The sequence below is a fragment of the Nerophis ophidion genome, linkage group LG16 (assembly GCF_033978795.1).
Source record: "Nerophis ophidion isolate RoL-2023_Sa linkage group LG16, RoL_Noph_v1.0, whole genome shotgun sequence".
NCBI lineage: Eukaryota > Metazoa > Chordata > Actinopteri > Syngnathiformes > Syngnathidae > Nerophis > Nerophis ophidion.
Genome location: NC_084626.1, coordinates 41,004,095 through 41,074,094, shown reverse-complemented (window position 1 = coordinate 41,074,094; position 70,000 = coordinate 41,004,095). Strand labels below are relative to the sequence as shown.

Here is a 70,000-nt window from a genome sequence, read left to right as displayed (position 1 = left end):
CTTTTTCAGTCCTCATTACCTCAGGCGGCCCGGACCTTTTCTTGCATCCCTGAAACTTATTTTTAGTTATTATCTTTAGCTGTAGCTTGCCTGCCCAGTGATGGCGAAGGTTCAATCAAGTTTGCGTAGAGACGCACGGGCGGAAGTGCGCGTTCTTTCAAAATAAGATACCCGGAAAGCATGATCAAACCAAGTAGTGATGTGCGATACCGCTGATTTTCTTTCCGATCTGATAGCAAGTAAAATTCAGGCTGGTATCTTCAATACCGGCACTCTGTAGACATATACCTAACTGCTATTTTTTTTTTTAATAAAAAAGTGGTGTACTTTCAGATAATAACATATCTAAGAAAAAGGTAAACAATTTTAAAAAGACTCCAAAAATCGGCTTGTAATGAGAAAAAGCTGAAAACTAATAATTGATGATAATTTACTAACACAAAGTTTTGTCTTTTAATATACCATATTTCCTTGAATTGCCGCAGGGCATGTAGTATGCGCCTGCCTTGAATTAGCGCATGCTTATTATTACCGCCTGGTCAAACTCGTGACGTCACGAGTGACACTTCCCCTGTCATCATTTTCAAAATGGAGGAGGCTGATTTCAATACCGGTAATTTGGAATCGCATTAAGGGAAGAAGATTAAGAGCTATTCCGTAGGCTTACATCACACTCAAATTTTTACTGCATGCCTTTGGTAAGTGCCGGAGTGAGAAGATGTTTTAAAATAATTGGCGCATGCTTACTTTTACCGCATGCCTTTGATAAGCGCAGGAGTGAGACAAGGTTTTAAATTAATTAGTAACCCGGCGGAAATTCAAGGAAATACGGTATGTAATCTGTTTTTATTTATTTTATTTTTTTTTTATTTAAAAAAAAATCTAAATTAACCCCTCCACACACACACTTGACTTTTCAATATGCAGCCTTTGGTGGAAAAAGTTTAGACATCCCTAATCCAAAATATTAGAAGCCCTCAATATAGAAATAAAATATAAGCAAAGTTTAGTTAGTTATTTAAATGATAAAATAATAACGAATTATGAACTGATTTAAAAAAGTTCAATAATTACAAATAAACACTGTTAAATGTGTAACTGAACATTTGAATTTTCGTACAAGCGGAATTTTTGACACACTGGGTTATGCAGTTACATGGTGCCGAGTGTCTGAATCCGAGAGTTTTAGGGTTAACTGTACAAAATTAATAACAGAGCTAGCCTAAAATGTTAGCATGTGCACATTAAAATGCTAACACTTAGCATGTGTGCTAACGATGGCATTGTCACGCCAAATTTCTTCTTCCTACAACCCCCATTTACTTCTGGGGTCATTATTAATACAGACGTCTTGTTAACGCTATATTATAATAATATAACGCTATATTATAAAAATACAGACGTTCTGTTAACGCTATATTATAAAAACATTTAAAAAACAATTCACAAACACAAGCTATGGGATGACATAAGAGGAAACGTGACCCCGGAAGTAAATGCGTCATCCCATAGCTTGTGTTTGTAAATTGTTTTTTTAATTTTTTTATATTATAGCGTTAAAAAAAATCTGTATTTTTATAATATAGTGTTATATTTTTATAATATAGCGTTAACAAAACGTCCGTATTAATCATGACCCCGGAAGTAAATGGGGGAGAAGGTTTTGTAGGGGGGAAGAAATTTGGCGTGACAGCATGCTAATAGCTAGCATGTCTCACGTGTCAATTAACACAGCTATAAAGGTGGTATGGCTTCGGAAATGGACAAAAAAGTGTAGAGGAAAAACTTAGCATGCTTATGTTAGCATGTTATCGTTTGCATGCTAACAAGTAACAAATGTCACGGTGTAAACGGTTGCCAAACTCGCGCAAAAAGTTAGCATGCTAATGTTAGCATGTTAGCAAGCTAAGGTTAGCATGCTAACATTAAAGTTAAAGAAGTGGGGGCTAAATTAATATTATTTTTTATTTATTTATTTTAAAAACAGATAATGATTCAGCTTTGTATTAATTGGTGACTAAGTATATTGTTATTATTTGTTTGAACAATTCATATTTTTCTCATTACACACCGTTTTTTTTATTTTTCATTTGTGCTACATTTTCAAATATCATCGCTTACGAGCAGTGATTTCTCCAGATTCTCTGAACCTTTTGATGATATTACAGACCGTAGATCAGGGGTAGGGAACCTATGGCTCTAGAGCCAGATGTGGCTCTTTTGATGACTTCATCTGGCTCTCAGATAAATCTTAACTGACATTGCTTAACACAAGCTGTCCAAAGTGCGGCCCGCGGGTCATTTTTTAACGGCCCCACGGCACATTTTAAGAATACAATTAAAAAAAATTTTTAATAAAAAAAGTGGTATAAAAGAGCAAACAGGTGAAATGTAACAATAAATTGTTGCAATGCTTACTCTTATAACACAGGCTGTTTCTTTCTTAAAAAAAAATAATGAATCAAAATCAATGTCATTTTGAATCATTGACCTTTACAAGGCTTCGATTAAATCACATTAAATATTCCACTTTGAGATATTTTTAGGGGAAAATGTTGCATATTTTGTGTTTTACCATATAAAAACCTGAGCTGTTTATTTTTTAAAGAAGGACCTAAAACAAACAAAAAAAACATAAACAATAATAAAACTTAAAATTGACGGATAAATCTGAAGTTGATATCGAGATTATTGTGTTAAAAGTAAACAGTAAAAAAAATGTATAATTTAGTTTTTAACACTTTAATAAGTAGGACACTTTTGAATCCCCAATTATTTTAGTGTGTTTTGTGTCATTGCTCAAAAAATAATAATGAATCAAAATCCAAAATTAAGGCTCCAATTATTATATTATCTCAAATATTCCACCTAAAAAAGTTATTGGGTGAAAATATTGAATATTTTGCGTTTTTTCCTTTTTTTTTTCTAATGTTGATCTAGAGATTTAAAACTTGCATAATAATAAAAATTATAATACTGAATAATGACACTTTTTTTTTTTTTTTTTTTTTTTTACCAAAACCCTTTGGGGTCCCCGGGATCATAACTGAGTGGAGGCCTAAATGTATATTTTTTATACATATATTGTATTGGTTTTTAAAATAAAAATGATGAAAATGGCCCCCGCTTGCTCTGATTTTTCAGTGTGCGGCCCTCAGTGGAAAAAGTTTGGACACCCCTGGCTTAACACGATGATTATGAATAATTCCGCTAGTAATCACACTGCTAAAAATACCGTTCAAAATATAAAACATTCTCATGCATTTTATCCATCCATCCGTTTTCTACCAGACTTGTTCAAGAAGTCGCATTAATGGTAAGAAGTATTTGATTTATTATTGGTTAACTTTGGAATAAGAATGTTATTTAAAAGAATAGGAGATTTATTATACTCTAAACATATTGGTTTTACTTAAAAATGCACACATTTAGTTGTATTCAGTGTTAAAAAATATTAAATGGCTCTCACGGAAATACATTTTAAAATATTTGGCTTTCATGGCTCTCTCAGGCAAAAAGGTTCCCGACCCCTGCCCTAGATGGTGAAACCCCTAAATTCCTTGCAATAGCTGTTTGAGGAATGCTGTTCTTAAACTGTTTGACTATTTGCTCACACAATTGTGGACAAAGGGGTGTACCTCGCCCCGTCCTTGTTTGTGAAAGACTGAGCATTTTTTGGGAAGCTGTTTTTATACCCAATCATGGCACCCACCTGTTCCCAATTACGCCGTCCACCTGTAGGATGTTCCAAATAAGTGTTCGACGAGCATCCCTCAACTTTCTCAGTCTTTTTTGCCACTTGTGCCAGCTTTTTTGAACCATGTTGCAGGCATCCAATTCCAAATGAGCTGATATTTGCAAAAAACAACAAAGTTGACCAGTTTGAACATTAAAATATCTCGTCTTTGCATTCTAGTCAATTGAATATAAGTTGAAAAGGATTTTTCAAATCATTGTATTCTGTTTTTATTTACCATTTACACAACATGACAACTTCACTGGTTTTGGGTTTTGTACTTTAACTTTTCAGTTAAAACGGTAAGAAAAAAAAGTTCGGACACCACTGAACTACAGTATCAGAAGTATCGATATTTTGATTTGAGGAACCGATATTAGAGCTTAAAGATCTGGTATCGATATTCAAGTATCGATCCGCACATCACTACCTGCAAGACTTAGACTTAGACTTCCTTTTTAGTGTCATTCAAATTTGAACTTTACAGTACAGATAAGAACACATTTTTGTTGCATTAGCTCAGGGGTAGGGAACCTATGGCTCTAGAGCCAGATGTGGCTCTTTTGATGACTGCATCTGGCTCTCAGATCAATCTTAGCTGACATTGCTTAACACGAAAATTATTAATAATTTCGCTGGTAATCACAGTGCTAAAAACGTGCAAAATATAAAACATTATCATGCATTTAAATCCATCCATCTGTTTTCTACCACACCTATTTAAGAAGTCGCATTAATGGTAAGATGTATTTTATGTCACGATGGGGGGAGTCGCAGTTTGCTGCAGGGTCGTTCCCCCAGGAAGGCAGACGGACTACTCAGGACTAGGTAAAAACACGATTTAATTTAAAATAAAAAAAGATATAAACAAAAATCGCTCACAGTGGAGGCAGAACTTGGGCTAAGGAACAAAGCTAACGCATAAAACAAACAAAACTAACTTGGCATGGCATGAAGCACGAAACTATGGCAAGGCATGAAACAAGTCAGCACAGAGCAAGAAAAGATCAACTTGACGCCAGGGCGACTGACTGGCAAAGATGAGCTTAAATACTGCCTCCGATCAGTGCTCGGGAAGCAAGTGAGCGGAGCATTTTGTCCACCAGAGACAGGTGGACAAAATGAGTAACCGAGGAAACCAGACAAGGGAGTAGAAAAAAACATGGCCAAACAAAAACATGATCAACAGACATGACATTTTATTTATTATTGGTTAGCTTCAGAATAACAATGTTATTAAAAAGAATAAAATTCTTAATATACTCTAAAAATGTCGGTCTTACTTAAAAATGCACACATTTAGTTGTATTCAGTGTTAAAAAATATGATATGGCTCTCACTGAAATACATTTCGAAATATTTGGCCTTCAGCCAAAAAGGTTCCCCACCCCTGCATTGGGATAAAAAAGCAATAAGGTGCAGATATAAATAAATAGATTACTGTACAGATAAATATATTGCACTTTTTCATATGCATCCAGGTTTATGGATGTATGTTATATTGTCTCTATATTCCAGCCATTTTGGGGGGGGGAATTGAGGGGATTGTTATGATGTGTTCAAGGGACATCCTCACTTGAAATTTCTCTTTTCCATAATCAGCCATATTCATCATGCTCTATATCAGGGGTCTCAAACATGCGGCCCGCGGGCCGAGACATTATTCTGCAGCCCGCACTTTGATATGACAATTTAATGTTAGTGCGGCCCGCGAGTTTTATATAAACGGCGCTACAAACGGCGCTTGACAGCGTCATACCTGTTAACGTTACCAATTATCCCCGGAGACCCCTGAATTTCAAGGCCTTTCTCTCGAAATCCCTGTCGAATTATACCCAATTAACAATATTCAGGGGGTGCCATAATGTTGCTGTCTTTAGCGCCATCTACATCCTGTACAGGCAGCGTGCAAGCCCAGTTGTATGTTGCATCTGGCCATGTGATCCGCACGTGTGCGATTGCAAGACATATTTGATCAACAGCTACACGAGTCACACTGAGGCTGGCCGTAAAAAAACCTTTAAGACAGTTACAAATATGGGCCAGACTGTGAACCCACACCAAACAAGAATGACAAACACATTTCGGGAGAACATCCTCACTGTAACACGACAGAACAATTACCCAGAATCCCATGCAGCCCTAACTCTTCCGGGCTACAATACACTCACCCCAGCTACCACCAACATTCACTGCATGCTTGCACAGTACAGTTGTGATCAAAATTATTCAACCCCCACACAATTTTGGTGTTTTAGCAAGTTGGACATTTATTCCTTATTTTGTTTATAGTCATATCAAATAAAGATGCATTAAATAGACAAATGCAACTTGAATTACATTATATTTTGTAACATACCAAACAGTGTCATTTCTCTTAATATCTCATTGACAAAATTATTCAACCCCCTTGAAGATCATAACTCTTAAGAACAGAATTTGAATTAGGTCTTTTCAATCAGGTGTTGAAAACACCTGTAGATGTGATTAGAACCATAACGAGCAACAATTAAACTGATTGAAAAAGACAGTGACGCTCAGCTTCTTGTAGATGGTCAATGGTGTATTTGCAACATGGTGAAGTCCAGGGAGTGGTCAAAGAAGTCAAGAGAGGAGGTAATTTCTCTTCATAAGATAGGATCATCAATCAATCAATCAATGTTTATTTATATAGCCCCAAATCACAAATGTCTCAAAGGACTGCACAAATCATTACGACTACAACATCCTCGGAAGAACCCACAAAAGGGCAAGGAAAACTCACACCCAGTGGGCAGGGAGAATTCACATCCAGTGGGACGCCAGTGATAATGCTGACTATGAGAAACCTTGGAGAGGACCTCAGATGTGGGCAACCCCCCCCCCTCTAGGGGACCGAAAGCAATGGATGTCAAGCGGGTCTAAGGATATGGATATAAGAAAATAACAAAGACATTACACATTCCAAGAGACACAGTTGGGAGCATAATTGGCAAGTTTAAAGCTAAAGGCACAGTGGAAACACTACCTGGGCTTGGTAGAAAGAGGATGCTGTGTGCGTACAGTGGTGAAAAACCCCCGGGTAACAGCTGAGGAACTACAACAGGACATTGCAGAGGGGGGAACGCAGGTTTCGTCCCAGACAATAAGGCGCGCACTACGAGATGAAGGCCTCCATGCCAGAACTCCCAGGCGCACCACACTTCTGACTACCAGGCACAAGAAAAATAGACTCCAGTATGCCAAAAAAATCATCTGGACAAACCCCAAAGGTTTTGGGAAACTGTTCTATGGAGTGATGAGACAAAACTGGAACTCTTTGGGCCTATGAATCAACGTTATGTCTGGAGGAGAAAAAATGAAGCTTACAAAGAGAAGAACACCATGGTGGGGGGTCAATCATGCTTTGGGGCTGTTTCTCCGCCTCAGGTATCGGGAATGTCCAGCGCGTTCAAGCCATTATGAATTCTATTTCCTAGCAGGATATATTAGCTGCAAATGTCATGAAGTCAGTGACGAAGCTGAGGCTTGGGAGACGTTTTCCCTTCCAACAGGACAAGGATCCCAAGCATACCTCCAAATCAACATCAGAGTGGTTGCAGAAGAAGGGCTGGAAGACTCTGGAGTGGCCTTCACAGTCGCCAGACCTAAATCCTATAGAAAAGCTGTGGTGGGAGTTGAAAAAGGCAGTTGCAGCACGCAAGCCCAAGAATATGAATGAACCGGAAGCCTTTGCCCAAGAGGAATGGGCTACAATACCTGTAGATGGTTGCAAGAAGTTATGTATCACCTTTGAAGGATGTCATTACTGCCAAAGGGTGTTCTACTAAGTACTAAAGATGCATGTAACTAGGGGGTTGAATCATTTTTTCAATGAGATATTAAGAAAAATGTCCTTTTTTGGTATTTTGTAAAATACAGTGTTACAATTTAAGTTGCATTTGTCTATTTGACACATCTTTATTTGATATGACTATAAACAAAATACGGAATAAATGTCCAACTTGCTAAAACACCAAAATTGTGTGGAGGTTGAATAATTTTGATCACAACTGTAAACAGCGGCACCAGACAATGGAACAATTCTCTGATGGGACTGTGTGCGGATCACATGCCGCAGCCGCCGGACCGTTGGCGTGCAGACCACATCAACTGTGGGAACCACGCCAGGATAGGAAGATCGAGACATTGCATTCTGCGTGAGAGAGAATGCGGGTGTGTTTATGCAAACAGCAATCCTTTCAAACAATGGATGTCCGCGAACTTTCTGCAACTCAACGCCAAGAAAAAGGAAATGCTGATTATCGGTCCTGCTAGACACCGACCTCTATTTGATAATACAACTTTAACATTTGACAACCAAACAATTACACAAGGCGACTCTGTAAAGAATCTGGGTATTACCTTCGACCCAACTCTCTCGTTTGAGTCACACGTTAAGAGTGTTACTAAAATGGCCTTCTTTCATCTCCGTAATATAGCTAAAATTCGTTCCATTTTGCCCACCGGCTGTCACGAAGTGTTGGCGACGAACCCCAAGATACAGAGATGGCAGGCTTGGTGCAGGGAAACATGCTTGGCAGAAAATTAAGAAAATACACAAACCAGGGACAGGCCAACTGGAGATAGGGAACAGGAAACAGCAAACAGGGATCCTGGAAACAGCTAACAGCATACAGCTACAACGACAATACTCCAGCACTGACTGGAGGACAAAGCAGGTCTAAATAGCAACTGGCTGATTCGCACCAGGTGTGGCCAGGTGCCGATCGGCCTCAGCTGAGGAGAAACAGTGCTCAGGGAGACAAGCAGGAAGCAACCAAAATAAGAGCGCTCACTGGAAATAAAACAAACACAGAGGAAAAACTTTTTTTTAAGTCTTTTTATTCTATTAACATTTTGGTTTAGTTTTTTTCTGATAGTTTTGGACTCCCTTAGTTCCTGTCCGTGCACCTCTGGTTGTGTTAGTTTCCGTGGGGATTCATTGGGTTCACCTGCCTCTGGTTAGTAGTCGGCACGCTCACCTGTTATCGACCACTACTCAGAGAGCTATTTATCCACCTTTCTGGCCACACTCAGTCTGGGTTCATCGTTTGCTCCACGCAACTTTTTACGTTGGTACTTCTTGTCTCCGAGTCTATGCTTCCCGTGCTAAGTGGTAGCCTTAGCTTCACGTTGTTCCTTCTGCTTGTTTTCAGGTTTTTTTTTTCGGTACGTGTTTGATTTTGAAGATTAAACCATGTTCCTACCTGCACGCCTCGTCCAGAGTGGTCCGTCTGCTTCCCGGGGGGAACAAACCGTGACAAGTTTTATTTTATTTTATTTGACAGGGTCAAATACATGGCAAATGTAAAAAGATATATATCGACATAAACCCACAGACAACCCAACAAGGCGCAACAACAACAACAAAAAAAGGCTTATTAATGATCCACATTTCAGTTAAGAGCTGCCCTGTCCTAATTGGAGGGTCACATGACCAAAGCCAACATACATCCAATCAGCTTCGGCGAAAACTTGAAATAAATGGCCGGAAACTTCACAAATATTTGGTCTAAAATATATTTTTTACATCCTTCTGGCTGTTGCCATGGTGATATTTTATACCCACTGTTATGCAACTGCTCCACTTGTAGCAATAACCCTCAGCCAGGAATGGGCATACACACACACACACACATAGGTGTGGAGAAGCTTAATAGTGGATTTATGCATGTGCCTTACTATACATTTGCATGGCCCCTGGTACACACACACACACACACACACACACACACACACACACACACACACACACACACACACACACACACACACACACACACACACACACACACGATGACAGAATGGGATTATTTTGATGGGTGAAAACAGCCCACTGACCCCAAGGCTATTACGTAACACCAAGCAGCCACCACCACTCTCCCAGCTTCCCAGTGGGGGGGCCGAGAGAAGGGCTTTCTTATCTTGCATCTCTCCAGCCGGTCTCGCTAGCCAAGCAGCACCAAAACGCAACCCAAAGACTCAGCAGGATGTCTGAATGTCACGGTCGTGGCGGCATGGAGCTTCTGAAATCCGGTCTTTAATGTATGCCCTGACCTATAGGCGCTTTCAGATTAAAATGTCTGCTTGCTTGGTTAAAAGTTAAAAGTTTGGCCTTTTATTGTTGTGGCCTTGAGCCACACGCAAAAGATGCAACACATTTTGGACTTGGTACCATCTTTAATCAAGAGGCATCATCACTTTCATGAGGGTACCCAGTAGGGCTGTGAGTCTTTGGGCACCTACCTATTCGATTTGATTCTTGTGGGTAACAATTCGATTCAGAATCGATTTTCAATTAAAAACAATTATCGTTTGTAAATTCATACTTTTTTTTTAATAACAAGAGGCATCACTACCTTCATGAAGGCACCAAGCAGGGCTGAGAGTCTTTGGACACTGTTGCGTTGGAACAGGCGTTCCTCTTTCTGGGAATTTAAACTGCTGGTCACTCCCAAGTTCTTTCGATGACACATAAGCTGATTCTAAATGAATCCCAGACAGAGTAGGATATATTATACTTTATTCCAAAGCTTTGGGAGACCAAATCTATGCACGACACAACTTCCAATCGCATCGCCCAAATTGATCTAAACATTTTACGGAAGCGCTGTTTCCTTCAATATCTCTCTCTCGCCCCCACCCTCCGGAACGAATACACATGCATATTGTGCTCCTTTGCTGAGAATAGGATGAGATACGAAGAAGGAGTTTTGCTACACCTTACATTCCTAAAGCTCCAAGGTTAACACACACACATTTTACTAGCGGACAATCAAAAAAGAACAAATGTAAAAACACTATCTGTTTTAAAATATGACTACAAATATAAAGATATAACTCTTAAAATATGGAAATATGTAGATATCTATCTCCGTCAGCACCTACCTTTTCGATTCGATTCTTGTGGGTAACAACAGGATTCAGAATCGATTCTCAATTAAAAACAATTCTTGTTTATAAATTCATACTTTTTTTACTTTAAAGCATAACCGAGCATGCATCACTATAGCTCTTGTCTCAAAGTAGGTGTACTGTCACCACCTGTCACATCACACCCTGACTTATTTGGACTTTTTTGATGTTTTCTTGTGTGTGGTGTTTTAGTTCTTGTCTTGCGGTCCTATTTTGATGGCTTTTCCTTTTTCTTTTTTTTTTTCCTGGAGCAGTTTCATGTCTTACTTTGAGCGATATTTCCCGCATCTACTTTGTTTTAGCAATCAAGAATATGTCAGTTGTTTTAATCCTTCTTTGTGGGGACATTGTTGATTGTCATGTCATGTACATTGTGGACACCGTCTGCTCCAAAGTAAGTCTTGGCTCCACAGTAAGTCTTTGCTGTCGTCCAGCATTCGGTTTTTGTTTACTTTGTAGCCGTATCAGTTTTAGTTTCGTTCTGCATAGCCTTTCCTAATCTTCAACGCCTTTTCTTAAGGGAACTCAGCTTTTGTTTATTTTTGGTTTAAGCATTAGACACCTTTTTACCTGCACACTGCCTCCCGCTGTTTCCGACATCTACAATTCAATTAGCTACCTCCAGACAGAGCTCTAGACAGCACCGACACTCAACAACCACACATTAAAGTACCAATGATCGTCATACACACACTAAGTGTGGTGAAATTATTCTCTGCATTTGAGCAGTGAGCAGCAGCGGTGGCCGCGCCCGGGAATCATTTTTGGTGATCATTTGCAAACTATAATTACTGGTTTCCCAAAAATATTTTTTACCCAAATAGGTGAAATTAGATAATCTCCCACGACACACCAGACTATCTCACAGTGGTTGAAAAACGCCGGACTACGGCATCAGCACGGAGTACAAAGGCGTGTTTGACTCATGCAGATCCAAAATACAGATCAGCAGGTACCAGAGGCTTTGCGTAATATTGCGAAACAAAACGCCATATAATGTCTTACCTTATACACATACTATAATAATACTCGTACGTTGAAGCACAATACAATCCATCAAGTGGTGCGGCTTCATAGCTTACCAAAGTCCTACTAAAACATTTTGATTGGTTTTTGAGCGCCGTGTGTAATGTTCTATATTTTCAATGGAACATATCAAATGTTGGTGTTGTTTACTTGAGTCATATAGCAGTCTACACGTATCTCTTATGTGTGACTGCCATCTACTGGTCACACTTATTATCACCATGTACCAAATAAAACAGCTTTGAGGTCGGTAAGCACAGCCAAAATTATTCCATACATTAGGTTTTAAGGCGCACTAACAAGTTTTGAGAAGATTAAATGATTTTAAGTGCGCCTTATAGTCAGAAAAATACGGTAAATGTGAATGGCCGTCGAGTATAATGTATGCGCCTGCCTAGAATTACTGCCGGGTCAAACTCATTTCGCAAAATAATTAGCGCATGCTTAGCATTACCGCCGGCTCGGGATTAACGCCGGGTCAAAATCGTTTTGCAAAATGTTACTTTTTATTAGCGCATGTCTAGAATTTCCGCCAGGTCAAACTCGTTTAGCAAAATAATTAGCATATGCCTAGAATTTCCTCCGGGTCAAACTCGTCACGTCACGAGTGACACTTCACCTGTCATCATTTTCAAAATGGAGGAGGCTGATTTCAATCATTTGAAATCGCATAAAGGGAAGAAGATTAATAGCTATTCAGTAGGAGTTAAGGTCCGAGCTATTGAATATGCTAAAAAGAACAGTAAGCAGCTATGTTTTATTAATATACCGTAGCTGCGTGTGTCAAATATGAGTCATTAAATGACTCCCGCCTCCTGGTGGTAGAGGGCGTTAGTGATCCTTCTCGCGACTACTCGGCCGCAGAAGAAGTGACAACAAGCAGCAAGAGTGAGCAGCGATCGTTTATTTTTTTCCACTCGCTTGCACTTTTAACATGGAGGATTACATATCTAAAATAAAACAGTTTTCTAAACTGGACTTTCAATCGACGCCGGAGGTAATAAAGGAAGATCTCCATCGAGACGGAGAGACTTTTAAAACTGAAGAAAGATAAGGAAGACTTCTATAAACAAGTTATCGATGCTTTTGATCGGAAGGAGCTGCGCATGGACTTCATTTATAAGTAAAGGTAAGACCATAATAACGTTTTTTTTTATTAAATGTGCTTTTCATGATGGTATCCTTACATCACACTCAAATTTACAAGCGCAGGCCTAAATTTACCGCATGCCTTTGGTAAGCGCCGGAGTGAGAAGAGGTTTTAAAATAATTGGCGCATGCTTGCCTTTACCGCATGCCTTTGGTAAACGCCGGAGTGAGGTTCTAAATTAATTAGCGACCCAGAGGCAATTCAAGGAAATACGGTAAAACAAATTGGATTATTTTTAACGAACGCAACGCAAATTGTGAAGCGTTTTCAACCGTTTGGTGAAGTGTGTGTAACGCGCCGAGCACGTTGTTGTTGACATTCACTTGTGTTCGCTTAACAGCGCAGAACATTGCTGCTGCTCTGAATACAGCCTGAAACTCATTGTGTGTGTGTGTATGTGTGTGTGTGTGTGTGTGCAAACAGGCTGGAGCTGCTCAGACCGCCGTCATCCGGCCTGACAGAACAACCTCTCTTTCTCTCAGATTTGGACATCAGACATAGATTTTCAAAGAATTGTTGGGACATTACACCACCTTGATACGAATACCCTTTAAAAAGGAAATACATAAAAAAAAAACTAAACAAAATTAAAGCTGCAAGCAGCGATGGAGGGGACTGAGTATATATAGAAGTGTCTGAGGAGAGGGAAGTCTGGGCTTTCCAGATATAAGTTAGAACAACACACTACTTTGTATTATATTGTAGTATTTACCTTCCATAACGTGTCTACTGACAGATATAAGTTACAAAAACACACTACTTTGTATTATATTGTAGTATTTACCTTCCATAACATGTTTACTGACAGATATAAGTTAGAAAAACCCGATGCTAACCGCCCATTGAAAATACATGGGTACGGCTAGTAGCTACTATAAGCAAACAGATAGAGCATGGGTGTCAAACTCTGGCTCGCCGTGTAATTTAATTTGGCCCTTGAGGCAATATCAATTTAGCATTAGAGCTGGCCCGTCTGTGCCGCCGTAACACCGCATTCACCGCTAATACTCATACTTGCCAACCCTCCTAATTTTCCCGGTAGACTCACGAAGTTCAGTGCCCCTCCCAAAAATCTCCCGGGGCAACCATTCTCCTGAATTTCTACCGATTTCCACCTGGACAACTATATTGGGGGCGTGCATTTAAGGCACTGCCTTTAGCGTTCTCTAAAACCTGTCGTCACGTTCGCTTTTCCTCCATACTAACAGCGTGTCACATAATATGAATGAAAGCCATACTTGGTCAACAGCCATATAGGTCACACTGAGGGTGGCCGTATAAACAACTTTAGCACTGTTACAAATATGTGTCACACTGTGAACCCACACCAAACAAGAATGACAAACACATTTCGGGTGAACATCCGCATCATAAAACAACAGAAGAAATACCCAGAACCCCTTGCAGCACTAACTCTTCCGGGAAACTTCCAGCAAACTGACCAATAATTAACGTTTTATTCATGCATTTTCTCTTGCTACTTCAAGGCTTTAATGTTTGTTTGATTCATTATTATTTTATTTTCAAATGTATTATTAGCCTGTGGAAAAAATTTTATATTTACCTCAGAAGATTGCAAATAGAAAAAAAGGCAGAATATTTTTATTTAAATTTTATTTGATATGGCATTGATATTTTTTTAATTATTATTATTATTAGAAACTGGATTTTGCATGTCACTAAAGTTATATAAGCCTTGCTTGTTCAATATTTAATGCAAAACTTGTTAAGGTCCCTATTAAAAGGTTCATTTGTTCAACCTTGGCCCGCGACTTTGTTCCGTTTAAAATTTTGGCCCACTCAGTATTTGAGTTTGACACCCCTGAGATAGACAAACCAACTCGGCGCATAAAAAGTGCAGATGGTCTTAAAACGCCACAACAGTCAGGCACCATATATAAGTACCCAAAATAACGAATAAATATACAAAGAAATTCAATCTGAGCAGAAACATAGGAGGAAACGGGATTAAAACCCGATGCTATAACCGCCCATTGAAAATACATGGGTATGGCTAATAGCTACTATTAGCAAACAGATAGACTTACCAACTCGGTGTAATATCTTAACATCGACACACTCTCTCGTCGCAACCCGGCCCTGGTGGTCGGCACCTATAAGTAGTATATGTATGATATGTGTGTGTGTATATATGAGGTAGATCACCTCGACTTGGTCATTTATTAAGTAATTGATTAACGTTGAAAAACTTATTGGGGTGTTACCATTTAGTGGTCAATTGTGCGGAATATGTACTGTACTGTGCAATCTACTAATACGAGTTTCAATCAATCAATCAAAAGTGTAAAGGAAAAAAGACACTTTTTATTTCAACCGTACTTCCCGTCAAAAGCCTAAAGACTGATCGCACAGTTCCTTTCTTCACAATAAAAGTGCCGCTCCATCGCGCCTGCGCTAACAAAATAAGAGTCTCCGAAAGCCAGCGCAAACAAGCTAGCAAACTACAGAGTTTGCCGCCAATGTATTTCTTGTAAAGTGTATAAAAACGAATATGGAAGCTGGACAAATAAGATGCCAAAAACCAACGACTTTCATGTGGTATTAGACGGAAAAGAGGAACTTTTTTTCTCCTCCATTTGAAAATGTGGACGTTATCAGCACTATACTGTCTGATTCCAATCAATGCAAGTCATCAGAATCAGGTAATACACTAACTTATATTCTTGTCTTCATGAAAGATAGGAATCTATATGTTGAACATGCATGTATATTCATTAAAACACCTTTAACATGTCAACAAAAACGGCAAAATAAATAAATATAAATTATATACTGTATATATAAATGTATGTATGTGTATATATATATATGATATGTGTGTATGTATATATGAGGTAGATCACCTCGACTTGGTCATTTATTAAGTAATTGATTAACGTTGAAAAACTTATTGGGGTGTTACCATTTAGTGGTCAATTGTGCGGAATATGTACTGTACTGTGCAATCTACTAATACGAGTTTCAATCAATCAATCAAAAGTGTAAAGGAAAAAAGACACTTTTTATTTCAACCGTACTTCCCGTCAAAAGCCTAAAGACTGATCGCACAGTTCCTGTCTTCACAATAAAAGTGCCGCTCCATCGCGCCTGCGCTAACAAAATAAGAGTCTCCGAAAGCCAGCGCAAACAAGCTAGCAAGATACAGAGTTTGCCGCCAATGTATTTCTTGTAAAGAGTACAAAAACGAATATGGAAGCTGGACAAATAAGATGCCAAAAACCAACGACTTTCATGTGGTATTAGACGGAAAAGAGGAACTTTTTTTCTCCTCCATTTGAAAACGTGGATGTTATCAGCACTATACTGTCTGATTCCAATCAATGCAAGTCATCAGAATCAGGTAATACACCAACTTATATTCTTGTCTTCATGAAAGATAGGAATCCATATGTTAAACATGCATGTATATTCATTAAAACACCTTTAACATGTCAACAAAAACGGCAAAATATATATATATATGATATGTGTGTGTATGTATATATGAGGGAGATCACCTCGACTTGGTCATTTATTAAGTAATTGATTAACGTTGAAAAACTTATTGGGGTGTTACCATTTAGTGGTCAATTGTACAGAATATGTACTGTACTGTGCATTCTACTAATACAAGTTTTAATCAATCAATCAATCAATCAAACAATCAATGCCTACTGAGCCTATGGTGCTGTTAAGTTATTGTGGCTCAATGTGCCATTTTTTAATTTTATTTTAATGTACTATTATTTAATATATATTATTGTTTTAGTTGCTTAAGAGATATTCCTGACTCTGAATTTGCTTGTTGCTATTTTTATGTTTTTGTGCATTATTTGTTGCCGTAATCATTAAACAAACAGGTTACTCATCAGTTACTCAGTACTTGAGTAGTTTTTTCACAACATACTTTTTACTTTTACTCAAGTAAATATTTGGGTGAGTACTTCTTACTTTTACTTGAGTAATAAATCTCTAAAGTAACAGTACTTTTACTTGAGTACAATTTCTGGCTACTCTACCCACCTCTGCTTTTGAATAATTTTTCCTGACTGACACACCCAGAATGTCCATGAAAATGAAGAAAGTGGGATTTACACTATTAACTATAAATGATAAAACACTGAATATTGACAGGTCTGATATAAGGTAACAATTTCTGTTTGAGAAAGAGTAACTCAGCTCTTCTTTGTGCTATTGAGATGTCAAATGTTGTGAATTGTGAATTATATTTATATAGCGCTTTTCTCTAGTGACTCAAAGCGCTTTACATAGTGAAACCCAATATCTAAGTTACATTTAAACCAGTGTGGGTGGCACCGGGAGCAGGTGGGTAAAGTGTCTTGCCCAAGGACACAACGGCACTGAGTAGGATGGCGGAAGCGGGAATCGAACCTGCAACCCTCTAGTTGCTGACACGGCCGCTCTACCAATCGAACTATACCATGTTGACACATGGTACCTATTTTATTAATTGTATGTTACAATCAAATCACACACATGTGGATTTCCACTGCACCTGGACAGATCATGTCAATGAACGTCAACGACAAAGGAGTTTGGAGCTACAACCTCTACGGAACTCAACTAGGAACAAAGGTTCATGACTTTGAACAGGGGTCACCAACGCGGTGCCCGCGGGCACCAGGTAGCCCGTAAGGACCAGATGAGTCGCCCGCTGGCCTGTTCTAAAAATAGCTCAAATAGCAGCACTTACCAGTGAGCTGCCTCTATTTTTTTTTTTACTAGCAAGCTTGTCTCGCTTTGCTCGACATTTTTAATTCTAAGAGAGACAAAACTCAAATAGAATTTGCAAATCCAAGAAAATATTTTAAAGACTTGGTCTTCACTTGTTTAAATACATTCATTTATTTTTTATTCTTTCAGAAAGACAATTTGAGACAAAATACAACCTTAAAAAGGATTTTACGTTTTAAATTCCTTCCTCTTCTTCCTGACAATTTAAATCAATTTTCAAGTAAATTTATTTTTTTATTGTAAATAATAGTAAATGAATTTTAATTGAATTCTTCATTTTAGCTTCTGTTTTTTCAACGTAGAATATTTCATAAGTATTCTTTCAAACTCACTATGATTAAAATTCTAAAAAAAATATTCTGGCAAATCTAGAAAATCTGTAGAATCAAATTTAAATCTTATTTCAAAGTCTTTTGAATTTCTTTTAAAATTTTTGTTCTGGAAAATCTAGAAGAAATAATGATTTGTCTTTGTTAGAAATATAGCTTGGTCCAATTTGTTATATTTTCTAACAAAGTGCAGATTGGATTTTAACCTATTTAAAACATGTCATCAAAATTAAAAAATTAATCTTAATCAGGAAAAATGACTAAAGATGTTACATAAATTCTTTTTTTTTATTTTTTCCAAAAAAGATTCGAATTAGCTAGTTTTTCTCTTAATTTTTTTTCGTTTAATTCTGAATTTTAAAGAGTCGATATTGACGATAAACTATGTTTCAAAATTAAATGTTCATTTTTTTTGTGTTTTCTCCTCTTTTAAACCGTTCAATTAAGGTTTTTTTTCATTATTTATTCTTCATTTATACCTTCCGTAAAAGGAAAAAAAAATGTACGACGGAATGACAGACAGAAATACCCATTTTTTTTAATATATATAGATTTATTTATTTAAGGTAAATTGAGCAAATTGGCTATTTCTGGCAATTTATTTAAGTGTGTATCAAACTGGTAGCCCTTTGCATTAATCAGTACCCAAGAAGTAGCTCTTGCTTTCAAAAAGGTTGGTGACCCCTGACTTAGAAACTGAAAAATCAAGTTTTGATGCATCTGTGTATTTTAAAACAAAAGATACAAAAAAAAATTCCTAGTTACGATTCACTTTGGTAATTTTCATATATTTTGATATTAAAATTGATCTGATCGCACATCTCATAAATACAATTTTAAAGATTTATTAGAAAACATTGCATATGTTGACTATCCTAAAATTAGACTTTACTATGAAATTCTATGGGATCGACTATTTAATTCTACGGCTGCGGTGCAGATTTTACAAACATTGAATATGCTAATAAAATATAATAAAAACAATGAAAAAAAGAATAAAAATAGTAACAGTCATGACCTGTGTCCAGTTGTGGTTTTCCCGTCTTTGAAGTTTTATTTCTGTTCCTGCGTTCCCTTCATCGACTTCCTTTGGTTACCATAGCGCGTTGATTACTTTCACCTTCCTTTTGATTGGCGATCAGGAGGCTCAGCTGCTCCTGATTGCTAATTAGACGTGCCGCTTTTACACCCAATCATGGCACACACCTGTTCCCAATTAGCCTCTTCACCTGTGGACATGTCCCAAATAAGTGTTTGATGAGCATTCCTCAACTTTTTTATTTTTTTTTTGCCACATGTCGCTGGCATCAAATTCCAAATGAGCGAATATTTGCTAAAATTAAACGTTTTTTCAGTTCGAACATTAAATATCTTGTCTTTGCAGTCTATTCAATTGAATATAAGTTGAAAAGGATTTCCAAATAATTGTATTCTGTTTTTATTTACCATTTACACTAGGGATGCACCGAAATGAAAATTTCAATCAATCAATCAATGTTTATTTATATAGCCCCAAATCACAAATGTCTCAAAGGACTGCACAAATCATTACGACTACAACATCCTCGGAAGAACCCACAAAAGGGCAAGGAAAACTCACACCCAGTGGGCAGGGAGAATTCACATCCAGTGGGACGCCAGTGACAATGCTGACTATGAGAAAGCTTGGAGAGGACCTCAGATGTGGGCAACCCCCCTCCCCCTCTAGGGGACCGAAAGCAATGGATGTCGAGCGGGTCTAACATGATACCGTGAAAGTTCAATCCATAGTGGCTCCAACACAGCCGCGAGAGTTCAGTTCAAGCGGATCCAAGACAGCAGCGAGAGTCCCGTCCACAGGAAACCATCTCAAGCGGATCAGTAGCGTAGAGATGTCCCCAACCGATACAGGCAAGCGGTCCATCCTGGGTCCTGACGAGCGGTCCATCCTGGGTCTCGACTCTGGACAGCCAGTACTTCATCCATGGTCATTGGACCGGACCCCCTCCACAAGGGAGGGGGGGACATAGGAGAAAGAAAAGAAGCGGCAGATCAACTGGTCTAAAAAGGGAGTCTATTTAAAGGCTAGAGTATACAGATGAGTTTTAAGGTGAGACTTAAATGCTTCTACTGAGGTAGCATCTCGAACTGTTACCGGGAGGGCATTCCAGAGTACTGGAGCCCGAACGGAAAACGCTCTATAGCCCGCAGACTTTTTTTGGGCTCTAGGAATCACTAATAAGCCGGAGTCTTTTGAACGCAGATTTCTTGCCGGGACATACGGTACAATACAATCGGCAAGATAGGATGGAGCTAAACCGTGTAGTATTTTATACGTAAGTAGTAAAACCTTAAAGTCACATCTTAAGTGCACAGGAAGCCAGTGCAGGTGAGCCAGTACAGGTGTAATGTGATCAAACTTTCTTGTTCTTGTCAAAATTCTTGTCAAAATTTGTGGCCGAAGGCCGAATACCGAATAATGAATGCAGTTTTTCACAATTTTTTAAATATTGCATAAATAGCCTACAATAAATATTTAGACATGTTTTTCAAATAAAGTATTTTTTATTGAATATTGACATTTTTTTTAATATTCCAGTAGTCTTTGCCTTTCAAAAAAAGCACAATTTTTCATTTATATTAGGCCTTCAAACAAAACATGCATTCCAAAAAAAAAAATAAAGTGCATTAAAGTGGATAAACCCACAACAAATGAATTATTGTCCTTTTGGCAAAAGTCTGCTTAGCCACAGTAGATATGCTAATAATGTAAACAGAAGGCTTAAGTAAATCTCAATTAGTGTGTGCTTGTAACCTCTTACACTTATACAGGTAGCCTACACAACAGGCTAATAATGTAAACAGAGGCCCCACTAAATCTCAATAAGTGTGTGCTTGTAACCTCATACACTTATACAGGTACACAACATATCCCAACGTCACCACGTCACTGCACGTTGGTTGATTGCGTTACCGCGTCAAAAATTTGCGTCACACGCCACTATTCGGCCTTGTTTCTAACTCATTCCACCGAAGGCCGAATGTGGCTTTTTTTTGCCATATTCGGCCGAATATATTCGGTTACCGATTAATCGGTGCATCCCTAATTTACACAACGTGCCAACTTCACTGGTTTTGGGGTTGGTATAAAACAGGGGTTGGTGAGCCGCTCTCTTTAGTGGCTCTCTGGAGCTTTTTCCAAAAATATAGGAAAAATGGTAATAATAAGGGGAAAAAACATATTTTTTGTTTTATTTTGGTTTCTGTAGGAGGACAAACATGACACAAACCTCCCTAATTGTTATAAAGCACACTGTTTATATTAAACATGCTTCACTGATTCGAGTATTTGGCGAGCGCCGTTTTGTCCTATTCATTTTGGGGGTCTTTGAACTCACCCTAGTTTGTTTACATGTACAACTTTCTCCGACTGTCTAAGACGTGATTTATGCCACTTCTTTTTCTGTCTCGTTTTGTCCACCAAACTTATAACGTTGTCCATGAATGCACAAAGGTGAGTTTTGTTGATGTTATTGACTTGTGTGGAGTGATAATCGGACATATTTAATCCCTGCATGACTGCAAGCTAATCGATGCTAACATGCTATTTAGGCTAGCTCAATGTACATATTGGATAATTATGCCTCATTCGTAGCTATATTTGAGCTTATTTAGTTTCCTTTAAGTCAGGGGTGTCAAACTCAAATACAGAGTGGGCCAAAATTTAAAACTGAACAAAGCCGTGGGCCGGGGATGAACAGATTAATCTTCAAATAGGGACCCAAACAAGTTTTTCATTGAATATTGAACAAGCAAGGCTTATATAACTTTATAGTGACATGCAAAATTGAGTTTAAAATAATAATAATTAAAAAATATCAATGGCATACCAAATCAAATTTAAATAAAAATTCAATGCCTCTTTTGTATTTGCAGCCTTCTGAGGTAAATATTAACATGAACTTTTTCCAGAGGCTAATACATTTGAAAATAAAATAATGAATAAATCCACCATTCAGGCCTTTTTACTGCTCAGTTAATGTCGGGGCTCAGGGGGGCGGGGTTTGTTGGTAGCAGGGAGGGGGTGTATATTGTTGCGGTCCGGAAGAGTTAGTGCTGCAAGGGGTTCTGGGTATTTGTTCTGTTGTTTATATTGTGTTACGGTGCGGATGTTCTCCCGAAATGTGTTGGTCATTCTTGTTTGGTGTGGGTTCACAGTGTGGCGCATATTTGTAACAGTGTTAAAGTTGTTTATATGGCCACCCTCAGTGTGACCTGTATGGCTGTTGATCAAGTATGCCTTGCATTTACTTACATGTGTGTAGAAGCCACATATATTGCGTGACTGGGCCGGCACGGCGTTTGTGAGGAGGAAAAACAGACTTGACGACAGGTTGTAGGAGACGCTAAAGGTAGTGCCTTTAAGGCACACCCCCGATATTGTTGTCCGGGTGGAATTCGGGAGAATGGTTGCACCGGGAGATTTTCGGGACACCTATGCTTTAAGTCCTCATAATTCAATTTTTATCTCGTGACACACTATCTGTATGTAATATGGCTTTTAATTTTTTGCGGCTCCAGACAGATTTGTTTTTGTATTTCTGGTCCAATATGGCTCTTTCAACATTTTGGGTTGCCGACCCCTGGTAAAATTGCTTCAATATGAGGCTGTGACAGTTGCTTGCTGTCGTGCGGGTTCCATGGACCACTCAGGAAGGACATGCTTGAGCAGGTTTGACTTACCCTAGTCTGCAGTCGGGTCGCTTTTCAGCTCCTCCTCCACTGCTCGCTCTTCGATCCGCTCTTTAGCCGCCCACGTCGTCGTCTGCGGCTCCCTCTCTGTCGCTTTTGTTCCTCGGTCGCTGCTGCGATCTCTCCTCCTTCTCCCCTTTTATACATCGTGAGGAGAAATGATTGTGTCTGCGGCGTCGCTCCCGGCACGCCCCGCCTCGCCGCTCGCTCGAATTCTCCGCCTCCTCTCCGCCATCTTGGGCCGGGCTCCAGGGTGTCCTACCGCTCTGTCGGAACGCCGGCTCCGCCTCTCCACAGAAGCAACTTGTTTTTCCATTTTACCGCTAATTTAAATTTTTTTCCAACTAAAGGGTATGATTTGTTGCAATATGAGTGGTGTTATTTCATCACGTGAAAAACTTAGTGGTCAATTGTACGGAATATGTACTGTACTGTGTAATCTACTAATAAAAGTTTCAATCAATCCAAAAAATATTGTTACCTGATTTGTACACTCGATCAATCTGAAGGAAATGTAGCGGCGACAACATTGCAGAACACGCGGGGCGTTAAAACAAACCAAAGTCTTTATTCTTCCCCCATGAAACTGGACAAAACAGAGGTATCCAAACATATATCAATGAATATCATTATTGTAATAAAGTGGAATGTAGCGCTCTCCCTTCTTACATTTGAAGCGTTAAGTTTACTCGATGAGACTTTGTCCAAATAAATAAATACGTCTCGAAGCCTGCTAGGAATATAGCCTCTGGAAGTCAAGATGATTATTCAAGCTGCATACACTCTCGCCCTGGCTGAATGTGTTTAAGTGCCAACTCTCTTTGGAAATCGTCCTTCCTCAGCTTTATTTTGTGGAAAGTGACTCGTTCGAAGCTAAAAGAAACCGCAGACCGCACGGAAACAATGTAGAGCGCCGACTAAACTGAAACAGGAAGTGGGACTTTTGCTCCTCTTCCGTCGCCCAGTTGGCGTCAAAGCGTCAGATGTAGTGTTGGTGTTGTTGTGCGTCTGTGTTCTTGTATTTCTACAATTCTTGAGACATCAAAGAAAAGTACCGTCCATGTGAGGACCGGGTGAACAAGTTCGGGCCGAAATCATGGAAAATTAGGAAAACTAATAGAGAAGGTCTTATTTGCACCCCTGGGGGTTAAAACTATCAAATTTAGGATGGCCCCTCTGGCCAACATATGAAATAACAAGTGTGTGTAAGAAATTGAAATGCGCCCCCTTTGGCTAAAATTAATTGAAAAAAATTAAATGAATATGTATATAAAGACATACTGTAATAAATTGAAGTGAATAATGTAGATTAAAAACCAATTATAGACAATATATATATATATAATTAAATTAAAAGCTTACGTTTTTTAAATTTGCATAGTATGTATATATTATTAATGTAGCAATTACAAATTTTATATATGTACATATATCCATCCATCCATCCATCCATTTTTCTACCGCTTATTCCCTTTGGGGTCACGGGGGGTGCTGGTGCCTATCTCAGCTACAATTGGGCGGAAGGCGGTGTACACCCTGGACAAGTTGCCACCTCATTGCAGCTTTTATATATATATATATATATATATATATATATATATATATATATATATATATGGCAAGGGTGGTCCTAAAGAGGTAGGCATTTTTTGGAGGTCTCAAGAAGGTCGGAAATACAAGAATGTGTGTAAGTGTGTGTGTGTTCTTGTATTTCTACCCTTTTTGAGATATCAACACGGAAAAGTACCGTCCATGGAAAATTAGGAAAACTAATAGAGAATGTCTCATTTGCACCCCTGGTGGTGAAATCTATCAAAATGGGGGTAGTCCCAAAAAGGAGGGATTTTTCAAATTGACTGTGACGGTGTTAAAAGTGCTCCCCCTCTGGTCAACATATGAAATAACAAGTGTGTGTAAGAAATTGAAATGCGCCCCCTTTGGCCAAAATTAATTAAAAAAATAAAATAAATATGTATATAGAGACATACGGTAATAACTTGAAGTGAATAATGAAGATTAAAAAACAATTAAAAAATAATAATAATAAAGGCTTACTTTTTTTATATTTGCATAGTATGTATATATTATTAATGTAGCAAATCCAAATCTTTTTATATCTAGAAAGGGCGGTCCTAAAGAAGTAGGCATTTTTCGGCGTTCTCAAGAGGGTACCAAATACAAAAATGCTTGTGTTCTTGTTTTTCCTGCCCTTCTGGAGACATCAAGGAAAAGTACCGTCCATATGAGGACCGGTGAACAAGTTAGGACATAAATCATGGTCCCAATATGGAAAACCATTGCATCTAATAGAGAATGTCTCATTTGCACCCCTGGTGGTGAAATCTATCAAAATAAGGGTGGTCCCAAAAAGGAGGGATTTGTCGGATGGACTGTGTGTCGGTTTTAAAAGTGCTCCCCCTTTGGCCAACATATGAAATAACAAGTGTGCGTAAGAATTTGAAATGCGGCCAAAATTAATTAATAAAAATAAAATATATATATTTATAAATGGTTGATTTATATAGGCTAGTAAGGTAAAGTTTTGTACCCGACAAGTTTCGGCTGCCTTGCTTCTGGCTTCTTCGGTCTACTTTACTAGCTTTTATATAAAACAACCATTTCTAAATACACATCAGTGGGCTAAATGAACCTCTACAAAACAAGTATGTATATGGAGACATACTGTAATAATTTGAAATAAATAATTTAGACTAAAAATTATTTACAAACAAAAAATTCAAAATAAAAAAATGAATTAAAAGCTTACCTTTTTCATATTTGCATAGTTTGTATATATTATTAAAAATGTAAATAAAAATATTTTTATATCTAGAAAGTGTGGTCCTAAAGAGGTAGGCATTTTTCGGAGGTCTCAAGAAGGTAAGAAATACAAAAATATGTGTATATGTTATTGTATTTCTACCCTTCTTGAGACATCAACAAGTAAGGACATAAATCCATCCATTTCCTACCGCTTGTCCCTTTTATGGTCCCAATACAGAAAACCATTGCATCTAATAGAGAATGTTTCATTTGCACCCCTGGTGTTGAAATCTATCAAAATGAGGGTGGTCCCAAATAGGAGGGATTTTTCAAATGGATTGTGTGTCGCTTTTAAAAGTGCTCCCCCTCTGGTCAACATATGAAATAAGTGTGAATAAGAAATTGTAAATATGGCCCATTTGGACAAAGTTAATTTAATCCATCCATCCATTTTCTTCCGCTTATTCCCTTTGGGGTCGCTGGAGCCTATCTCAGCTACAATCGGGCGGAAGGCGGTGTACACCCTGGACAAGTCACCACCTCATCGCGGGGCCAACACAGAGACAGACAACATTCACACTCTATTTTTTTTTTTGCCAATCAACCTATTCCCAGGTGCATGTTTTTGGAAGTGGAAGGCTTTATTTTTTTTAATTATTATTATTATTTTCTTAATTAATTTAAAAAATAAAATAAATATGTACATCGAGACATACTGTAATAACGAAGTGAATCATGAAGATTAAAAAACAATTAAACTAAATATTTTTTAAAAATTAATCAATAAAAGCTTATTTTTCTATATTTGCAGTTTTAATATATTATTAATCTAGTAAATACAAATCTTTATATACCGTATTTCCTTGAATTGCCGCAGGGCATATAGTATGCGCCTGCCTTTATTTACTGCCGGGTCGAACTCGCTTCCCAAAATAATTAGCGCATGCTTAGTATTACCGCCTGGTCAAACTCGTGACCATCATTTTCAAAATGGAGGAGGCTGATTTCAATACCGGTAATTTGAAATCGCATAAAGGAAGGAAGATTAAGAGCTATTCAATAGGATTTAAGGTCCAAGCTTACATCACACTCAAATTTTTACTGCATGCCTTTGGTAAGTGCCGGAGTGAGAAGAGGTTTTAAAATAATTAGCGCATGCTTACTTTTACCGCATGCCTTTGGTAAGCTCAGGAGTGAGAAGAGGTTTTAAATTAATTAGCGCCCCGGCGGCAATTCAAGGAAATACGGTAGTTTTTATATATTATTGTAGTAAATACTAATCTTTATACATTTAAAAAGGGTGGTACTAAAAGGGTAGGCATTTTTTGGAGGTCTCGAGAAGGTAAGAAATACAAGAATCTGTGTGTGTGTGTGTGTGTGTGTGTGTGTGTGTGAGATGGACAACTCTGTCTAACCCGAGCGTTGGTCCTCCAGCTCGGAGATGATGGCGATCAGGTTCTGGAGGCCGAAGATGTAGCCGCTGTCCTGGCCCTCGTGGACCACGCTGTCCTCGCAGTAATGTCTGCAGGTGGTGTGAGCAAAGTCTATCATCCTCACGTCCACCACGGGGCTGCGAGGGCTTGAATGGGACATGCAGCCGCCGCCACTGCTGCTGCTACTACTGCTGCTGCTGCTACTAGAGCAACTGCTGCTGTCATCCCCTGTTGAGGAGGGACGGCGGGGGAAATCAAGAGCGCCCGCTACTTCCTCTTCCTCCAGTTCGGGATCAGCGTCCTCCTCCTCCTCGTCCTCCTCGTCTTCTTCCGAGAGGCCGCTCTGAGTGCGTCGGCGTGTGTGTTTGCGGTGTGGCGCCCCGTCGTAGATGATGAGCAGGGAGCTGGAGTAGAAGCGGTAGGACTCGCAGGCCTCCAGCGCGGCTTGCATGTCTCGGAGGCGACGCAGCACCGGGGAGAGGAGCTCGTGTCGCAGGCGCCGTCCGCTGTGGAAGAACTGCAGCAACGCCTCCTTGAAGTCCTCCGAGGTGAGCTTGCGGCCGTGGTACTTGTTCATGAACATCAGGTGGCCGGTGTCCGACTGATACACCTGGTGGCACACGGAAGACATGGAGGATTTAGTAATGAGATGTCAATACATGGATATTGGACTGCATATTTAAATAAAACGCGTTTTTTTGCCAAAACTACAACATATTAAAGGCCTACTGAAACCCACTACTATCGACCAGGCAGTCTGATAGTTTATATATCAATGATGAAATATTAACATTGCAACACATGCCAATACGGCCTTTTTAGTTTACTAAAATGCAATTTTAAATTTCCCGCGGAAGTATCATGCTAAAACGTCGGGGTATGATGACGTCACGCATTTTGTTTCAGCCCCGTTCCCAGCTATAAGTCGTCTCTTTTCATCGCATAATTTCACAGTATTATAGACATCTGTGTTGCTGAATCTTTTGCAATTTGTTCAATGGATAATGGAGACGTCAAAGAAGAAAGCTGTAGGTGGGAAGCGGTGTATTGCGGCCGCCTTTAGCAACACAAACACAGCCGGTGTTTCTTGTTTACATTCCCGAAAGATGACGGTGAAGCTTTACTATGGAACAGAGCGGTCAAGCGAACACGATTGGATTGGACCACACACACAAAGTACAGTGTATTATGCAGCGGTCATTTCGAAAGATCGTGTTTCGAAGAGGGTCCCTTGGGAAGGGCAAAGATGGGCATCGCCACCACCCGTCGACTGGTGCTGAAGAACGGTGCGGGGCTGACCTTCAGGTTGTACAGGTACGACCATATAATCTCACTAAAACACTAGTAGCACAATAAGCAGCTAAGGGATTTTCCAGAATTCTCCTAGTAAATGTGTCTAATAACATCTGAATTGCTCCCACTGTATAGTCTTTTTTTTTCTAGTCCTACACTCTCACTTTCCTCATCCACAAATCTTTCATCTTTGCTCAAATTAATGGGGAAATCGTCGCTTTCTCGGTCCGAATCGCTCTCGCTGCTGGTGGCCATGATTATAAACAATGTGAGGATGTGAGGAGCTCCACAACCCGTGACGTCACGCGCACATCGTCTGCTACTTCCGGTACAGGCAAGGCTTTTTTATTATCGATCAAAAGTTGCGAACTTTATCGTGGATGTTCTCTACTAAATCCTTTCAGCAAAAATATGGCAATATCGCGAAATGATCAAGTATGACACATAGAATGGACCTGCTATCCCCATTTAAATAAGAAAATCTCATTTCAGTAGGCCTTTAAAGGCCTACTGAAAGCCACTACTACCAACCACGCAGTCTGATAGTTTATATATCAATGATGAAATATTAACATTGCAACACATGCCAATACGGCCGGTTTAGTTTACTAAACTGCAATTTTAAATTTCGCGTGGAAGTATCATGCTAAAACGTCGGGGTATGATGACGCGTGCGCGTGATGTCACACATTTTGTTTCAGCACCGTTTCTAGCTATAAGTCGTCTCTTTTCATCACATAATTCCACAGTATTATAGACATCTGTGTTGCTGAATCTTTTGCAATTTGTTCAATGGATAATGGAGACGTCAAAGAAGAAAGCTGTAGGTGGGAAGCGGTGTATTGCGGCCGCCTTTAGCAACACAAACACAGCCGGTGTTTCCTTGCTTACATTCCCGAAAGATGACGGTGAGCTTTACTATGGAACAGAGCGGTCAAGCGAACACGATTGGATTGGACCACACACACAAAGTACAGTGTATTATGCAGCGATCATTTCGAAAGATCGTGTTTCGAAGAGGGTCCCTTGGGAAGGGCAAAGATGGGCATCGCCACCACCCGTCGACTGGTGCTGAAGAACGGTGCGGGGCTGACCTTCAGGTTGTACAGGTACGACCATATAATCTCACTAAAACACTAGTAACACAATAAGCAGATAAGGGATTTTCCAGAATTATCCTAGTAAATGTGTCTAATAACGTCTGAAACGCTACCACTGTATAGTCGTTTTTTTTCCCCAGTCCTACACTCTCACTTTCCTCATCCACAAATCTTTCATCCTCGCTCAAATTAATGGGAAAATTGTCGCTTTCTCGGTCCGAATCGCTCTCGCTGCTGGTGGCCATGATTGTAAACAATGTTCAGATGTGAGGAGCTCCACAACCCGTGACGTCACGCGCACATCGTCTACTACTTCCGGTACAGGCAAGGTTTTTTTATTAGCGACCAAAAGTTGCGAACTTTATCGTGGATGTTCTCTACTAAATCCTTTCAGCAAAAATATGGCAATATCGCGAAATGATCAAGTATGACACATAGAACGGACCTGCTATCCCCGTTTGAATAAGAAAATCTCATTTCAGTAGGACTTTAACATACGAGAATGACAGAAGCCGTTAAAAAGTAGGGCTGTCAATGTTAACTATGTACAGTCGTGGTCAAAAGTTTACATACACTTGTGAAGGCCATCTTGAGTTTCCAATCATTTCTACAATTCTTATTTTTTGTGATAGAGTGAACACCCCCAAATTCAGGAGATGGGGACGGTTGGGGGGGGGCTTAGGGTTGAGATTCCCCTTTGAGCTGTCCTGGATGAAATAATTTTGGAACTAGCAAGCGTATTTCTTCTTCTTACTCCTCGTCGCCATGTCTCCTCTTCGTTCGTCTGCTTCGTCTCTTTCTTGTTGTGCGTGCGGTGAGTTCCAAAAGCCCTGGATGTTATTGTAGCGTTCCGAAAGAGTTAGTGCTGCAAGGGGTTCTGGGTATTTAAGAGTGTTACTAAAACAGCCTTCTTTCATCTCCATAATATCGCTAAAATTCGATCCATTTTGTCCACTAGCGACGCTGAGATAATTATCCATGCGTTTGTTACGTCTCGTCTGCCCACATATGCGGTCCTCTCCAAGGTTTCTCATAGTCACTGTCACCGACGTCCCACTGAGGTGAGTTTTTCCTTGCCCTTATGTGGGCTCTGTACCGCGGTTGTCGTTGTGGCTTGTGCAGCCCTTTGAGACCCTTGTGATTTAGGGCCATATAAATAAACCATTGATTATTTGTTCTGTTGTGTTACGGTGCGGATGTTCTCCCAAAATGTATTTGTCATTCCTGTTTGGTGTGGGTTCACAGTGTGGCGCATAGTCGTAACAGTGTTAAAGTTGTTTATACGGCCACCCTCAGTGTGACCTGTATGGCTGTTGACCAAGTATGCCTTGCATTCACTTGTGTGTGTTTGTGCTAAAAAATGTAAGTTAACATTAAATCAGTTAAAAGATCATACAAAGTGTCAGCATTTCTTGACACCTTCTAAACCATAACCAAGCATGCGTCACTATAGCTCTTGTCTCAAAGTAGGTGTACTGTCACCACCTGTCACATCACACCCTGACTTATTTGGACCTTTTTTGCTGTTTTCCTGTGTGTAGTGTTTTAGTTCTTTTGGTGGCTTTTTCTCTTTAATTGCTATTGTTTCATGTGTTCCTTTGAGCGATATTTCCCGCATCTATTTTGTTTTAGCGATCAATAATATTTCAGTTGTTTTTATCCTTTTTTGTGGGGACATTTTTGATTGTCATGTCATGTTCAGATGTACATTGTGGACGCCGTCCTCGCTCCACAGTAAGTCTTTGCTGTCGTCCAACATTCTGTTTTTCTTTACTTTGTAGCCGGATCAGTTTTTGTTTCATTCTGCATAGCCTTCCCTAAGCTTCAATTACTTTTCTTAGGGGCACTCACCTTTTGTTTATTTTTGGTTTAAGCATTAGACACCTTTTTACCTGCGCACTGCCTTCCGCTGTTTCCGACATCTACAAAGTAATTAGCTACCGGTTGCCACCTACCGATATGGAAGATATTACACGGTTACTCTGCCGAGCTCTAGACAGCACCAACACTCAACAACAACGCATATTTTGCAGATTATAATTACGGGTTTGCAAAAAAATATTTTTAACCCAAATAAGTGAAAATAGATAATCACCCACGGCACAGTGGTTGAAAAACACTGCGCTAGACAACCCTAGTCCACATCATACCTGCATGCCGCAGAGTCGGACGCCTATCGATGCGGACGTGCTCTGCTGGCACTTGCGGATCTGCACGGCTTTCTTCTCCTCGGAGGCATCGTCTCCATGCTGCCGAGTGCCCATCTTCAGGTCCAGCACACACGGCACGGTGTGCCGCCACGTCAGGTTCTCCAGCAGGATGAATTCTGGGAAATTGGATCAAGGAGGACGGCACAGGAATGGTGGTCTCAGCGTTTTTTGTTTTTTTTGCCGGCACACGACACGTTCGATTGTTGCATTGTGCGTTCGCCACGCTCAATCCAAGTCACTAATCTGAGTCTTTAAGTAAAATGACAGTAATAGTTTGTTATTGTGTTATAGTCAGCCACTGATAGTCCGACGATTGTGTGCGCTATAAAAAAAACGCCACAACATCGGGATATATGAACGTTAGAAATGATATTCTGTGTTATGTGTTTTATGTTGCACGATTGCACCAAGAAAAATTCCTAATTTGTGAACCCGTTTTCAAACAATGGCAATAAAAACTATTGTCATTCTGATATAACATTTGCCCGACTATCGCCGTATCGTGTTAATGCACGCTCAGCCTCCTCGCTAGCGGCTGACGTCCCTCCAGTGCAGCTTGTAACCCTCGACCCCATGGCAAAAAAAATAAACTGTGTTTCTTACAAGTATCTTTATCACTGGAGGACAAGGAATAGCTTAACATGCTACACTACACGCCATAGGAGGATACAAAAAAAGCATAGAATGTAAGCACAGGTGGGTGGCTTGATACTTTTATTGACAGTAACAATATCAGTATATGGTCGATACTACAGTGATTAGATATTGTTTTTTTAGTATCACAAAATATTTTTTTGTGTTTGTTATTGTTTAAAAATATATGAAATAAGTTGCTAAGTTATTTTGCACTATTGACTTCATAATTAATTTTGTATGTATCCATCCATCCATTTCCTACCGCTTATTCCCTTTTGGGGTCGCGGGGGGCGCTGGCGCCCATCTCAGCTACAATCGGGCGGAAGGCGGGGTACACCCTGGACAAGTCGCCACCTCATCGCAGGGCCTTTTATATGTAATAAAAGGAAAAAAAAAATACCGTATTTCCTTGAATTGCTGCCGAGGTGCTAATTAATTCAAAACCTCTTCTCACTCCTGCGCTTAAAAAAGGCATGCGGTAAAAGTAAGCATGCGCTAATTATTATAAAACCTCTTCTCACTCCGGCACTTACCAAAGGCACGCAGTAAAAAATTTGAGTGTGATGTAAGCTTGGACCTTAAATCCTACTGAATAGCTCTTAATCTTCTTCCCTTTATGCGATTTCAAATCACCGGTATTGAAATCAGCCTCCTCCATTTTGAAAATGATGACAGGGGAAGTGTCACTCGTGACGTCACGAGTTTGACCAGGCGGTAATACTAAGCATGCGCTAATTATTTTGCGAAGCGAGTTTGACCCGTCAGTAATTCAAGCCAGGCGCATAATATATGCCCTGTGGCAATTCAAGGAAATACGGTAATTCAAATATTAATTGGTAAAGTGGGATTACAGTTGTGATCAAACATTTTTATCGTTTAATAATCCTTAAAAGTTTAAGTGTGAATATAACCCAGGGTTTCTTAACCTTTTTGACCTCAGGGCCCAACTTTTCAAACTACAGAAGGGCCCGAAGCCCACTCAAATATCAACCCGGAAATAGGAATCTTATTCTTGATTTAAATTAATAATTAAATCTAACCTAATAACAGATTAACAGGATACACCTTGTCTAATGATATGAAAGCACGAGTTGTTCATAAATATTATTTTTAAGACTTAGGTCAGGCTGATTAGAAAATAAATACTAATCAAATATACTGCAAAAAATGTTTTACATACAATTATGCAGTTCCGAAATAAATTAATTTGAAAGAAATAAAACATAATAATAATGTATATTTTTATCAAATAAACTGTCAATAAAACCCAAGTGCAAAAAAAAAAAAAATACAGCGTCACCACTTTAGTCATAATTTTGGCGCTTAAGAACCTACTCTGTGACTTCTTCTGTTTGAAATTGTCATGACCGCCACAAGTGGTGGAAAAGTGTATTACAACCGAGTACGGCCCACAGCTTGGAAACAGATATTTTTTGGCCAGCCCCTTAGGTGGCTCAACAATGGCCCTATGATTAAAAAAAAGTGGTATAGCCAATTCTGCCTCAGTAACTACTTGGTATTGGATCGATACACAAATCTGGAGTATTGCCCAAAATGAATATAAAGTATCCAAACAAGTATTTATTACATTTTAACAGAAATGTAAATAGAATCATGTCACACCCAACTATTACCCATATATTGTGGGGCGGCATAGCTCGGTTGGTAGAGCAACGTGAGGGTTGCAGGTTCGATTCCCGCTTCTGCCATCCTAGTCACTGCCGTTGTGTCCTTGGGCAAGACACTTTACCCACCTGCTCCCAGTGCCACCCACACTGGTTTAAAAATGTAACTTAGATATTGGGTTTCACTATGTAAAGCGCTTTGAGTCACTAGAGAAAAGCGCTATATAAATACAATTCACATAATAATAGTTTTGCGAAAATAACGCAATAGTCACTGCATTCGTCAGCGGCTAAATCAGGAGCCTTTGTAGTCCGTCTTAAAATGCTTCCAATATCATTTATATGACAAAGAATATTTTGTGATATATGTTGTTTTCGGAAGAGGCTCCAATGCATATCGCGATTTTGATTTCAGGCCGTATCGCCCCATCCCTACTTGGCACGATGCCATTGCCAAAAGGATACTGGAGGACAAGGAATAGCTAAACATGCTACACTACACGCCATAAGAGGATACAAAAAAAGCATAGATAACTGCTAAGCTAGAGCTCTTGAATGTAAGCACAGGTGGGTGGCTTGATACTTTTATTGACAGTAACAATATCAGTATATGGTCGATACTACAGTGATTAGATATTGTTTTTTTAGTACCACAAAATATTTTTTAGTTTTTGTTATTGTTTAAAAATAGAAGAAATAAGTTGCTAAGTTATTTTGCACGATTGACTTCATAATTAATTTTGTTTGTATCTATCCATCCATTTTCTACCGCTTATTCCCCTTTAGGGTCGCGGGGGGCGCTGGCGCCCATGTCAGCTAAAATCGGGCGGAAGGCGGGGTACACCCTGGACAAGTCGCCACCTCATCGCAGGGCCTTTTGTATGTAATAAAAGATATTGGGTTTCACTATGTAAAGCGCTTTGAGTCACTAGAGAAAAGCGCTATATAAATATAATTCACATATTAATAAATAGATTAATAATAGTTTTGCGAAAATAACGCAATAGTCACTGCATTCGTCAGCGGCTAAATCAGGAGCCTTTGTAGTCCGTCTTAAAATGCTTCCAATATCATTTATATGACAAAGAATATTTTGTGATATATGTTGTTTTCGGAAGAGGCTCCAATGCATATCGCGATTTTGATTTCAGGCCGTATTGCCCCATCCCTACTTGGCACGATGCCATTGCCAAAAGGATACTGTATTGATTCCGGTGCTTGGCGTTCTCCTTCATCCTCTGCAGGTGCTGCTGGTGACACTTGAGGCTCCACGGGTTGTGTTGGAGCTGCGGGACAGCATTGCTGTGGCTGTGCTCCAGGCGGTAGTACAGAACCTCGGCCTGCTGCAGCCACTCCAGCTCGACATCTTCCAGCAGCTTGTGAGCGCTGTTGGGAGGAGATGCAGCCACATTTTAAAAACAGGGTCTCATGGCGAGTCAATAAGTTATCCCCTCCATAAGACTGTAACGTTTCGCTTAAACCAGGGGGCTCAAACGCGTTATTTTGCGGCCCGCACCTTGATGTGAAATTTTACTGTTGGTGCGTCCCGCGAGTTCTATATGAATGACGCTATGCAGCGTCATATTTGTATACCCTCAAAAATTGGGAGACTCCCATTATCTAGTGCCCTTCCAGGGGTAAACTTTCTCCAGACGTATAATATTAAGGGGGCACCGTGGAGGCACTGCCTCTGCTGACCTCTACAAACTATACAAAAACTGTGCCAGCCCAGCCACAAGTTGTATTCGCCTTCTGTAGACGCGGTTGGGCTACTGCAAAACATAGTTGATCAACAGCCACACAGGTCACACTGAGGGTGGCCGTATAAACAACTTTAACACTGTTATAAATATGTGCCACACTGTGAACCCACACCAAACAAGAATGACAAACACATTTTGGGAGAACATCCACACCGTAACACAACATAAACACAACAGAAAAAATACCCAGAATCCCATGCAGCCCTAACTCTTCCGGGCTACGTCATACACCACCACCCTAACCTACTTAGTGGCTTAGTGGTTAGAGCGTCCACCCTGAGATCGGTAGGTCGTGAGTTCACCCCCGGCCGAGTCATACCAAAGACTATAAAAATGGGACCTGCTTGGCACACAGCATTAAGGGTTGGAATTGGGGGTTAAATCACCTGTATACTCTAGCCTTTAAATAGACCTCCTTTTTAGACCAGTTGATCTGCCGCTTCTTTTCTTTTTTCTCCTATGTCCCCCCTCTCCCTTGTGGAGGGGGTCCGGTCCGATGACCATGGATGAAGTACTGGCTGTCCAGAGTCGAGATCCAGGATGGACCGCTCGTCGGGACCCAGGATGGACCGCTCGCCTGTGTATCGGTTGGGGACATCTCTACGCCGCTTGGGTGGTTTCCTGTGGAGGGGACTCTCGCTGCTGTCCTGGATCCGCTTTGAACTGAACTCTCGCGGCTGTGTTGGAGCCACTATGGATTGAACTTTCACAGTATCTTGTTAGACCCGCTCGACATCCATTGCTTTCGGTCCCCTGGGGGGGGGGGGAGGGGTTGCCCACATCTGAGGTCCTCTCCAAGGTTTTTCATAGTCAGCATTGTCACTGGCGTCCCACTGGATGTGAATTCTCCCTGCCCACTGGGTGTGAGTTTTCCTTGCCCTTTTGTGGGTTCTTCCGAAGATGTCGTAATGATTTGTGCAGTCCTTTGAGACATTTGTGATTTGGGGCTATATAAATAAACATTGACTGATTGATTGATTGAAAAATGATTCCCGGGCGCGGCACCGCTGCTGCCCACTGCTCCCCTCACCTCTCAGGGGGTGATCAGGGGTAATGGGTCAAATGCAGAGAATAAATTCGCCACATCTAGTATGTGTGTGACAATCATTGGTACTTTAACTTTAACTTTGTTGTGTTACAGTGAAGATGTTCTCCCAAAATGTGTTTGTCATTCTTGTTTGGTGTGGGTTCACAGTGTGGCGCATATTTGTAACAGTGATTTATACAGCCACCCTCAGTGTGACCCTTATGGCTGTTGATCAAGTATGTCTTGCAGTCTCTTTTGTGGAAATGAAGAAACCTCGTGCAAAATGTGACTGGGTCGGCAAACTGTTTGAGTGATGGAGAAGCGAACTAGACGTCAGATTGTAGAGAAATTAAAATTAAATGAATTATATCTATATAGCGCTTTTTCTTTAGTGACTCAAAGCGCTTTACATAGTGACACCCAATATCTAAGTTACATTTAAACCAGTGTGGGTGGCACGGGGAGCAGGTGGGTAAAGTGTCTTGCCCAAGGACACAACGGCAGTGACTAGGATGGTGGAAGCGGGGATCGAACCTGCAACCCTCAAGTTGCTGGCACAGCCGCTCTACCAACCGAGCTATACCGCCCCAAGAGGACGTTTAAGACGGTACCATCACGTCCACGCCCTTAAAATTGTTGACCGGGTGAAAACCGGGCGAATGATTGCCCCGGTAGATTTTTCGGGAGGGGCACTGATATTCGGGTGCTTCCCGGAAAGATCGCGAGAGTTGGCTAGTATGTTGCTAGGGCGGGAAAACCATTCAAAAGAAGGTGAATTTATTAAAAAGTGCATGTTAGATTTTTATAAGAAATCTTTACTTGCGGCCCATGTATGTGCAGCCAAAATCATTTAGACCAGGGGTGTCAAACTCAAATACAGAGTGGGCCAAAATTTAAAACCGAACCAAGCCGCGGGCCAAGGTTGAACAAATTAACCTTTTAATAGGGACCCAAACAAGTTTTGCATTAAATATTGAACAAGCAAGGCTTATATAACTTTATAGTGACATGCAAAATCCAGTTTCAAATAATAATAATAATTTAAAAAATATCAATGGCATATCAAATAAAATTTTAATAAAAATTATATGCCTTTTTTTCTATTTGCAATCTTCTGAGGTAAATATCATTTTTTCTCCACAGGCTAATAATACATTTTGAAAATAAAATAACAATAATGAATGAACCAAACATTCAAGCCTTGAAGTAGCAATAGAAAATGCATGAATAAAACGTTAATTATTGGTCAGTTTGCTGGAAGTTTCCCGGAAGAGTTAGTGCTGCAAGGGGTTCTGGGTATTTGTTCTGTTGTGTTACGGTGCGGATGTTCACCCGAAATGTGTTTGTCATTCTTGTTTGGTGTGGGTTCACAGTGTGGCGCATATTTGGAACAGTGGTAAAGTTCTTTATACGGCCACCCTCAGTGTAACCTGTATTCACTTGTGCGTGTGTGTGTAAAAGCCACAAATATTATGTTACACGCTGTTAGTATGGAGGAAAAGCGGACGTGACGAAAGGTTGTAGAGAACGCTAAAGGCAGTGCCTTAAATGCACGCTCCCAATATAGATGTCCAGGTGGAAATCGGTAGAAATTCGGGAGAATGGTTGCCCCGGGAGATTTTCGGGAGGGGCACTGAACTTCGGGAGTCTACCGGGAAAATTAGGAGGGTTGGCAAGTATGAGTATTAGCGGTGAATGCGGTGTTACGGCGGCACAGACGCTGTATAACACCGGCGGGGCAGCTCTAATGCTAAATTGATATTGCCTCAAGGGCCAAATTAAATTACACGGCGGGCCAGATTTGGCCCGCGGGCCAGAGTTTGACACCCATGATTTAGACGGCCTAAAAATGACTGTTAAAAACAATGTTTTAAAAAAAACAAAAAAAACAGATTGTTCAAAATTAGGAATTTAAAGGGAATAAGCGGTAGAAGATGGATGGATGGATAGTGTAGCGGCCGTCCATTCATTCAACAAAAGTTTTTCCCAAAGTGTTCCGCCCGGGACTCAAACCCAGGTCGCTGGCCTGAGGGGCAAGAGTACTGACTGCTGAGCTAAAAGCCCATCGCAATTTGGATGTGAATCAATTTTTTTGGATCACTCTAAGCGCACACGCCTGGGCAATTTGTACACAAAATGGCTCGCAAACGCTAAAGAGATTCTATCAGTTCACTTAAAAGAGCCATTCAAAAGATTAGAATCGTTCGCAAACGTCACATATTGCCAAACACAAGTCAGACATACATGCAAACAACATTCAACAATGCAGACATGATGAGGCAGTACTTGTAAGTCCGTTTTCTTCTCACCTCTTATCTTTGCGGGAGTGGCGACTGCGTCCGTCTTTGCTGAGGTTATCGTTCTCCGCCAGGGGCGAGGATGCCAGCATTTTGCTCCACTTGAGCATCTTGCTTTTGGGCTCACTGTCGGCCGAGGGGTCCTTGTTCTCCAGGTCGGCCGCCAGGTCGCTGCGGAGCGGGTAGGCGATGAGGCAAAGGTCCCCTTCTTCATCTTCTTCGAAGCTGACGGACACGACACCTGGAACGACAGGTGACACCATTTCGTCACTGCTGCGTCGCATTGTTTTATTTCTGACATGGCGCCTTGTGAGGGTAGAACACCAGCAAATATACCAACAGGTAGCCAAAATCGGGGATTCTCAGACCAAGAATCACTTACCGTAAACACCAAACACTAAGCCGCTACTTTTTCCCCACACTTTAAACCCTGCGGCTGATAAAATGGTGCGGCCATAATACACAAAGATTTCCAAAAATCCCAAGCGGCGCCATCTATTGGAAGAATTTGCAGGTGCTGCAGTGTCCTTCCAGTTACTGCTCTCAAACGGAAGCAAAGTGCTTTTCAGTCTTCTCGCCGTCTATAACGTTCCTACTAAGGATTCTTTTTCACAACTCCAAGCAACATTTGTAGGTTTTACAATTGTGGGAGGGGGCATGGCCTGCGGACCTGCAGCGAAGCGGGGATGTGCCAGGACCGGCTTCGAAATCAGCGACAGGTGCATAGATGGCCCAGCTGGGCGCGTTTAACCAATCACCTGTCGCTCTGTTAAAGGCAGCAGCCTAATGGCTTAAAAGCATATGAAGAACTCTATATTGAAAAATAAATCATTGTTCACTAGGGGGAACGAGACTGTCATTTCCGTCCTTGGTGGTCTGAAGAACCCGTAGGGGCAAGACCTCCACAACGATATAACTAAAACTGTTAATACTTACTAAAACGTCCCATGAGTGATGTCTGTAGGAGTGTTTTCATGCATATTTTTAGGTGTTATTATGTCATGATGCTAGTCATTAGCATTAGCTACTATGCTAACACATTTACGAGTGTCCGTGTTAGCATTAGTAACTTAATTAGCATTAGTAATGATTCCCGGGCGCGGCACCGCTGCTGCCCACTGCTCCCCTCACCTCTCAGGGGGTGATCAAGGGTGATGGGTCAAATGCAGAGAATAATTTCGCCACATCTAGTATGTGTGTGACAAACATTGGTACTTTAACTTTGTTGTGTTCATGTTGTGTTACAGTGCGGATGTTCTCCCAAAATGTGTTTGTCATTCTTGTTTGGTGTGGGTTCAGAGTGTTTTGTATTGTATTTGTATTGTTTCAGTTTCATAAATTACTTGGTAAATTCACCAAGATCTCACCGCGGAGTTATTGAGTCCGTTTAGCTGACTTCAGCTAGCGGGTCCATGACGATGACTTCTGTTTTGTATGATCAGCCGTTTTACTGCCACCATTTGGAAACAATTAAGATATGTAAATAAACATTTATAAAATATTTCTGTGTAAATAACTCATTGCACAACGTATATATCTGTGGCTCATAGTCCGTTGCGGGTAATATCCAACCATCTATTTCTACCGCTTGTTCGTTTCAGGGTCGCTGGAGCCTATCTCAGATGCATTCGGGCGGAAGGAGTAGCACACCCTGGACAAGTCGCCACCTCATCGCGGTGCGGGTAATGTATTGAAAATATTGATTTTCTATAATCCGGAAAATATGGTACTAAAATATCCAAACACAGTGTTACTGTTCAAACTTTGTGTAAAAATATTAATATAAACCCCCACCTTGTTTTTAATAAATACTTGGGACTACTGCGCTACTCTATTTAAAGGTTGGTCAATATGGTGGTACTCGGAGAGCCAAGTATTTTCTGAAAAAGGTTTAAGAACTACTGGTAGACAGTCAAGGGATGTCATGTGAAATGGGGGCAACTACAGATATCCGATATTGTTCAACTCTTAATTACCGATATCAACCGATACCGATATATACGGTCGTGGAATTAACACATTATTAAGCCTAATTTTGGTGTGATGCCCCGCTGGATGCAATAAACAATATAAGGTTTTCCATAGTAAATCAACACAAGTTATGGAAAAAAAATGCCCTGAGATAATACTGATACCCACTACAACTATGGGAAATACTATACTTTGATTTTCACAAAGTGCATTATTCTATTTTTATTTTTTTAAAACATGCCTCAAAACAACAGCTACAAAAACAACGAAGGCACACAGCTTCAGTCCAGAGCATTTTTTTCCCGAGGGAGCTCTTCTGAAGGAATCAATAAAGTACTATCTATCTATCTATCTATCTAGAGCAGGGGTCGGGAACCTTTTTGGCTGAGAGAGCCATGAAAGCCAAATATTTAAAAATGTATTTCCGTGAGAGCCATAAAATATTTTTTAACACTGAATACAACTAACTGTGTGTATTTCTAAGTAAGACCAACATGTTTAGAGTATAATAAATCCCTTATTCGTTTTAATAACATTATTATTCTGAAGTTAACCAATAATAAATCGAATACTTCTTACCATTAATGCGACTACTTGAACAAGTCTGGTAGAAAACAGATGGATGGATAAAATGCATGAGAATGTTTTGTATTTTGAACGTTATTTTTAGGTCTGTGCTTACTAGCGGAATTATTCATAATTATCGTGTTAAGCCAGTGGTGCCCACCGCACACTGAAAAATCAGAGCAAGCGTGGGCCATTTTCATAATTTTTATTTTAAAAACCAATACAATATATGTATAAAAAATATACATTTAGGCCTCCACTCAGTTATGATCCCGGGGACCTCAAAGGGTTTTGGTAAAAAAAAAAAAATTAAAAATGTGTCATTATTCAGTATTATAATTTTTATTATTATGCAAGTTTTAAATCTCTAGATCAAAATTAGAAAAAAAAATTAAAAAAACACTTAAATATGCAATATTTTCACCCAATAACTTTTTTAGGTGGAATGTTTGAGATTATATAATAATTGGAGCCTTAATTTTGGATTTTGATTTATTATTATTTTTTGAGCAATGACACTTGAAAACAAATCACACTAAAATAATTGGGGAGCCAAAAGTGTCCTACTCATTAAAGTGTTAATAAATAAATTATACCATTTTTTTACTGTTTACTTTTAGCACAATAATCTCGAGATGAACTTCAGATATATCCATCAATTTTAAGTTTTATTGTTGTTTATGTTTTGTTTGTTTTAGGCCCTTGTTTAAAAAAAAAAACAGCTCAGTTTTTTAAATGGTATAACACAAAATATGCAACATTTTCCCCCAAAAATATCTCAAAGTGGAATATTTAATGTGACGTAATCAAAGCCTTGTAAAGGTCAATAATTCAAAATGACATTGTTTTTGATTTATTATTATTTTTTAAAGAAAGAAACAGCGTGTGTGGCAGCTTTGTGTTATAAGAGAAAGCATTGCAACAATTTCTTGTTACATTTCACCTGTTTGCTCTTTTATACCACTTTTTATGTTTTTTATTCTTTTTTAAATTGTATTCTTAAAATGTGCCGTGGGGCCGTTAAAAAATGACCCGCAGGCCGCACTTTGGACAGCCCTGTGTTAAGCAATGCCAGCTAAGATTTATCTGAGAGCCAGATGAAGTCATCAAAAGAGCCACATATGGCTCTAGAGCCATAGGTTCCCTACCCCTGATCTAGAGCATACTTGCCAACCTTGAGGTGTATATTGTAGCGTCCCGGAAGGGTGAGTGCTGCAAGTGATTCTGGGTATTTTTTCTGTTGTGTTTATGTTGTGTTACGGTGCGGATGTTCTCCCGAAATGTGTTTGTCATTCTTGTTTGGTGTGGGTTCACAGTGTGGCGCATATTTGTAACAGTGTTAAAGTTGTTTGTACGGCCACCTTCAGTGTGACCTGTATAGCTGTTGACCAAGTTTGTCTTGCATTCACTTGTGTGTGTGAAAAGCCGTAGATATTATTCAATTGGGCCGGCACGCATATTGGCGCTCTTTACTTCTCCTTACCACTCATACAGCGGCGTTTAAAAAAAGTCATAATTTTACTTTTTGAAACAGGTACCGATAATTTCCGATATTACATTTTAAAGCATTTATCGGGCATCTCTAATGGCAACACATGAAAATATAGTTTAAAAAAATTGGATACAAGAAGTTCAACATCTGTTTCTGTGAGACAACCCGGGAGGCAACACAGAAAAGGCACTATTTGCTACCACACGTAAAGCACACTAGTAAATGTAAACACACAGATAGCAAACACACAGATGTCCATCTGCATTTCAAAACAATCGCCCCGTTCTCTGAGAGTGACGCTGCACACGTGGCGAGGAAGGACGTGGGAATAAAGATAAAGGTGGCAAAGAAGCTGACGGAGGGCAGAATGAATGCTGGCAGACAACACAAAAGACGGGGAATAAGATAAGACCCTTTTGTGGTCACATGACTGCTCCTTTCAATTGGACACAATCAGCAAACGCAGGGTTGTATTATATCTTGTCTATGACGATGGCACAATAGCCAGCTGTAGTCTGGTCTTGTTTTGTGTTTTCCGGTCGAACGTTCTACCTAAAAAGGGCCAACTTGCGAGCTGCAAACCGGCGGAGCGTGTTACGTGTGCCCCGAGGCTGACATGTTAAACCTGTCCCGCAGTGTCCTCTAATGTTCCCGCTCAGTGTCAATCAGGTGTGGCGTGCTTCGGCTCAGGTTGTCTGACGTCAACCATTCCAGGTGACCTCCAAGTGCCTCCTTGGACGTCTGCATGTGAACCAGCTCGTGTCCTTTTTCATGTGCGGGCCGGGAAACAAACACCCGCCCGATTTACCTGTGCAAATACAAACCAGCAAAAAAAAAAACAGCGACGATACGGATTAAAAGCCAAACGATATTTAGCTTTTAACACTACGTGAGTTGTGTGGTCCTGTGTGTTTTTAAATTTTGATTTCTATTTATTGTTTTGATTGGTTTTACCCTTTAAAATAGTTTTTAATCATATTAATATTGGATGTATATATATATATTTTTTGTTGTTGTTCTTGTTTTTATTCAGGTCAGCACGGTGGTATAGGGGTTAGTGTGTTTGCCTCACAATACGAAGGTCCTAAGTCAGGGGTGTCCAAACTTTTTCCAGAGGGCCGCACACTGAAAAATCAAAGCAAGTGGGGGCCATTTATTTTAAAAAACAATCCAATATATGTATAAAAAATATACATTTAGGCCTCCACTCAGGCTTGACCAAAGGGTTTTTGGTAAAAATAAAATGTTGAAAATGTGTCATTATTCAGTATTATTTTTTTTAATTATTATTCAAGTTTTAAATCTCTAGATCAGGGGTCGGGAACCTTTTTGGCTGAGAGAGCCATGAAAGCCAAATATTTCAAAATGTATTTCCGTGAGAGCCATATCATATTTTTTAACACTGAATACAACTAAATGCGTGCTTTTTTAAGTAAGACCAACATTTTTAGAGTATAACAAGTCTCTTATTCTTTTTCACAACATTGTTATTCTGAAGCTAACCAATAATAAATAAAATGTCATGTCTGTTGATCATGTTTTTCTTTGGCCATGTGCTGTTTGTCTTTTGGACTCTTTAAGTTCCTGTTTTTTTCCCACTCCCTTGTCTGGTTTCCTTGGTTACTCATTTTGTCCACATGTTTCTGGTGGACAAAATGCCCGCTCACCTGCTTCCCGAGCACTAATCAGAGGCAGTATTTAAGCTTGTCTTTGCCAGTCAGTCGCCCTGGCGTCAATGTGATCTTTTCTTGCTCTGTGCTGACTTGTTTCATGCCTTGCCATAGTTACGTGCTTCATGCCATGCCAAGTAAGTTTTGTTTGATTTATGTTCATAGTCTGTTTATGACTTAGCTTTCTTCTTAGCCCAAGTTGTGCCTCCGCTGTGAGCGATTTTTGTTTGTATCTTTTTTTAGTTTAAATTAAGTCATGTTTTTACCTAAATGCCATGTCCCGAGTAGTCCGTCTACCTTCCTGGGAGAACGACCCCGCCCCCCCATCGTGACATAAAATACTTCTTACCATTAATGCGACTTCTTGAACAGGTGCGGTAGGAAACGGATGGATGGATTTAAATGCATGAGAATGTTTTATATTTCGAACTTTGTTTTTAGCACTGTGAATTCCAGCGGAGTTATTAATAATTATCGTGTTAAGCAATGTCAGCTAAGATTTATCCGAGAGCCCGATGCAGTCATCAAAAGAGCCACATCTGGCTCTAGAGCCATAGGTTCCCTGCCCCTGCTCTAGATTAACATTAGGTCTATCTGTCAATATGATGTTTTTAATGATTTAAGTTGTATGCTCTTTTTGTCAAAGAAAACCATGTTTCTGTATGGAAAAAAAACACACAACATATGCAATATTTTCACCCAATTTTTAAGTAGAAAATTTGAGATTATATAATAATTGGAGCCGTAAAAAGGTCAACAACTCATAACAAAATTGATTTTAATTCATTATTTTTTTTTTGTGCAATGACACTTAAACACAAAACACACTGATCCAAAAGGGTCCTACTCATTAAAGTGTTAAAAAATAAATTATAATTTTTTTTTTACTGTTTACTTTCAACACAATGGTCTCAAGATCAACTTCATATCTATTCGTCAACTATACGTTTTTTTGTTTGTTCGTTTTAGGCCCTTCTTGAAAAAAAAACAAAAAAAACAGCTCAGTTTTTTATATGACAAACACAAAATATCCAACATTTGCCCACAAAAAAATCTCAAAGTGGAATATTTAATGTGACGTAATTGGAGCCTCGAATAGGTCAATAATTCATAATGACATTGATTTTGATTCACTTATTATTTTTTAAAGAAAGAAACAGCCAGCATGGCAGCTTTGTGTTAGAGTAAACATTACAAAATGTTCCTGTTACATTTGCTCTTTTATACCACTTTTTGAAAAATAAAAAATAAAACTTGATCTTTAATTATGATCATAATTTCTGGTTATGTTAGGCCAGCAGAGAAGGCCTTCCTTGCTGGCCCTGACGGCCAGCCTTAAAATTTTACTTTAAAAACTATACCTATTTTATTTTCTCAATATTTTCATGAATTACATATTTAAATAGCCTTCGGGCCCCCGGACATCATCCTTGCTTAACACCTCTAAAGGCTTAGTTGGCCACATGCGTGGACAGCACCTTTCATCCATCCATTTTCTACTGCTTGTCCCTTTTGGGGTCGCGGGGAGTGCTGGAGCCTATCACAGCTGCATTCAGGTGGAAGGCGGGCTACACCCTGGACAAGTCGCCACCTCATCGAAGGGCTGGACAGCACCTTTTAGCTCTTATTTCCAAAATCGTGTACACTGCTGAATTGGGGTCTTATGGCCGCTTATGTGGACACTTATACTGCCATCTGGTGGTGTCAGAAGAGTATAACATAGAATGGAATTTGGGGGAAAAAAAATTTAAAATAAGAATAAGCATGTCACTAAACATGAAGTACACATTTTTTACTTATGGACTAAGTACATCATATCAAAAGTTGTTATTCTAATTAGGGTCCAATAAGCCCAAATAGCAAAAAGAAATTAAAAAAGCACGTTAAACAAACAGCTTGGGGCCTTAAGAGGTTTTAACCCCTCCGCACTTTGATGCCACTGAAAGCTTAATGTCTTTTATTTATCTATTTCATGAACCATTATTTATAAACTGCAACACTTACAAACAATTGAGAAATAATAATCATCAAAAATAGGTACGAAAACAGTAGAAATCAGCGCCAGGGGTTGTAAACTCAAAGTAACTCAAATAGAATGCAATTATATATATTTATATATATATATTTTTTTCAAACAATGAATTGATTTCGAGTCCTGCAATCAGGTGGCGACTTGTCCAGGGTGTACGCCGCCTTCCGCCCGAATGCAACTGACATAGGCTCCGGCACTGGATGGAAGGATATATAAATATATATAAATAAGTGCAAAGCCATAGGCTCATTCAAATTCAGTAAATAACCTGTGATGAGGTGGTGACTTGTCCAGGGTGACCCCCGCCTCCGTGCAAATGTAGCTGATAGGCTCTAGCACCCAGGCAACCCAAAAAATGACGAGCGGGAAAAAATGGATGGACTGATATATAAATATATATAAATAATTGCAAAGCCATAGGCTCATACAAATTCAGTAAATAACCTGTGATTAGGTAGCGAATTGTCCAGGGTGTACTCCGCCTTCCGCCTGAATGCAGCCGGGATAGGCTCCAGCACCACCCCGCGACCCCAAAAAGGACAAGCGGTAGAAAATGGATGGACGGACATATAAATATATATATATAAATAAGTGCAAAGCCATAGGCTCATACAAATTCAGTAAATAACCTGTGATTAGGTAGCGACTTGTCCAGGGTGTACTCCGCCTTCCGCCTGAATGCAGGCTCCAGCACCACCCCGCGACCCCAAAAGGGACAAGCGGTAGGAAATGGATGGACGTATATATGAATATATATAAATAAGTGCAAAGCCATAGGCTCCTAAAAATTCAGTAAAAAAAACTGTGATGAGGGGGTGACTTGTCCAGGGTGTCCCCGCCTTCCGCCCGAATGCAGCCAAGAGAGGCTCCAGCACAACTCTCTTACCTCTTCCCACCGGAGACACGGGCGGTCACCACACCCCTCCGACTTTCAGGTACCATATAATCTCACTAAAACACTAGTAACACAATAAGCAGATAAGGGATTTGCCAGAATTCTCCTAGTAAATGTGTCTAATAACATCTGATTCGCTCCCACTGCCCTCGCCTTTTTTTTTTCTAGTCCTTCACTCTCACTATCCTCATCCACGAATCTTTCATCCTCGCTCAAATTAATGGGGAAATTGTCACTATCTCAGTCCGAATCGCTCGCGCTGCTGGTGGCCATGATTGTAAACAACGTTCAGATGTGAGGAGCTCCACAACCCGTGACGTCACGCGCACATCGTCTGCTACTTCCGGTACAGGCAAGGCTTTTTTATTAGCGACCAAAAGTTGAAAACTTTATCGTGGATGTTCTCTACTAAATCCTTTCAGCAAAAATATGGCAATATCGCAAAATGATCAAGTATGACACACAAAATGGACCTGCTATCCCCGTTTAAGTAAGAAAATCTCATTTCAGTAGGCCTTTAAAGGCCTACTAAAACCCACTACTACCCACCACGCAGTCTGATAGTTTAAACATCAATGATGAGATTTTAACATTGCAACACATGCCAATATGGCTTTTTTAGTTTACTAAATTCCAATTTTAAATTTTCGTCTTGGAAACGTTGTGTAATGGTGACGTGTACGCAGGACGTCACACGTTTTTAGGAAGTATGAGCGCTACGCACACACACAGCTAAAAGTTGTCTTCTTTAACGGCATAATTACACAGTATTTTGGAGATCTGTCTTGCTGAATCTTTTGCAATTTGCTCAATTAATATTGAAGAAGTCACAGTAGAAAGATGGAGTTGGGAAGCTTTAGCCTTTAGCCACACAAACACACGGTGATTCCTTGTTTAAAATTCCCGGAGCTGAAACTTTGGTATGGATCCCGACTAAGTCAACCAGAAAATTGTGGTTAAAAAGTCGCCACTTACCAGATATCAGCTGAGCTTGTGTCGTCCGTACAGCTGCCGTCGACACCCGTGAGACATGGCGTCAAGACACCCACGGACAAACCCCTCCGACTATCAGGTACTATTAAACTCACTAAAACACTAGCAACATAATAGAAAGATAAGGGATACGTCCTAATGCTATCGCGTTTTTATTTTAAACTCTTTTTATCTTTTTTTTTCCCCTAGTCCGTCGCTATCAATATCCTCAAACACGAATCTTTCATCCTTTTGATTGATTGATACTTTTATTAGTAGATTGCACAGTTCAGTACATATTCCGTACAATTGACCACTAAATGGTAACACCCGAATAAGTTTATCAACTTGTTTAAGTCGGGGTCCACGTTAATCAATTCATGGTAAATAATAATCCTCGCTCAAATTAATGGGGAAATTGTCGTTTTCTCGGTCCGATTAACTGTTTTTGTTGGAGGCTCCCATTAAAAACAATGTGAGGATGTGAGGAGCCATTAACGAGTGACGTCATCCTCGGCGACTTCCGGTACAGACAAGGCTTTTTTATTAGCGACCAAAAGTTGCGAATTTTATCGTCGATGTTCTCTACTAAATCCTTTCTGTAAAAATATGGCAATATCGCGAAATTATCAAGTATGACACATAGAATGGACCTGCTATCCCCGATTAAATAAGAAAATCACATTTCAGTAGGCCCTTAACATGTCGTTTTAATTATTTTTTTTAAAGGAACAAAAAAACTTACATGTATGAATATAAAACTTAGCTAATAGTATAATAAGGTTGGGTGGGTAAAATTAATTTAAAAAAATGTTTTATACGGTAAATCCAAGAAAGTTTATTGTCTTTCATTCCCGCTCTTACTTTCCCTGTTTCCCGTGTCCGACACACAACACGCGTCCTCATATCCGGTGTCCCCCCGCTCTTATGTTCCCCTTACAATAGTTCCGCTATAGCCCCCAATCCGCGTCAGGCGGTTACCTACCTCTGTACTGCGGGGTGAAGCGTCTCATCTCGGCCGGCAGGCTCTTATAGAACTGATGCTCGCGGGGGACGAGCGGCTTGCAGATGGTCTGCTCGCCGAAGCGCAGGACGCACGAATGCCCCCCCACCTGGTGGATGAAGGGCTCAAGTATGACCCCTTTCTCCGTGTAGCACTGCGGCATCTCCGCATCCTTGGCTCGTTGGGCCGGAGCCTCGACGGCCGGACTCATCCTCCTCTGGCCCTGACCACACTTCGGCGGGCATTAGCCTCTTCACGTCCGTCCTGCGGTTATTGTGTCCCCGGGCCCTTTTTTTTTTTTTTTTTTGCGTGCAGATGACCCGGTTCTCCAAAGCGGGACAATGCTCGTTAAAAGCAACGGAAAAAGAGATAATATAGCCCCGGGGGGGGGGGTGGACAATAGGTGGCCGTTTTCTGTACGCAGCCGATAAGGCAGAATGTTCCAGGCGGCGAGTGAAGGCTCTCTGACAGCAGAGAGTGTGTCTGTGTTCTCTCCACACTCGGATTAAAGAAAAAAAAAACATTAAGCCCCGCCCCATTTCCGAGAAGCCCACCAATCAGGAGAAGCCAGAGCCAGCAGTCGGGTGGCAACCCCGGCGAGAGGAGAGGGAGAGCAAAACAAACACACACAAAAAAGAGGAGGGAGGGGGCGGTATCACAACAAGGGAGAAGGGGGCGGGGCTAAACAGGCTGAAACTGCAACATTTCACAGTGAGGTTAGAAACAACTGTTAGTGTCGTGCAGGGGAGATGGATGCTATTACATTGACCAAGCAGAGGGAATTTAACTCACAATTCATCTATTTAAAACTTCTTTTAAATGGTTAATACATCAATTTATATATCAATGATGAAATCATAACATTGCAACACATGCCGACAAGGCCGGTTTAGTTTACTAAATTGCAATTCTAAAAGCCTACTGAAATGAGATTTTCTTATTTAAACGGGAATAGCAGGTCCATTCTATGTGTCATATTTGATCATTTCGCGATATTTTTGCTGAAAGGATTTAGTAAAGAACATCCACGATAAAGTTCGCAACTTTTGGTTGCTAATAGAAAAGCCCTGCCTTTACCGGAAGAATGTGCGCGTGATGTCACGAGTTGAAGGGCTCCACACATATTCACATTGTTTATAATGGGAGCCACCAGCAGTAAGAGCAATTCGGACCGAGAAAGCGACAATTTCCCCATTAATTTGAGTGAGGATGAAAGATTTGTGAATTAGGATATTGATAGTGAAGGACTAGAGAGAAAAAATAAATAAATAAAAGGCGACGGCTCTGGGCAGCGGCAGTGTGAGCGTTTCAGATGTAATTAGACACATTTACTAGGATCATTATGATCCCTTATCTGCTTATTGTTTTATTAGTGTTTTAGTGAGATTGTAAAGACATACCTCGAGGTCGGATGGCTCCAGTTCAACTTCAGCATTGTAGCATTCACACGCAATTTATTCAGGAATTGCCTCTTCTAGTTCATATAAATAATTTCCTCGAAAGGGACAAGCGGTAGAAAATGGATTGATATTTATTCATTTATGAAAGGGACATTTTTGTTTTACAAGTTAAAGGTTTTTAATGAGAAGAGAAGGGTTAAAAGCAGTGCTTTTATTGTGAAGAGAAGGAACTGTGCAGTCTATCCTTAAAGTTTTGACAGCAGGTTCGGTGCGAGAGTCTGTTGAAATAAAAAGTGTTTCTCGCCTTCCTGTCGGTCATTTTATCTTAATAATGAGCTGGCAGCAACCAGCGTCATCTCACAAGATGCTCGGGTGCCGTGAATGTCAATCAAGTGACGTCTTAGTGAAGATTGATGATCGCTAATTTTTAGGTCTATTTTTTTTTAGCGCCTGTCTGGCACACCCTCCATGAGCCACGTAATGGGCACACACCCCTGGTGTAGTAAGTGCAACATTTTTAAAGGAGGTGCACAGTGAGCAGTAAACAATAGGCAACACTCAATAAAAACACCAAGAGTCCTTGCAAAATTGCATTTTAGAGTCTCATTTTACTTCATGTCCACGTTCAGGTTTTATTATGCACAGGCACATTTGGTTGAAGTACATTGATTTCCATGAATTTACAAAATTATGAAATTCAATAAAACCGTTTTAGTTTAAAAGTGTGATTAATCCAAAAAACCAAAACACATTTTCATCAACATATTGTTTATTAACAGCATTGACTCTCAACACTGGCTTCATCCATTATTGTGTATATATATTGTATAATATAAATACCTTACTCTATTCATATAATTCACATGTGAATAATGCTGTATAATAGACTGTATTTATATAATTCACATGTGAATAATGCTGTAAAAATAGACTGTATTTATATTATTCACATGTGAATACTGCTGTATAATAGACTGTATTTATATAATTCACATGTGAATAATGCTGTATAATTGACTGTATTTATGTTATTCACATGTGAATAATGCTGTATAATACAACCGTTTATATTATTCACATGTAAATAACGCTGTATAATAGATTGTATTTATATTGTATACATGTGAATAATGCGGTATAATAGACTGTACTATTTATATTATTCACATGTGAATAATGCTGTATAATAGACCATTTATACTATTCACATATAAATAACGCTGAATAATAGACTGTATTTATAATATTCACATGTGAATAATGCTGTATAATAGACTGTATTTATGTTATTCACATGTGAATAACATTATATAATAGACTGTATTTATATTGTTCACATGTGAATAATGCAGTATAATGGACTGTACTATTTATATTATTCACATGTGAATAATGCTGTATAATAGACCATTTATACTATTCACATATAAATAACGCTGAATAATAGACTGTATTTATAATATTCACATGTGAATAATGCTGTATAATAGACTGTATTTATAATATTCACATGTGAATAATGCTGTATAATAGACTGTATTTATGTTATTCACATGTGAATAACATTATATAATAGACTGTATGTATATTGTTCACATGTGAATAATGCAGTATAATGGACTGTACTATTTATATTATTCACATGTGAATAATGCTTGTATAATAGACCATTTATACTATTCACATATAAATAACGCTGAATAATAGACTGTATTTATAATATTCACATGTGAATAACGCTATATAATAGACTGTATTTATATTGTTCACATGTGAATAATGCAGTATAATGGACTGTACTATTTATATTATTCACATGTGAATAATGCTGTATAATAGACTATTTACATTATTCAAAATGCTGTATAATAGACTATATTATTCAAATGTGAATAATGCTGTATAATAAACTATTTATATTATTCACATGTAAATAATGCTGTATAATAGACTGTATTTATATTATTCACATGTGAATAATGCTGTATAATAGACTGTATTTATATTATTCACATGCGAATAATGCTGTATAATAGACTTTATCTATATTATTGTCAGGCTCGGACTCAGACCTGGGTTGTTTTCCTGAGGTGCGAAGCGAATAGAGTGGAAACGGCGTGAAGGTAAAGACATTTCTTTATTTATACTAACAAACTACAAACAAAGAAAGCAAACAAAAGGTGCGCACAAGGGTGGAGAACAAACTTGACTAGAAAACAAAAGACTAGCACAAATGCTATAAACTATAAACATGAAACAAAACACTTGCACTGTGGCATGAATAACAAAAACTTACTATATGAGACAAGGGAATGAGAAAAAACAGCATGAATATCATGGGTGCAGGAGGTGATGTTGCAGGCTGACTACCTGGTAACTGTGGCTTAAGTATTAGCTATGATGAGTGTAAACAGGTGTGGGACATGAAGACCTGGGCGTGACATGAAGACAAGGTGAAAACTAATGAGTTGGCATGGTAACAAAGAAAACAAGGAAGTGCAGGAACAGGAACTGAGTGTCCAAAAAAGAAAACCAAACAAGACAAAAACAATACATGATCCAATGGGAGTGGCAATTATTCACATTTGAATAATGCTGTATGATAGACTGCATTTATGTTATTCACATGTGAATAATGCTGTATAATAGAGAGTATTTATATTATTCACATGTGAATAATGCTGTATGATAGCCTGCATTTATGTTATTCACATGTGAATAATGCTGTATAATAGACTGTATTTATATTATTCACATTTGAATAATGCTGTATAATAGACTGTATTTATATTATTTACATGTGAATAATGCTGTAGAATAGACTTCATTTATGTTATTCACATGTGAACAATGCTGTATAATAGACTGTATTTATATTATTCACATGTGAATAATGCTGTATAATAGACTGTATTTATGTTATTCACATGTGAATAATGCTGTATAGTAGACTTTATTTATATTATTCACATGTGAATAATGCTGTATAATAGACTTTATTTATATTATTCACATGTGAATAATGCTGTATAATAGACTGTATTTATGTTATTCACATGTGAATAATGCTGTATAATACACTATTTATATTATTAACATGTGAATAATGCTGTATGATAGACTGTATTTATATTATTCACATGTGAATAATGCTGTATAATAGACTGTATTTATATTATTCACATGTGAATAATGCTGTATAATAGACTGTATTTATATTATTCACATGTGAATAATGCTGTAGAATATCGTATTTATATTATTCACATGTGAATAATGCTGTATAATAGACTGTATTTATATTATTCACATGTGAATAATGCTGCCTAATATACTTTATTTCTGTTATTCACATGTTAATAATGCTGTATAAAGGACTGTATTTATGTTGTTCACATGTGAATAATGCTGTATAATAGATCACATTTATATTATTCACATGTGAATAATGCAGTATAATAGACTGTATTTATATTATTCACATGTGAATAATGCTGTATAATAGACTGTATTTATATTATTTACATGTGAATAATGCTGTAGAATATACTTTATTTATGTTATTCACATGTGAATAATGCTGTATAATAGACTGTATTTATATTATTCACATTTGAATAATGCTGTATAATAGACTGTATTTATATTATTCACATGTGAATAATGCTGCATAATATACTTTATATATGTTATTCACATATGAATAATGCTGCATAATAGACTTTATTTATATTATTCACATGTGAATAATGCTGTATAATAGACTGTATTTATGTTATTCACATGTGAATAATGCTGTATAATAGACTGTATTTATATTATTCACATGTGAATAATTCTGCATAATAGACTGTATTTATATCATTCATATGTGAATCATGCTGTATGATAGACTGTATTTATATTATTTACATGTAAAAAAAAAATACCTAAGTGTTTATTGTTTATTATGAGCGAACTGTGGTGCTAAATTTCCCCCGGGGATCAATAAAGTACTTTCTATTCATTCTATTCTATGCATATTGACAAATCCCAGCCCATTCAGTCAGAATTGAATCGACTGCACTTAATAATATTTTCTAATATTCCGATGAAACTGATGTTTCAATGTGACAGAGGACATGATGCGGTATGGGCGAGGATACAGTTGCCAAGACCTTGTGTTATGACCAGAGTGGAAACTTTGATCCTCATCTCAAAGGCTCCTATCTCCTCCTGACACAAATTATTCGACGGTAAAATAACTCGGGATTAAGCAATTCCTCACCCGGTTTTCAAGACTGACCCTGCAAACCACCTTTAAACATGGAGCAGTGGTCGCCAACAAACCCTGCAGCATGACTAAAGAGCCAGCGGCTGTGTGCAGTGTGCATGCATGTGTACTCCTCATTAAGGTTAGCCCACCACAGCAGAGAATAGAAGCAGAAAGACCGTCACTAATCTTCCTAATCCGGCCTCTTGGAACACAAGTGGAAGAAAATAGGCTATGACAAACAAGCGGAAAATAGCCTCGCCGTCACACTTAAACAACTTACGTCGCACACACATGCTTACATCTACAGCGTTTTGATTGGGAACAAAGAGGGAGGGCAAATCCAGCGAAATCAACATTTTTCAGGCCGAGGGACTCGGAAACTGATGGTGTGATGGAGCTTATTTATTTTGTATACAATTATGTTTTGAATCAAAGATACCTTGTTATTGTGCAATACTAAGGTATTCAAAGTATACTGTATATATATATCTATATATACTGCTTGCAACTGGAGCAGTCAGTGAATAAGTAAGTCAGTCTGCCCCCAACCCCCCCACCCACACGCGAGCCTGAAAGGGACCAGCGGTAGAAAATGGATGGATGGTGTCAGGGTTATTTGTTGTTGAACCCCAAGATGCGGAGATGGAGGCAGGCATTGTATATGAAGACTGTTAGAACAAGAACAAACAAAAAGCACGCACGTGGGCGGAATAACAAACTAAGGGAGCTAGCACTGGAAGCTAGAAAACAAAAAGGAACTTTAGCATGGAAGCTAGTGGATAGCAAACAGAAAAACTGGAAATAGCTAATGCTAACAGAAACCACTTACCGCTACGACGACCGGGACAAAGTGTAGCATGACAGGTAGTAGCTGTAACAAAATGACACGACAGGTAGCACGACAAGAGTGACATGTGGCAGCGACAACGCGATACAATGATCCAGCAACTGACACAAGACAAAGGAGGTACAAATAGGAGCCGGCTGATTGGCAACAGGTGTGGCCAGATGCCAATCAGCCGCAGCTGAGGGGGAACACAGCACTCAGGGAACAAGACAGGAAGCTGAAAAAATAAAAGCACTAGACAGGAAATACTAAACGCACTGAGGAGGAACACAGCACTCAGGGAACAAGACAGGAAGCTGACAAATTAAGAGCACTTGACAGGAACTAAAAGACAGGAAATACTAAACACAGGAAACAGACAAATGCAGAGGAAAAAACTAAAACATAGACAAACTGTAAGGGGCAAGCCTGACAGATGGGATGGGTTTCTTCTACATCCTTTTTTGACTGTCTTTTTAATATTTTCTGACTATATTTCTAATAAATTTTTTACTATTTTTCCAATTTTTTTTTACTACATTTATGTTACATTTTTACTATCTTTCAAATAAATTTTTACTATCTTTTTATTACATTTTTACTACATTTCTAACACATTTTTACTCTTTTTTAATACATTTTTACAATATTTGTACTACATTTTTACTATTTTTTAATACATTTTTTACTATACCGCAAATACATTTTTACAATATTTCTAATCAATTTTTACTATTTTTATAATACATTTTTACTACATGTATAGTACATTTTTACTATCTTTTAAAAAAGTTTTTTTTTTACTATATTTGAAATACATGTTACTATCTTTCTAATACATTTTTACTACATTTCTAATCCATATTTACTATTTTGAAAACAATTTTTACTATTTTCAAATATATTTTTACAATATTTCTAATACATTTTTACTATTACTTTTTCTACATTTATGTTACATTTTTGCTATTTTTTAATACATTTTTGAACTATATTTCAAATAAATTTTTACTATCTTTCCAATACATTTTGACTAGCTTCTTATTTTTTTTTAGTATACTTCAAATACATTTTTTTTTACAATATTTCGAATAATTTTTACTATTTTTCAAATACATTTTTAAAAATTTTTTGCTACTTTTTAATAATTTGTTTTTACTATATTTCAAATACGTTTTATTACCTTTCCAATACATTTGTACTACATTTATAATAAATGTTTACTATTTTTTTAATACATTTTTTACTATACTTCAAATACATTTTTACCGTATGTCTAATCCATTTTACTATTAATATTTACTACATTTATGTTACATTCTTAATATCTTTTTAATATTTTTTTTTTTACTATATTTCAAAATTTTTTTTTACTATCTAATCCATTTGGACTATATTTGTATTAAATTTGTTTTACTATACTTAATTACATTTTTTTTTACAATATTTTTAATCCATCCATCCATCCATTTTCTACCGCTTATTCCCTTTCGGGGTCGCGGGGGGCGCTGGCGCCTATCTCAGCTACAATCGGGCAGAAGGCAGGGTACACCCTGGACAAGTCGCCAACTCATCGCAGGGCCAACACAGATAGACAGACAACATTCACACTCACATTCACACACTAGGGCCAATTTTAGTGTTGCCAATCATTACTTTTTACTACATTTATGTTACATTTTTATTATCTCTTTAATATATTTTTAACTATATTTCAAAAACATTTTTATTATCTTTCTAATACATTTTGACTGTCTTTTTTTATTAACTTTATTTCAAAAACATTTTTATTATCTTTCTAATACATTTTGACTGTCTTTTTTATACAAATGTTCACTATACTTCAAATACATTTTTACAATATTTCGAATCAATTTTTCCTATTTTTCTAATACATTTTTACTACTTTTATAATACATTTTTACTATATTTTAATACATTTTTCAAAGTATATAACAAAAACATTTTACTATCTTCCTAATACATTTTTACACTCTTTTTATTAAATTTTTACTACATTTCTAATACATTTTTACTCATTTGTAATACATACATACTGTCTTTTTAACAACTTTTTTTTACTACATTTACAAAACATCTTTACTATCTTTTTAACAATTTCTTTAACTATGTTTCGAATACATTTTTACTTTTTTTCTAATACATTTTTACTCTTTTTTTATAACTTTTTTACTATATTTTCGAATACATATTTACTCTTTCTTAAATAAATTTTTACTACATTTCTGAAACATTTTTACTATTTTTTAAATACATTTTTATTATGCTTCAAAGAAATTTTTACTATTAATACGTGTTTTACTATACTTCAAATAACGTTTTCCTATATTTCTAATACATCCCTACTGCCTTTTTTAATAATTTTTTTACTATACTTCAAATACATTATTACTATATTTCTAATAAATTGTTAGTATATTTTAAATACATTTGTAATATATTTTTAAAAAAGTACTATATTTCTAATACATTTTTACTGTCTTTTTGGGTCAGAAATGTCTTATTTTATATTTTATTTTACTATAATAAATTATATATAATACCTGCTTATCCATCTATCTATAGTGTATGAATGACTGTAAATGACTATTATTTGTGCACTATTGATACACCAAAAATGTAGGCGTCAAAGAAATACTTTGATCCCTGAAACGGCACTGCCAAAACAAGACCTTGTGATGACGCAAGCGAGACACACCATGGTCTGGAGGGAAGGCCGCCTGCGATGAGGTCGTCCTTTAACACACCTGAGACATACCCGCGAATACAATCTACAAAATGTGCAAACATCAAGAGGTCATTGCCGCTCTTTCAAGGAGAGAAAGTGCAGAAGTAAAGACTCTCTAAACACGAGTACAGTCTCCAATAACACCAGACAAAGATGCTAGATTTGGATGTTGGTCGTCTTTTCAGAAGGAACAAGTCACTAAAAGGATTGGAGAAGTTTCTAGAAACATTCCCAGCAAAGTGCAGCCTGTGTTAAAGGGGAACATTATCACCAGACCTATGTAAGCGTCAATATATACCTTGATGGTGCAGAAAAAAGACCATATATTTTTTTAACCGATTTCCGAACTCTAAATGGGTGAATTTTAGCGAATTAAACGCCTTTCTGTTTATCGCTCTGTGGCGATGACGCCAGAACGTGACGTCACCGAGGTAATACACCCGCCATTTTCATTTTCAACACATTACAAACACCGGGTCTCAGCTCTGTTATTTTCGACTATTTTTTGGAACCTTGGAGACATCATGCCTCGTCGGTGTGTTGTCGGAGGGTGTAACAACACTAACAGGGAGGGATTCAAGTTGCACCACTGGCCCGAAGATGCGAAAGTGGCAAGAAATCTGCCTCCAGACCCCCATTGAATGTGCCGGAGTTTCTGCACATTTTACCGGCGATGACAGACATGGCACAGAGATGTATGGATAACCTGCAGATGCATTTGCAACGATAAAGTCAACGAAATCACAAAGGTGAGTTTTGTTGATGTTGTTGACTTATGTGCTAATCAGACATATTTGGTTGCGGCGTGACTGCCAGCTAATCGATGCTAACATGCTATGCTAATCGATGCTAACATGCTATTTACCGGCGGTGCTAAGGCAGACATGGCACAGAGATGTATGGATAACCTGCAGATGCATTTGCAACTATAAAGTCAACGAAATCAGAAAGGTGAGTTTTGTTGATGTTGACTGCCAGCTAATTGATGCTAACATGCTAGGCTAATCGATGCTAACATGCTATTTACCGGCGGTGCTAAAGTAGACATGGCACAGAGATGTATGGATAACCTGCAGATGCATTTGCAACTATAAAGTCAACGAAATCAGAAAGGTGAGTTTTGTTGATGTTGACTGCCAGCTAATCGATGCTAACATGCTAGGCTAATCGATGCTGACATGCTATTTACCGGCGGTGCCAAAGCAGACATGGCACAGAGATGTATGGATAACCTGCAGATGCATTTGCAACTATATTACGTTTACTTCCACCCACATTTAATGCGAAAAAAACACTTACCAAACGACGGATTTAAGTTGCTCCAGTGTTAAAAGATGCGAAAGTCCTGATCGTTTGGTCCGCACATTTTATCGGCGATGCTAACGTAGCTATTCGGACATGCTATGGCTATGAATAGCGTCAATAGCTATTCGCTCAATAGCTTCAGTTTCTTCTTCAATATTTTCATACTCCAACCATCCGTTTCAATACATGCGTAATCTGTTGAATCGCTTAAACCGCTGAAATCCGAGTCTGAATCCGAGCTAATGTCGCTATATCTTGCTGTGGTATTCCCATTGTTTGTTTACATTGGCAGCACTGTATGACGTCACAGGGAAATGGACAGTGTCTTCGCAGAGAGCCAAAAATAAGGCACTTTAAAGCTTTATTTAGGGATATTCCGAGACCGGTAAAATTTTGAAAAAAATTAAAAAAAATACAACAAGCCACTGGGAAGTGATTTTTATTGTTTTTAACCCTTTTGAAATTGTGATAATGTTCCCCTTTAAGTTGTAGAATAAGTAGCAAAATACGAAAAATCGAACAAAGCAATATGATATAAGCAAATGATTTGGCTTCAAAACAAACTCCAATGGAACTTTAGATAAAATTGAGGTAACTACTTAGTATTGCACGGACAAACTTTCTTATCGTTGGCAGACATCTGGTTTGAAATACCACCTGGAAGCGAAACATGAACGTGAGGACGGCGTCGCTTGCACGGATGCTACATGGACAGCAAACAATGGACGACATAATATGACTTTACCTGCGTTTACCACAGATAAATCATTTAATTAATTTAATATTTAATTAAATAAATAAACACATTTATTTAATAAATTATTTACATCCAAATATGCAGTACGAAAAAAAATCTAAATAATTTAATAAATAATAATAATAATGGGGTTTGTTTTTCCGGAAGGCAAAGGAAAGTTGGCGCGGGCAAGACGTGAATGTAAGTACATATTTTATTTTAACACTAACAAACTACAAAAAAAGGAAGCAAACAAAAGGCGCGCACAATGGTGGAGAACAAAAGTGACTAGTGAAAACAAAAACTAGCACAAAGGCAGAACTATGGACAAAAGGCAGAACTCGATAACTGTGACATAAAAACCAAAAACTTACGCGGCATGCGCAGGAGGGAAACTATGAGTGACAGGCAGGGCATGGCATGAAGTAGAGGTAGCATGGCATGACGTGGGTAAAAGTAAAGTCGCCAGGCTAATTAGTGACAGGTGTGCGAGTGCAAAACGTGAGACAGGTGCGGGACATAAGGACAGGTGAAAAGTAATGGGTAGTCATGGAAACAAAACAAACAAGGAAGTGCAAATACAGGAACTGAGTGCCCAAAAAACAAACAGTACATGGCCAAACAAAAACATGATCAACAGACACGACAAATACATGTTTCTTAAATAAACATTCAACAAAAGTTAACAGCTTTACCACTTTAGTCATCATTTTTGCTGTCCATGTAGCTCGCACGGATGCTACATGGACAGCAAACAGTGGACGACAAAATATGACTTTACCTGCGTTTACCACGGATAAATTAATCTCAGTCATCAGTGAAGACCTCGTGCTCCACACATACTTGCCAACCCTCCAGATTTTTCCGGGAGACTCCTGAATTTTAGTCCCCCTCCCGAAAATCCCCCGGGGCAATTATTACCCCGAATTTCTCCTGATTTCCACTCAGACAACAATATTGGGGGCGTGCCTTAAAGGCACTGCCTTTAGCGTCCTCTCTCACCTGAAAAGGAGACTATTATATATGTCTCCGATATCCGTAGGTTTATCTATAACCTATAACGTAGGCATGCACGGAGCTATTTCTCAGCGTGTGTTTATTCCAGACACTGATAGACAAAATCCGGATTCCCATCATGCATTGCTTCAAAACTACGGCAAGTAGTAATGTCCAAAAACATAACAGAGACAAAGTAGAAGAACGACGAAAAGACACGGCGACGACGAGTAAGAAGAAGACGTACGCTTGCAAGCTCCAAAATGATTGGAAAAAAATAATTTCAGTTCATCCAGGACAGCTCGAAGGGGAAGGGATATGCTGCCTGCACATTGTGTATATCAGACTTTTATGTGTGTGTATATGTGTAAATAAATGATAAATGAACACTGAAATTCAAGTATTTATTTTATTTATATGTGTGTGAGTATATATATATATATTAGGGATGCACCGAAATGAAAATTTGTGGCCGAAGCCGAAGCCGAATAAAATTTAAACGTTTGGCCGAAGGCCGAATACTGAATACCGAATAATGAAAGCAGTTTTTCACAATTTTATTTTATATTGCATAAATAGCCTACAATACATTTTTCGACATGTTTTTTAAATAAAGTACAATTTTATTGAATATTGACTTTTTAAAAAAATATTCCAGTAGCCTTTGCTTTTCAAAAAAAGCACAATTTTTCATTTATATTAGGCCTTCAAACAAAACATGCATTCCCAAAAAAAATAAAGTGCATTAAAGTGGATAAACCCACAACAAATGAATTATTGTCCTTTTGGCAAAAGTCTGCTTAGCCACAGTAGATATGCTAATAATGTAAACAGAAGGCTCAAGTAAATCTCAATTAAGTGTGTGCTTGTAACCTCATACACTTATACAGGTAGCCTACACAACAGGCTAATAATGTAAACAGCACACACACAATGTAAAGAGCACACATCAGAGAAATACTGTCTGCTCGGTATCGTGTGACGGGGCGCAATGTCCTCCACAACACTAAACGGTTGATCATCCAAAGCCATAAACTCCATTACCTTCTTTGAAATTCCGTTTGCTTTGGCACTGTCAGTCACAAACTTCTTCGTCCTCTCAAAGACGTCGGCCACGAGGCACCTCCTCGAGACAGTTTGGCTGAACATTCGTTGCAAACTGCAATACTTTTGTCACTTTCCAACACCTAAAAATATCTCCACACTGCTGACATTTTTCCGAAAGCGCTTGGTTACAACGTCACCGCGTCAAAAAATTGCGTCATACGCCACTATTCGGCCTTGCATTTAACTCATTCCACCGAAGGCCGAATGTGGGTTTTTTTTGCCATATTCGGCCGAATATATTCGGTTACCGATTAATCGGTGCATCCCTAATATATATATATATATATATGTATATATATATATATATATATATATATATCTGGTCAGGATGCCACCCGAACGCCTCCCTAGGGAGGTGTTTAGGGCACGTCCAACCGGTAGGAGGCCACGGGGAAGACCCAGGACACGTTGGGAAGACTATGTCTCCCGGCTGGCCTGGGAACGCCTCGGGATCCCCCGGGAAGAGCTAGACGAAGTGGCTGGGGAGAGGGAAGTCTGGGTTTCTCCCTGCTTAGGCTGTTGCCCCCGCGACCCGACCTCGGATAAGCGGAAGATGATGGATGGATATATATATATATATATATATATATATATCTCCAGCTGTTGGACAAACTACCTTGTACAAATAAGAGTAAAGCTAAATAGGATTGTTTGTTTAAGCAACTGGTTAAACCTAAGAAGAGTAAATGTAGATTTGAATGGTAACTAAGTAAAGTTGATTATGGGTTTACTACAGGGGTGCCCACACTTTTTCTGCAGGCGAGCTACTTTTCAATTGACCAACTCGAGGGGATCTACCTCATTTATATATATCATTTATATTTATTTATTTATGAAAGAGACATTTTTGTAAACAAGTTAAATGTGTTTAATGATAATACAAGCATGTGTAACACATATAGATGTCTTTCTTTCACAAAGACAAGAATATAAGTTGGTGTATTACCTGATTCTGATGACTTGCATTGATTGGAATCAGACAGTTATGATGATAACGGCCACATTTTCAAATGGAGGAGAAAAAAAGTTGTCCTTTCTGTACAATACCACATGAAAGTGGTTGGTTTTTGGCATCTAATTCATCCAGCTTCCATACACTTTACAAGAAAAACAATGGCGGCAAATTCCGTAGCTTGCTTGATTGACATTCACGGCACCCGAGGGTCTTGTGAGATGACGCTGGCTGCTGCCAGTTCATTAATATGAAAAAATGACGGAGAGGAAGGCGAGAAACACTTTTTATTTCAACAGACTTTCGCGCCGTCCCTTCCGTCAAAACTCTAAAGGCCGACTGCACATTTCCTATCTTCACAATAAAAGCCCTGCTTCATGCTGCCTGCGCTAACTAAATAAGAGTCTCGGAAAGCTGGCGTGCACAAGTGATGTGCACGCCAGCTTTCTGAGGGATCGCTTGTGCACGCCAGTTTTCCGAGACTCTGTATTTAGTTAGCGCAGGCAGCATGAAGCAGGGCTTTTATTGTGAAGATAGGAAATGTGCAGTCGGCCTTTAGAGTTTTGACGGAAGGTACGGTGCGAGAGTCTGTTGAAATAAAAAGTGTTTCTCGCCTTCCTCTCGGTCATATTTTCATAATAATGATCTTGCAGCAGCCAGCGTCATCTCACAAGACCCTCCGGTACCGTGAATGTCATTTAAGTGACGTCTTGGTGAAGATTGATGATCACTAATTTTTAGGTCTATTTTTTTTAAAAGCCTGGCTCGAGATCGACTGACACACCCCCCGCGGTCGACTGGTAGCTCGCGATCGACGTAACGGGCCCCCCTTGTTTACTACATTATCATCATACATCTAAAAAAAACTTCAAAGATGTGCACTTAATTCTTACTATGCTTACTCTCCCCAGGATTTGAGCAAATCAATGATTTGTAGTTCCTTAAAACATACAAAAAATAATTACGGTGTGACATTTTGGCTCGAAAATTGCATTGGTGTCCAAATATTGGGGTATTTACTTGAGCAAATGTTATTTACGCAAGCAAATAATAACCCGAGAGTGTGATTATTCCGATTAAAAAATGCATCATATGACAGATCTCGTTGATAATAATTAATAATAACAGTATTGTTCTTAAATTAACAAGTTTAAAACTTTTTAAAAGAAAGTATATGCATCAACGCAATGATTATGCAAATTAGTATATGATGACATCATGTTGACCACACCTTCTAGCCACGCCCCCAGCATCTTAATTAGATAAAGCTGACTTGATATTGGCATTCCTTACAGTATGATTACTTATTCATGTTTTTTGTTCAAACCTGCAAGGTGCAGTGAATAGGATGGCCATGTCACTACCATTTTTTAAGCCATTTTAATGTGTATTTAAAGACATTTAAACACCCGGAAAAAACGTGGGTGAAATATAAAAGATATATCCAAAAAATATATTCTAAAAAAGATGAATCAACTAAAATGTCATAACCCTCTTGCAATACCCCCGCAAACCTCCTGTTGAAGACCGTAGACTAATACTTTGCTCCTTGAACTGCAGAATTGATTCAGGGACTAATTCAGTCATGTGATTTTAACTCAATGAAAAAGACAAAAAATAAGCCGGGGGTCTTGGGGCCGCAGCTCCTGGTTTTTCAGCATTTGAGCATGCCAAAAATTTGCCAAAAAAGCACTATTTAAACCTTTTTTAGTGTTTAAAGAATTAAATAATGATTATAAATACACATCCCATTTATCCAAATGAATCACGATGTCTATTTCAGTCACTATGTCATTTAGTCATTGGAGTAATTACAAATTGTGTTCGCATCCACAGGAACCACATGGGTTAGCCTACATTATACAGTATTAACAACCTTACTAATATTCAGACATTTAAACACCCGTAAAAAGAAATAAAAAAGAAATATCCCAAAAATATATTTAAAAAAAGACGAATCAACTAAAAATGTCACAACCGTCCTGCAATACGCCCGCAAATCTCCTGTTGAAGACCGTAAACTAATAATGTGCTCCTTGAACTGCAGAATTGATTTAGGGACTACTTCAGTCATGTGATTTTAACTCAATGAAAAAGACTAAAAATAAGCCGGGGGGCTTGGGGCCGCAGCTCCTGGTTTTTCAGCATTCGAGCATGCCAAAAATTAGCCCAAAAAAGCACTATTTAAACATTTTTTAGTGTTTAAAGAATTGAATAATGATTATAAATACATATCCCCTTTTTTCCAAATGAATCCCGATGTCTATTTCAGTCACTATGTCATTTAGTCATTGCAGTAATTACAACTTGTGTTCGCATCCACAGGAACCACATGGGTTAGCCTACATTATACAGTATTAACAACCTTACAAATATTCAGACATTTAAACTCCCGTAAAAAGAAATATAAAAGATATATCCAAAAAATATATTTAAAAAAAGACGAATCAACTAAAAATGTCACAACCCACCTGCAATACGCCCGCAAACCTCCTGTTGAAGACCGTAAACTAATACTGTGCTCCTTGAACTGCAGAATTGATTTAGGGACTAATTCAGTCATGTGATTTTAACTCAATGAAAAACACAAAAAATATGCCGGGGTTCTTGGGGCCGCAGCTCCTGGTTTTTCAGCATTTGAGCATGCCAAAAATTAGCCAAAAAAAAGCACTATTTAAACATTTTTTAGTGTTTAAAGAATTGAATAATGATTATAAATACATATCCCCTTTTTTCCAAATGAATCCCGATGTCTATTTCAGTCACTATGTCATTTAGTCATTGCAGTAATTACAAATTGTGTTCGCATCCACAGGAACCACATGGGTTAGCCTACATTATACAGTATTTACAACCTTACTAGTATTCAGACATTTAAACACCCGTAAAAAGAAATATAAAAGATGTATCCAAAAAATATATTTAAAAAAAGACGAACCAACTAAAAATGTCACAACCCTCCTGCAATACCCCCGCAAACCTCCTGTTGAAGACCGTAAACTAATACGTTGCTCCTTGAACTGCCGAATTGATTTAGGGACTAATTCAGTCATGTGATTTTAACTCAATGAAAAAGACTAAAAATAAGCCGGGGGGCTTGGGGACGCAGCTCCTGGTTTTTCAGCATTTGAGCATGCCAAAAATTAGCCAAAAAAAGCACTATTTAAACATTTTTTAGTGTTTAAAGAATTGAATAATGATTATAAATACATATCCCCTTTTTTCCAAATGAATCCCGATGTCTATTTCAGTCACTATGTCATTTAGTCATTGCAGTAATTACAAATTGTGTTCGCATCCACAGGAACCACATGGGTTAGCCTACATTATACAGTATTTACAACCTTAGTAGTATTCAGACATTTAAACACCCGTAAAAAGAAATATAAAAGATATATCCAAAAAATATATTTAAAAAAAGACGAATCAACTAAAAATGTCACAACCCTCTTGCAATACATCCGCAAACCTCCTGTTGAAGACCGTAAACTAATAATGTGCTCCTTGAACTGCCGAATTGATTTAGGGACTAATTCAGTCATGTGATTTTAACTCAATGAAAAAGACTAAAAATAAGCCGGGGGTCTTTAAATAGTGCAAAAAAAGCACTATTTAAAGATGTTTTAGTGTTTTAAGAATTGAACAATGATTATAAATACATAGCCCGTTTATCCAAATGAATCACGATGTCTATTTCAGTCACTATGTCATTTAGTCATTGCAGTAATTACAACTTGTGTTCGCATCCACAGGAACCACATGGGTTAGCCTACATTATACAGTATTAAGAACCTTACTAGTATTCACTTCCCAGCCACACATGGTTCATCTTATTATTTACATTACTAACAGGCTTTTAATTGTAATTAGGTCTGGGTTCCCTCAAACGATTCACAAATTGATGAAACGATTGCGTTGGTTTCAGCAGTCAGGCCACTCTCCCAAACGCAAGTACAAACACACGCTTTTCCCAGCGTGTATTTGTACCAGCACAGCTTATAACTATGTTGTTCACCACTTCACCAATTTCCACGAATCACCGTGGAAGGGTGTGGCGTTGGCCCAGGCGAGGAATAACAAGAAAAAGAAGGGAAGGGCGGCTGATGTAAGAAGAGGTGTGAGCAGACTGACTGACTTATTCCCTGACAGCTTCTGCGTCGAGATGAGCAGCCGGGAAATAAAAACTAGGACAGTTGAATGCAGTGTGACATTTGAATAAATGCAGAGTGATGCAAAACACGAGGAGAAACCTGAAAAACAAGCTTTTGCTTTTGGATAAAAAGACAAAAGAGATACCAAAAAACTCTAAAGTTGCTGTAAATTATACTTTAATTTCAAACAGAAATAAATAACCAATAGTGGTTTAAGACAGGGGTTCATAACCTTTTTGATCTTGGCGCCCGACTTTTCCACTACACAACTCAAATAGTAACACTTAATTAAAACTATACAATATTTATATCTAACCTGATTTTACAGTTTAACAGGACAAACGTTGTCAAATTATATAAAACCAAGTGTTAATCACAAATATTACTACCAAGCTCGTAATGCAGGGACGGAGGAAGGCTGCTGGATCGACAAGGAAACACGAGACAAATGAACACGACGGGAAAGGAACGCAAGAGCTTGAATGACGGCTTACTGTACGGGAACAGATCGCTATGTTCTGGCCCAGGATAGCAGGTTGCGCTGGCTTAAAATGGTAAATGGTTATACTTGTATGGCGCTTTTACCTTTTTAAGGAACTCCAATCGCTTTGACACCATTTCCTAGGGGTGTAACGGTACACAAGAATGTCGATTCAGAACGTACCTCAGTTTAGAGGTCACGGTTCAGTTCATTTTCAGTACATTTTTTAGTTATTTATTTACTAAATTTGTAAACAATGGCATAACATACATATACACACAGGGTCCAATACCAGGGTTAATGTGGTCAACATATATAAAATAAAAACTAAATAAGATAAGGCTCAGAATGGTTTCTTAACAAAACCTTTCTACATATAAAGTGCTTTTTTGATTGATTGATTGATTGAGACTTTTATTAGTAGATTGCACAGTACAGTACATATTCCGTACTATTGACCACTGAATGCAAACACCCCAAAACGTTTTTCAACTTGTTTAAGTCGGGGTCCACGTTCATCAACACCCTCACCCCCGAGCCTGGCTAACTTGGCAGTAAGAGGATATATGGGCTTATTTTTCTTCCACCATAGAAGTGGGTCAAAATCTAGTTTTCAATGCAATACAGCAGGGGTAGGGAACCTATGGCTCTAGAGCCAGATGGGGCTCTTTTGATGACTGCATCTGGCTCTCAAATACATCTGAGCTAACATTACTTAACACGATTAGTAATGAATAATTCCGCCAGTAATCGGTGTTAAAAATAACGTTTAACATATAAAACATTCTTATGCATTTTAATCCATCCATCCGTTTTCAACCGCACCTGTTCAATAAGTCACATCAATGGTAAGAAGTCCATCCATCTATTCTCTACCGCTTGTCCCTTTTGGGGTCACGGGGATTGCTTTCGCCACCTCATCACAGGGCCAACACAGATAGACAGACGACATTCACACACACATTCAGACACTAGGGACCATTTAGTGTTGCCAAAGAAGTACTTTAGTTATTATTGGTTAGCTTCAGAATAAAAATGATATACAATATAAGACTTATACTGTAAAAATATAGGTCTTACTTAAAAAATGCATGCATTTAGTTGTATTCAGTGTTAAAACATATGATACGGCTCTCACGGTAATACACTTTAAAAAATTTGGCTTTCATGGCTCCCTCAGCCAAAAAGGTTCCCGACCCCTGCAATACAGCAACCCCCTGCGAACCCGAACGGGACAAGCGGTAGGAAATGGATGGAGGGATGGTCTTAATTCTGCTGCTATAAAAACATTTGTTATTGCTTCAGCCCTGTCTGACTCGCCGAGGAGAGGCTGCTTGAATGCGGTAGTGACGCTTCATAGGAGTTAGCATGTTTGACGTGTTGGCAGAAGCGTACCCTACTGCTGCTGAATAATGTCGGCAAACCTCCGTCCTCCATTATTGTATCGCACCGCGCAGCAAAACTGTTCCCAAAGGGGAGATGTTAACGAGGCAGGAGGGTCTTCCAGCTCTGGCTTTTGCATGTTGTCCTAGCCCGGTCGCTGCTAGCCTGCCGTGTGTTGTGCCTCACTCTACATTGTTTACACAACCTGCGGTGCGCTACCTAATATGTCCGTGTGGAAACTCGTCCG

At 38.7% G+C, this 70,000-nt stretch overlaps 1 protein-coding gene and 1 long non-coding RNA gene across 4 annotated transcripts in view; both read right to left on the bottom strand.

Annotated features, from left to right (window-relative positions):
• The window catches only part of LOC133535693 (uncharacterized), a 26,427-nt gene extending 26,296 nt beyond the window's left edge, over positions 1 to 131 (bottom strand). For 2 of the 3 annotated variants that reach the window (XR_009802298.1, XR_009802296.1), the window contains exon 1: positions 1 to 129. This is a non-coding gene — a long non-coding RNA (uncharacterized LOC133535693). The other variant, XR_009802297.1, reaches the window with a different exon arrangement.
• Positions 132 to 23,211: 23,080 nt separating this feature from the next.
• LOC133535414 (inositol hexakisphosphate kinase 2-like) lies at positions 23,212 to 49,902 on the bottom strand. The gene is made up of 5 exons (XM_061875238.1): positions 49,395 to 49,902; positions 38,823 to 39,051; positions 34,925 to 35,109; positions 31,403 to 31,578; positions 23,212 to 27,469 (listed from the first exon to the last, which is right to left on the bottom strand). The coding sequence occupies exons 1-5, from the start codon at positions 49,621 to 49,623 to the stop codon at positions 26,837 to 26,839; spliced, it is 1,452 nt and encodes a 483-aa protein (XP_061731222.1). The 5' UTR covers positions 49,624 to 49,902; the 3' UTR covers positions 23,212 to 26,836.
• Between the last annotated feature and the right edge of the window lie 20,098 nt (positions 49,903 to 70,000).

What these genes read in the sequence shown, in the direction of transcription:
- LOC133535414 (XM_061875238.1), bottom strand. Translation starts at nt 49,623, where the DNA reads ATGAGTCCGGCCGTCGAGGCTCCGGCCCAACGAGCCAAGGATGCGGAG. An exon ending in CTTCACCCCGCAGTACAGAG is followed by an intron (nt 39,052 to 49,394) that starts GTAGGTAACCGC and finishes CTGTCGTTCCAG; the next exon opens with GTGTCGTGTCCGTCAGCTTC. An exon ending in CAAGCACCGGAATCAATACA is followed by an intron (nt 31,579 to 34,924) that starts GTATCCTTTTGG and finishes CCAATTTCCCAG; the next exon opens with AATTCATCCTGCTGGAGAAC.